Here is a 72,089-nt window from a genome sequence, read left to right on the forward strand (position 1 = left end):
TGCCTCCTCTCAGGATGAGCATCCATTCCCTTCTCCCTGAGCCCTGTCGTCAGTTCCTCATGAGACAAGCTTCACCTGGATGGGGGCCAAGCATCACATGGGCTTAAATAAGATAGAATATTCCAATGCCAGGATAATTCCTACATCGTGGAAGTAGAAAGTAAGTAACTGACAGAGAAAACTCAGGATCAAAGTACATGACAGTCCTGGGAGAACGCCTTCTGCACAGTGAGAGAGAAAAAGAATACATAAAAAATGGCAGAACGGGACATAAACATGAGTGACTTCTTCATGAACATATCTCCACGGGGAAGGAAAACAAAAGCAAAAATGAACAAGTGGGACTATATCAAGCTGAAAAGCTTCTGTACAGCAAAGGACACCATCAATAGAACAAAAAGGTACCCTACAATATGGGAGAATATATTCGTAAATGACATATCCGATAAAGGCTTGACATCCAAACTATATAAAGAGATCATGCACCTCAACAAACAAAAAGCAAATAATCCAATTAAAAAATGGGTAGAGGTGCTGAACAGACAGTTCTCCAAAGAAGAAATTCAGATGGCCAACAGACACATGAAAAGATGCTCCACATCACTAGTTAACAGAGAAATGCAAATTAAAACCACAATGAGATATCACCTCACACCAGTAAAGATGGCTACCATCCAAAAGATAAAAAAACAAATGTTGGCGAGGGTGTGGAGAAAGGGGAACCCTCCTACACTGCTGATGGGAATGTAAATTAGTTCAACCATTGTGGAAAGCAGTGTGGAGGTTCCTCAAAATGCTCAAAATAAACTTACCATTTGACCCAGGAATTCCACTCCTAGGAATTTACCTTAAAGATGCAGCACTCCAGTTTGAAAAAGACAGATGCACCCCTATGTTTATCGCAGCACTATTTACAATAGCCAAGAAATGGAAGCAACCTAAGTGTCCATCAGTAGATGAACAGATAAAGAAGATGTGGTACATATACACAATGGAATATTATTCAGCCCTAAGAAGAAAACAAATCCTACCATTTGCAACAACATGGATGGAGCTAGAGGGTATTATGCTCAGTGAAATAAGCAAAGCTGAGAAAGACAAATACCAAATGATTTCACTGATATGTGGAGTATAAGAACAAAGAAAAACTGAAGGAACAAAACAGCAACAGACTCACAGAACCCAAGAATGGACTAACAGTTACCAAAGGGAAAGGGACTGGGGAGAAGGGGAGGGTAGGGAGGAGTAAGGGTGGGGAAGAAGAAAGGGGGTATTATGATTAGCATGTGTAATGTGGAGAGTGGGGGAAAGAGGAGGGCTTTGCAACAGAGAAGACAAGTAGTGGTTCTACAACATCTTACTATGCTGATGGACAGTGACTGTAATGGGGTTTGTGGGGGGGACTTGGGGTAGAGGAGAGCCTAGCAAACATAATGTTCTTCATGTAATTGTAGATTAATGATAACAAAATAAAATAAAATTAAATGAAATTTAAAAAAATGGCAGAACGTGTGGAGATACAGTATTGGTGGGATCGCCACCCCCAGGATGGCCATGGGGTGGGGAACAATGTTGCTGAGGTATCAGAGTACAGACTCTCATGCCCTGAGACACAGAAAAAAATGCCACCAGTTGGAGGATTTCACCCAAAATGCCAAAAGGCAGAGTTAAGTGTTGGAATGCTTTGAGCCTGGAGGTGCTGGTAAACTCAGCTGTTAGAGTTGCCCACACACAATGCTAGCATTGAAACAGCAGGGTCAGTTTTACTGTCTGCATTTCCCTTGCACACCACTAGCACAAACAGGATCAGGGTGGGTATGTTGTTTATAAGCCGCCTGTCCTGCATAGTTTACTGCACATTGGTAAATAAAGAGGGAGATCTATCATTTGAGTTACACTTGCACATTGCTAGTGCAGATAGAAAAAATGTGGGCACCATTATTAAGTTCCCTATACACATTGATGATGCAGATAGGGCAGGTGCAGTGTGAACACAGAGCTCCAGACATAAGGGAGGCAGCATCTTAGCACCCTGCCAGCCGCAAATATGTCTCTTATATAAACATCAATTCTACCAAGGAAGTACTAGTGTGACACATGCAGATTCACCCAGCTCATTTCTTACCTTCTGGACTATCCCATTTACATAGCCTCAGCACGGTGTCATGTGAAACATACTGGACTGCACCCGTCAACACACAGCCACCCCATTACTGTGACTTTATCTGGGAACCAAGCTGGGACACTTGAGGACAGTGCCCTTCTGAAGCCAATTCCCCACAAGAGTGAACCCAATGACATGCCCATCATGGTGCTCCCCAGACTCTAACCCTTTGACACCAGCTATCCCACAAGCATGGCCATGGGTGCATATACAAAGGAGAGCCTCACCCCATGTCTTCAGAGTCCTGGTATTGAGACATGCCTGTCTCATGGTTACCTGGCCTCCAAGCAACCAAAGTCACTAGGCATGTATAGTCTACCTTTACTTTCTTACACCAGGCCAATCCTTCAATACAGGGAGTGGGAATCCTTTTGAATTATTCATAGAATCAAGCACTGAATATAATGGAAATGAGGTGACAGAGGACTGTGCTCAAATGATAGAACTAAATAATCCTCGGAAAAAATCCCAAATGAATCAGTTAATGTAATCTACCTGATGAAGAGCCAATCTCGATAAAGGTGACCAACAGACAGACATGAGACAGGAATGGGTGAACTCAGGGAGATCTTCAACAAAGAGATTGAAATCCATAAAAGAAACAATCAAAGATGAAGAATACAATAAATGTAATAAAATATACACTAGAGAAGATCAATGGTAGACTAGAGGATGCAGAAGAACAGATCAGCGACTGGGATGACAGAGTAATGGAAAGCACTCAAGCAGAGCAGTAGACAGACAAAAGAATAAGAAGAAAGGAGAATAGGTTAAGGAAGCTCTGGATGACATCAAATGTCCTAATATTCGCATTATAGGTATCCTAAATGACAAGAGATAGACAGTGGTGGAAAACATTTCTCAGGAAATAATAGCTGAAATACTCTATAAGCCAGGCAAAGAAAAGTCACAAGGGTCCGGAAGGTTACAGAGAGCCTCCTGTAAGATGCCCCGAGGGGGCCACACCACGGCACATCATAATTAACATGTCAAAGATCACAGACAGAAAATTAAACGCAGCAAGAGAAAAACAATGAGTTACTACAAGGGAAACATCATAAACTTACTGGCTGATTTTTCAGCGGAAACCCTACTGGCAGTGTGGAGTGGCATTATATATGCAAAGCGCTGTAAGAGAAAGACCTATAAATAATGAATACTCCACCTGGCAAAGTTATCATTCAGATGGAGGAGAGTTAAAGACTATCTCAAAGAAACACAGGTTAAAGATTCATGATGATGAATCCAGCCTTACAAGAAATGTGAAAGAAACATCTTTAAGAGGAAAATATAAGGCCATAATGAGAAGCAGAAAAAAATTATGAAAATAAGAAATTTCACTGGTCAGAGGAAGCAGAGAGAAAAGGTAGACCAATTGCTTAAAAGCTAGGATGAAGGTTAAAAGACAAAAGCAGTAAAATCAACTACTTGTAAAAAGTAGTTCAGGGAAACATTATATAAAAGGTATAAAAGAAAAAAATGATGCACATAAAATGTGGAGGTGGTGGATTTAAAAATATAGTGCTGGCAGGAGGTGTTCAATCTTAAGTTACCATCAACTTGATGTACAACTGCCATATGTGTAAAACCTTGTACTGAAACCCCATGGTAACCCAAAACCAAAAACCTATAAGAGATACACAAAAAGTAAAGAGACAGGATTCCAGATATGAACTAATAAAGTCTGCACACTCAAAGGAATAGGGAAATAGAAGACAGGACCAGAGATAAATAACAAAACCAACCAGAACATGTTTAACAAAATTCCAGGATGAAAAGAGATATGCCATGTGAATAGAAACAAAAAAGGGTTGGTGAAGTAGTAGTTATATCATATAAAAAAGATGTTAAAACAAAGACTGTAAGAAGAGACAAAGACCTTAGAGAATGATTAGGGGAAAACAAAAGCAATGAGAAGATATGACAGTTGTAAATATCTACACAGCCAGCAGAGGAGCACCGAAATACACAGAACAAATGTTCACAGACATGGAGGGAGAAACTCACAGTAATGCAACAATAATAAAGGGAGTTTCATGCTACACTTACACCAATGGATAGATCATCCAGACAGATAATTAATGAGGAAACAAACGGTGGCATTGAATGATACATTGCACTGAATGGATACAATAGATATATACAGAAGTTTACATCCAGAAAAGCACAATATTCATTCATTTCCAGTACACAGGAAAAGTCCTTCAAGATAGATCACACATTAGGCTATGAAACAAGTTTTAATTAGTTTAGGAATATTCAAGTCTTACCAACCATCTTGAAGTGAAATGATATGAAACCAGAAATTAATTACAAGAACAGAAATGGAAAATACATGAACACTTAGAGGCTAAACAGCATGCTCTGAGACAAAAAATGAGTCCCTACAAAAATTACAGAGGAAAATAAAAAATTATTGGAGTATCATGAATAGAGAAACAATGACACTTGAAATCTTTGGGAGCACCAAAAGCAGTTGTGAAGGGAAGTTTGTAGATTTATTTACAAGCCTATGACAAGAAACAGAAAAACCTCAAGTCAAAAGCATAATTTTACACATAAGAGAATTTGAGAAAGAAGGACAAAGAAAACCATCCTTATTACATTTGCATTAAAAAATAAAGTAGCTAGGAATAAATACAACCAAGGAGGCAAAAGTCCTGCCCTTTGAGAACTGTGAAAGTTTAATGGAAGAAACTGAAGACAGCATCAATAAATGGAAAGCTATTCCATGCTTATGTATAGGAAGAATTTTTATGGTTAAAATAGCCACATTAACTAAAGTAATACAGTTTCAAAGCTAGCCGTTCCTATAAAAACGACAGTCGCATTTTTCAAAGAACTAGAGCAAATAACCTTAAACTTTGCATGCAACCACGCACACACAAACACACACACACAAAACCTGATGTGTCTTAGTAACCTTTAAGAAGACAAAGCTGTGTCATCACTCTCCTTGATTTCAAACTGTACTACAAAGCTACAGTAATCCAAACATTAATGTAATGGCACAGCAAGATAAACAGACCAATAGAGCAAAATAGAGAGCAAACAGACCTATGCCTGTAAGTTCAATTAATCTATGACAAAGGAGGCAAAAATATACAGTCAGGAAAAGACAGCCTCCTCAATAAGTGGAGTTTGGAAAATTAGACAGCTACATGAAAAAAAATGGTGCTGCATCATTGTCTTATACCATACACAAGAATAAACTCAAAATAGGTTCAAGAGACCTGAAACCTTGAAGAAAACTTAGGCAATAAACTCTTGAACATCAGCATTAGTAATGCTATCCTGGATAGAACTCCACAGACAAGGGTAACAAAAGCAAAAAAGAAATAAGGGAACCTACAGCAAACTGTAAAGCTTTTCCACAGCAAAGGAAGGCATCGACAAAAGAAAAAGGCAACCTACCATGTGGGAGAGTACCTCTGCAAAGGATATATCTGATAAGGGCCTAAGATACAAAACATATAAATAACTCATGCAAACCAACACAGAAAAGATAACAAATTGATTAAAAAATGGGCAGAGGTCCTGAACAGAAATTTTTCTGAAGAAGACCAGCAGACAGACAACAGACACATGAAAAGAAGCACAGTTTCACCAATTATCAAGGAAATGCAAATCAAAACCTCAGTGAAAAACACAGAGATATGCACCATGTGCAAGTATGATTTATCCCTAGGATGGAAGGATGGTTCAACATATGCAAATTATTAAACATAATATTTCACATCAAAGGAATGGACGATAATTTTCACATGATCATCTTAATGGATGTAGAGAAATCAGTTGTTAAAACACAACATCAAATCATTTCATGATGAAAACCCTTAACAGATTGGGTATAGAAGAAACATATCTCAACTTAATAAAGGCTAAATGCGACAAACTCTCAGTTAACATCAAATCGAGAGGAAAAGGTTGACTTTTTTCTGGAACATCCAGAGCAAAACAAGAATGCCCACTGCCCCACTCCTATTTAGTATAGGGTCAGATGACTATAGAGCAGTTAGGGGTGTCAAAATAATAAGAGACATACAAGTCAGAAAAGAAGAATTAGAATCGTTATTTGCAAATGATATGATTTTATATACAGTGAATCGCAGGGAGCCTAGCAAAAATCGTGGGACCTAATCAACAATCTCAGTACGGTTAGAGGATACAGAATCAATATGGAGAAACTAGTTGCATTTACTTACACTACTTGATGAACCATCAAAAGAAGAAATAAAGAAAACTCTTTTCTCAACAATAACATAAAAAGCTTTAAAATAATTATGAATAAATTTGGCTAAAAAAGTGAGTGATTTCTACAGTGAAAATGATAAGATTTTGCTGAAAGTAACCAAGGTCACAAACAAATCAAAAGATAGCCCACGATCCTGAATCTAGAAAATTTAATAATGCTAAAATATTCACATTACCCAAAGGCACCTCCAGTTTCAACATAATTCCCATCAAAATACCAAAGACATTCTCTATAGAAATAGAAAACACAATCCTAAAATTTCTGTTTCAAAATTTTGTGATAGGTCCAAGTAAGGATCTATTCATGTGTAACCTACTTGCTTGCAGAGCTCCACGGATATGTAAATGGATCTTCATCAAATCTGGGAAATTTTTGGCCATCGGGTTTCCAAATTCTTTTCCACCTTGTTCTCTCGTCGGTAAGTTTAATGTTTCCCTGGATCTCCGAGGCTCTGCTCATTTTCCTTCATTGGTTTGTCCTTATGCTGCCACTTGAGATAATCTCTTTCGGACAGAGACTCACGTTCCCTGAGTTTTCTTCTCCCAGATCAAAATGGCTGCAGAGGTGTTTTAGTGACTCATCAAATAGAACATATTTTCCATAACTACTTTGTTTGCTAAGTCCAGCACTGGGTCCTCTAAATTAGTTTTTGTTAATTGATCTTTTGCCTTATTCTGTGCCATAAATTCTACTTTCTTGGCCTTTTTCACATTTTTTTGAAAACTGGACATGTTTAAGTAATGTTATAGCAGTTTAGGAATCTGATCTCTTCTGCAGGTGGTTATTTTTTATATTAAAAAGTTTTATTTTCATAGCTTGTTTTAGTAGTATGAAATTTTCTTCCTGAGGAACATGCAGACTTGTTCAAGACTCCCCTAAAAGTTTCATTTAAAAATGGTGTTTTCTATATTGACATCTGGATAAGAATACATTAGCCCTCAGTTAATAATAAGTCAGAGGTTTTAATCAAAACCTGCAGTGACTAAGACTTCCATCTTTGCACTCTTACACATTTGGCAAATATTTAAAAATTTCAATAACCGTAAGTCTAGTTTATTTTCCACAAGTTATTCATTTACTAAGTAAGTCACAATTTTTTTCCAAGCCATTAACAACCTTTATTTTTTAAATGGAATTATCTTTTGACTCTTAAATTACCAAGAGAAATATGGAGTATGAATAATTAAAAGGGTGAATTTGTGTCACATGAAAGACTTATTTTCTTAGCAGTTAAAATTTCTCCAATAAAAGGGATTGAAACCTTCCTTTGTATTGATTGTTTATTTAATGAGATGTAGTGATGGGAAAAATGTATCCATGAATTCCAAAGGGACTAACAGTTGTTTCAAGTAGGAAGTGCAAGCTGGCTTTGCCTGGTGCTGTACATCCTGAATAGAAGGAAGGGAAGTGTGCCAAGAATGACTTGAGTTGTTTCTAAATCAGATAGTGTGTCAAGTGTAAAGTCAACAGGTGCAGAAGAGTCATGAATTATCTTATTATATTGGAAGAAGTACCTGGCATTGAAGAGGCACAAACAATCGAAGAGAAGCTACAGATAAAGACAATAACCTTGGTGGATGAATATAGAGGGAATTTGAGTAGGCCTTAGAATATTTACCCTTCTGGACATCCATTTTGAAGACAAACTGACTGGGTAGAGTGTGTAATCCATGAATACAAACAGTATCAAAAGAATCAGCCCAGGACCTCTCTTTGTGTGTGATGAAGAGATATGAACATCTTAGTAATACCTGCCCAGTGAGTGGGATGATGACAGATAAAAGGTGACTGTTAGTTATGTGAGTATTATACTTTTTTGAAAATCACAGAAATTGAGTAAGGGCCTAATCTTTCAAATTATATCAATTAAAAACCCCCTTGTATGGCTTTTTTCTCTTAATGTTTCAGTTTGTCACATTATACCAATTCTCAACTGGTCATGGAAATAATACCAGTATTTAACTGTCCCAATAGGTGTGACGTTGAAGGAGAAGTACCTTGATCCATTATGTTGGTAACTGACAGATGATGCAAGAGGGTTATAAATGGGACAGCAGGTAAAAACATCCTTCCTTTCTGGAGTTATTCCTAAACAGTGATTTTGAACTCTGCCCAGCAGCCCAGAGTAGTGTTGATTTGGTTGAATCATTTACCGCCCACTATTTGTGGTAAATGGAACATGTCTTGGAAAATGGAAAAGTCAGCATGTGCTTAATCCCACTCTTGAGTGAATTATTGATTCCAGGAACATTTTTAATTGGTTGGTCATTCAATCTCTGTGACATATTTAGTCTTTGTCTTTTATCTTTCCATCTGTGGCCACAGAATTGTTCTTCTTACATGCATTTATATCAGACGGTAACTCATTATTTAAGCTATGTCCTCAGGTGAGTTGTTTCATTTTTGTATAGGGGCAGAAAACGTTTCCTTTCTTTCCTTTTATAGTTTTTGACCACTTCTGTAATTAAGTTTATAGAAGTAAGATAAACAAGAGAAAAAGCAATCTTAAATACCTGTAAAGAGGAGCATCTCAAAGGCACAAATCTTTAAAGACCTTCAGGCAATATACAGAGGCTGATATAACACCTGAGCTAAGTAAGGGGCTTAGGGCTCTGGAGCTTCAATAGGAAGGGTGATCATTTACGTGATGAAAAGAGGAAATGTTTGGAGAACATGTTTCTCCTGTCATGCACATTAGTCTTTTGGATATGAAAAGTACCTTTGGCAATAGCTCTTTGCCTGGTACAGGTCTTCTATCAAACTTCATTTATGCAATAAGCAAGAGGAAAAAGCTTCTCCTGAGTCTGGTGGGTCTTAAATTGCCTTCAGCTCCAAATAATTTACATCCTGGGGTGATGTCCTGTGTTCCTGCTCAGTCCCACCTAGGCAACTTCCCCAAGAAGTTTCTTGGTTCCAAACTTGGGTTGTTACATTGCTCCATCTCATGGAGCTAGTCTCAGCCCTCACAATAGATCAGTTCAGTTGAACTCATTAAAGGAGGAGGTGATGCAGTTCAGCTCCCAGAATTAGGCTTGTACTGTGTAGGCCATTGGGTATTTAATCAGAGCCATTTCTATGAACACTAAAGAAAAGCAATGAATAATCAGAGGAGCAGTGTTTAATCACAGTTTCTCAGGTGAAGGCAGGAGGTTGAGAAGATTTTTTACAGATCTGGCTTGAAACATATTCAGAAGTGATGATGGCAGCCAGTGGTAATATGATAAATATTTCTGGTTCAAAGATTGAATGTCTTTGCAGATGTTTCTGAGAGGCTACATAGCAACAGGCATGGTCCACAGATGAGCTACTGTGGTAAATTATCTGATATTCAAACCATGAAGTCGAATTTAACATGCATGTCTTCTGAAAAAGGGAGGTTTTAGTTCCCAGTGACTCCACATCAGTATGTTTGGAGAAAATTGGAAACGTTAGTTTGGGGAGTTATAGCCAATATTGGAGGAAAGTAGAAGAATTTCAAGTGCAGTTCAATTTACAGGTCAAAAAGAAAACCTCAAAGACAATGGACAGGTCTTAAATCTGGTATCTACAAGGCTGTGGTGTACATTTTAGCTGAATATAGGTTTTTTCTTTACAGTTACCCCATTTCTAATGGAGATAATCATAGTAAGACCAATTTGTTTGTAACATACATGTAGTCTCCACCTTGGCGTGATCATTAACATAAGTGCAGTGGGAATAGATTGACTATAGACTCCTTGACAGTTGGCTTTTTGAGAACTATGCCAAAAGGAGTCTGAGTTTAACTCTAAAAAACATCTTGAGGATAGGCAAAAAGCCCAATGCTTGCCATCAGACTTAGCATGCAGTACTTCACAATTTGACTTAATTCCGCTCTTCTTGAGGTCCCCACATATCCTGAAGTTCCTGGGCCTGCCAGGATGTGACCTTTCTTACTCACCAGAAATGGCTGCTGTGAGTCCTATAAACAAGGTAGTAGGACAATTTTTCCATGGGGTTGTAGTTGGGTCTATAATGTCCTCCTTAGTTCCATAGAGATGTCTGCTCATGAGTGAGTCTATGTGTATCTCTCTCAAATATGCCATTCAAGCCAAAGCCTTGGTTATATCACCTGTGTTCCCAATTGTGTCCTGTTAGGAAGGGAACAGAATCTTACTGAACTTTTACAAGTAAATACATTACTAAAAAAGCTCAGTGGTCATTGAAAGTTTATAAATCCTAGGGGGGACAGGTAGGGTGATGGAGCAAATGTTTCATCCTATTCCATATGGTACCCATTACCAAAATGCTGCTTTCTTAACAGAAAAGTGAATAGGTTTCCTTAAATATAGAAAAACAACCATTGAAGAGCAAGCAGTGTTTCAAATCAAAAGTCATAGAAATTATAATAATCTTCATTCTATGCAGTCCCATGTAATTATTTCTCATTGATCTTCATCTTTTGTTCACAGTTTTATGAAGCCATCATTTTCTCTTTTAGAGTGCTTTAAATTCTTATCCAATTCAGTGGCATGATTGGAAAGGTATCAGAAACCCATGGTTGTTGGAATCCTTTGCATTAATCTCATTGAAGACAAGTCCTTTTTGAAAGCATCTGAGCAAAAGAGTAATGCTTTTCTTCGTGGTGTTGGTCCATTCTTGGGAATCTCATTGCTGTTGGCCGTTGAGCCTTCCTACTCTGTTCTATAAGATTATCCATACACTGATCTCTTTTTCAAAAAGAAAGAAAAGCAAAAGACTTTAAAATGGGCCTATTTAAAGACCTAATGAGAATTTAGTATAATGCACATGAAGAAGTTTGACATTTTTGTGCTAATACAATAACATAGTTTTAGTTTTACTTATTTAAAAACACTTCCCAAGTAATTTAATATATCAAATAAGCCTACATATTTTCTCATCTCTCTTTTTATAAGGAGAGAAAAAAATCTTTTGAGATGTTCCAGGGATGCTCTGCAAAATTGTGAAATTACTAGAAGGTTAACAAGACTTCATTTATAATTTAGTTTCTTGGGAATTTAGTAAGAAGTATCAAAGGGTTTTAAAACACTTAGTAAACTAGGATCATAGGTCACTGTGATACAATACTTTGGTCACTATTTATAAAAATAATATATTTAAAAAGCCAATAAATAGGATTCATACCTGTGAGTAAAATTCATTTTTAAAATTTTAAGCCTCAGTTTTCTAAGTTAATCAAAGCATGGTAATGACAACATGAAGCTCAGGAAATTATTTTGCTAAGACCTAAAATCTTTTCTTTGTAGATAGATAGGTTAAAAGATAAGGAAAAATGGCTCACAATCTATGAAGAGCAGTCTAATTGTCTAGGAAAACTTTGTCCTTTTAGGTGATGAAAGAAAATTAAGTTTTAGTTTCACATAGGCACAGCATGATATTAAAGCTTATCTTTCAAACCCTTATAATAACAATTCTATTTTAGCAACTTTGACAGTACAATGTAAAGGTTTTCTCTATTCACAATTTTCTTTATTCATTTAGCTGTCCTTTGTTTTTCTCTGTCCCATTTGGAAATAATCGGCTGTACCTTAGGAAAAGATTAATTTCATTTCTCTTAACAAAAACACAGTTGCATACGTGATATATTTTCTTAGCCAAAAACATATCTTCTTTGTATCTTCTTCCATGTGGATGTTTCCCTTACTAATTCTAGTGGTCAGAATTCCACACACTAGTTTGTAACCCCTAGAAATGGTTATTTCAGTTGAAAACCATGAAGAAAGTAATGGTGAGCCCTCCATTCCACCAGAAATGTGTAGACTGACAAATTTATGAATATATTTTATAACATCTAGAGGCATATCCTTTCTCAAAGTACAATTTTGGTTTATGTGGTACAAGACATGTTTTACTGGCATATCCAAATATGTTTCTTTTTGAATAAGAAGCTAAAAGTGAATAAACATATTTCCAATAATTAGTTTATTTTTTCTACTTAGAAATTATTTAGAGACTCAATGAATTTTAATCATTTAATTTAGCAAAACTCTGAGAATGTAAGTTACCAAAGAGAATTGGGAAACAAATACACATATCATAAAATGTAATAATTGTTGAACAGTGTACATAGAAATCTTCAGCACATTCACTTTTGTTTACTTAATTCTCTTGTAATTAATCAGGATGTTTAGATTACTAATGAAAATTTCATGAGCCATTGAAGCAATTAGCCATGTTCTTTTGTTATTTTTCATGCTGACAAAGAGTACAACAGAGATAACACGATATTGGATATTCCTGTTCTCTTCCTTCCCCTTTCCCCCACTAAAGAGACTGAACTTGGGGGTGGGGACCTTGAGACTGGAGAGGCCTCAACCCTGTGAGGAAGTGTAGGGGGAACCCTCTCCTACCCCCATCCCCTCCTGAGAGTGGTCAATGTTTACAAGCCCCTGAGCCCCCCAGCCCAGGGACTCCACACTGTCACTGTCCTTTGCAGCACCATCCAGCTTCCTGGGCCATCTGCTCTCGTGCCCTTCCCAGGGCTGTGCTGAGTGCCATGGTCATCCTGTGTCCTCTTGTCTGCCTTGTACCTGCAGTCTCCCCCTACCCTGTGACTTCCCTTTTCTACCCATCCCTGTAAATACTCCCCTAAATCCCAATAAAACTTAGTGTGTGTTCTCCAAAAAAAAAGTTAGGTACAATGAAAGTGTGCACATACTGTGTAAATCTAAGGCACATCTGTTTTAATTAAACCAACAAATTTCAACTTCAGTTTAATTACTGAAAATTTTCCTAGATCCCATGAATCTGAAAAATATTTGGGTGAGTTCCTCTTATAATACTTAGTGTTAGAAATTTATGAGTATTTAAAGAGCACTTATTTTTCTTTAGATACTTAAATAGAGCTTTTAAATAATGAATTTGGTAATGTCACCCAGAAGTGGAGAAAATATTATACATGTAGTAAGGAATCATGATTCACCATTACAGTATTATTATATTGCTTTACTATAAGTAGAATATAAGACATAGGAATTCAGATTTCATATTATGTAGATTAAAGAGTGAGATATAAGGTATAGCTGTTTTCTCTCTATTCTGCACCACCTCTGATTGCCTTAAAATTTTCTATATCTTTGTAAAATATTTTATCTCCACAGGAAAAAGACCCATTCAAGAGGTATCTTTTTTGTCTTAGTTTCTTTCTTTAGTCCCTATTAGTACAGGAACACAGGAAAAGCCAAATGACTCCCATCATTACATTGTGCACACATTGCTTCACAAGCCCCCAGCAGCCCCAACAATTTCTTCATCACATCTGGCTCCTAACTGGACTCAAGTGTTGTGCCAAGGAGCAATATCTTTCTCTGCCACAAATTTGTTCAATCTGTTTCTTTGTCCCATGTTTTAAAGTATATTGTCATTCTGTTTGAAATTTCCCCAAGTATTTGTCATTGCTATACCTCCTTCATTTAGATATAAATGTTCTTGCTCCATGCCTACCTGTGCTACAGTTAAATCCATTTATTTTCATTCATTACATGATACTGTCAAAAGCAATTATTAGATACTGACAGATATTTTAAACATTGCTTGAAACATTTGAAGGCTCTGATTTATCATGATTCCAATTATAGGAGGACATCTGCTGTAAAATAGACATCAACATTGGATACTGTGCAGTTTTACATATGTCACCTGCCCAGTGTTCCTTCAAATCCCATGTACAATCAGGTAGAAACTCAATAGGGCATATGCATTCTTCCAAAGCCTGTATATGCATTTCCCTCCACCAAAGAGAGTATAAGCCATTTGATCTATGCAATTCAAGTGACATCCAGAGAATGATCAGCTTTCTCCCAGGAGCATCTTATGCAACATTTTAACACAGGTACCCAAAATACAAGGCACATTAATGCATTTATAAAAAATTAAGGTATCATTGTAATACAATTTATGAAGGTTTCACATGAGCAACATTGTGGTTTCAAAATTTACTGTATTATCAAGTCTCCCCTCCTCATTGCAGGCCATGTATGTCAGCATAATAAGATGCTGTAGAGTCATTACTTGTCATCTTGGTGGTGTACGGCCTTCCCTGTAACCTAACTATATTGTGATTGCCATTTATAATGCCCCTTAATCTCCATCTCCCTCTCTCCTCACACACTTAATCAAACTCCTACATTTTGGTAAAAACTAGTCCCTCTTTGGAGTCTGTGAATCTGCTGCTATTTTATTTTGTTCCTTCAGTTTTACGTTTTTGTTATACTCCACAAACGAGTGAAATCATTTAGTACTTGTCTTTCTTTGCCTGAATTATTTTACTGAACATAATGCCCTCTAGCTCCACCCAAGTTATTGCAAATGGTAAGATTTGTTTTCTTCTTGTGGCTGAATAATATGGTATTGGGTATATGTACTACAACTTCTTTATCCATGTATCATGATGGACACTTAGACTGCTTCCATATCTTGACCATTATAAATGGTGCTGTGGTAAACATTGGGGCGCTATAACTTTTTGAATTTTGAATCCGGAATCTTGTTCTCTTCAGATAAATTCCTAGAAATGGAATCCCTGGGTCAAATGTTCTCTCTATTTTTATTTTTAAATAAACTCCGTATCAGTTTCCACAATGGTAGAACTAATTTACATTCCCACCAACAGTGCAGGAGGGTTTCCCTTTCTCTGCATCCTCCATAGCATTTGTTGTTTCTTGTCTTTTGGTTGTTGAACATCCTACCCAGTTTGAGGCGATACCTCATTGTGGTTTTAATTTGCATTTCCCTGATAATTATCAATATTGAGCATGTTTTCATGTGTCTGTTGGCTACCCATATTTCTTCTTTGGAGAAGTGTCTGTTCAGATCCTCTGCCCATTTTTTAATTGAATTATTTGTTTCTTGGGTATTGAGTCATGTGATCTCTTTATATATTTTGGATGTTAACCCCTTTTTGGATAAGTCATTTATGAATATATTCTCCCATACTGTAGGATTCCTTTTTGTTCTGCTCATGGTGTCCTTTGCTGTACAGAAGCTTTTTAGTTTGATGTAGTCCAATTTGTTCATTTTTACTTTTGTTTCTCTCTGAGGAGATGTGTTCAGGAAAAGTTGCTCATGACTATATTCAAGAAATTTTTCCTGTTTTCTTGTAAGAGTTTTGTAGTTTCACGACTTACATTAAGTTTTTGATCCACTTCAAGTTTACTTTTGTGTAAGAAGTTAGGCAATAATCCAATTACATTTTCTTACATGAAGCTGTCCAGTTGTGCCAAAACCATTTGTTGAAGAGGCTGTGTCAGTTTCCCCATTGTGTATCCCTGGCTCCTTTATTGTATATTAATTGGCCATATATGTGTGGGTTTATATCTGGTTTTTCTATTCTGTTCCATTGATCTTTTGGTCCGTTCTTATGCCAATTCCAAATTGTATTGATGACTGTGGCTTTGCAGTAAAGCATGAAGCTGGGGAACATAATACCCCCAGCATTGTTCTCCTTCTCAGGATTGCTTTGGCTATTCAGTGTTTTTGTGGTTCAATATGAGTTTTAGAAATATTTCTTGTAGTTCGATGAAGAATGATTGTTGGAATTTTTGCAGAGATTGCATTTAATCTGTAGACTGCTTTAAGCAAGATGGCCATTTTGACAGTATTCTTCCTATCCTTGACGTCAGGATGTATTTCTATTTATTGCTGTCTTCTTTAATTTGTCTCATGAGTTTCTTGAAGTTTTCATAGTATAGGTCTTTCACCTCCTTGGTTAGCCTTATTCCTATGTATTTTATTCATTTTGACGCAATCATAAATGGAGTTGCTTTCCTGATTTCTCTTTCTGCCAGTTCATCATTAGTAGTTAGTAGTTATTTCTGGGTACTGAGTTTGTATCCTCCAAATTTGTTGAATTCAGTTATCAGTTCTAGTATATTTGGGAAGATTCTTTAGAGTTTTTTATGTACAATATCATATGACCTTCAAACAGTAACAGTTTCACTTCCTGCTTACAAATCTGGACGCGTTTTATTTCTTGTGCTGCTGATTGCCATGGCTAGGACCTCAAGTGCTATGTTGAATAAAAGTGGTAAGAGGTAGCATTCTTGTCTTATTGTTGAACTTAGGGGAAAAGTTCTCAGATTTTCACTGTGAGATATGATGTTGGTCGTGGGTTTGTCATATATGGCCTTTGTTGTATTGAGGTACATACCCTGTATACCAATTTTGTGGAGAGTTATTATGATGAATGGATGCTGAATTTTGTCAAATGCTTGGTCAGCATCTATTTAAATGATCATTTGACTTTTATCCTTTTGGTTGATTTTGTATATGATGTTGATTGGTTTTTAAATATCGTACCATTCTTGCATCCCTGGAATAAATCACACTTGATCATGATCTCTGATCTTTTTTATGTATTTTTGAATTCAGTTTGCTAGTAATTTATTGAGTGCTTTTGCATCTGTGTTCATCAGGGATATTGGTCTATAATTATCTTTTTTGTGGTGTCTTTGTCTGTATTTGGTATTAGAGTGATGCTGGCCTCACAGAATGAGTTTGGAAGTATTCCACCTTCTACTTTTTGGAAAACTTTAAGGAAGATGGGTATTACGTCATCTCTCCATCACTGGTAAAATTCAGTGCTGAAGCTACCTGGTCCAGTGGTTTTTTTCCATAGGTAGTGTTTTGATTACTGGTTCAATTTCAATGCTGGTAAGTGGGGTGTTCAGAATTTCTGTTTCTTCCCCGGTCACTCGTGGATGGTTGTATTTTTCTAGAAAGTTATCCAGTTCTTCTAAGTTATCCAATTTGTTAGCATATAATTTTTTATAATATTCTCTAATAATTCGTTGTATTTCTGTGGTGTCAACAATGATTTTTCCTTTCTCATCTCTGATTCTGTTTATGTGTGCACACTTTCTTGTTTTCTTGATAAGTCTGGGGAAAGGTTTATCTATTTTATTTATTTTATCAAAGACCCAGCTCCTGATTTCATTGATTCTTTCTTTCTATTGTTTTATCTGTATGAATTTTATTGTTTCTTCTCTGATCTTTGTTATGACCTACTTTCTATTCACATTGAGTCTCATTTTTTCTTCTTTTTCTACTTTCATTAATTGTGAGTTTGGACTGTTTATTTGGGATTGTTCTTTTTTCTTGAGGTAAACCTGTATTGCTCCATTCTTTCCCATCAGAAATGCCTTTGTTACATCCCACAGGTTTTGTGGTGTTGAGTAGTTTTCATTTGTCTCCATATGTTTCTTGATCTCTGTTTCTATTTGGTCATCAACCGGTTCATTATTAAGGAGAATGTTATTAAGACTGCATGTGTTTGTGGGCTTTCTTTTTCTCTGCATAATTTATTTCTAGTTTCTTACCTTTATGGTCTCAGAAGCTGGTTGGCATTTTCATCTTTTTGAATTTACTGAGGCTTTCTTTGTGGCCTAGTATGTGATCTATTTTGGAAAACATTCCATGAGGAATGTGTTTCCTGCTGTATTTGGGTGGAGTGTTGTGTAGATGTCTTTTAGTTCTATCTGTTGTAATACATTGTTCATTTCCTCTGTCTCTTTAATTATTTTCTTCCGGTTTGTCTACCTTTTGGAGTGATTGTTGTTTTGAAGTCTCCTAAAATGAAAAATTGCATTCTCTTTCCCCTTTAATTCTGTTAGTTTCATTTTATATATTTAGGTACTTCTTTTTAGGGTGTATAGGTATTTACAATGGTTATATCCTTTTGTTAGATTACCCCTATCATTACATAATGTCATTCTTTGTCTCATGTTACTTTCTTCTTTTGAAATCTATTTTGTCTGATACAAGTAATGCTACTCCTGCTTTTTCCTCCCCATTATTTGCATGAAATATCGTTTTCCATCACTTCACTTTTACTCTGTGTATGTTTTGGGGTTTTAAGTGATTCTCTCATAGCATATAGATGTGTTTGTTTTTTTATCTATTTTGTAACTATGCTTTTTGATTAGTGCATTCAGTCCATTTACATTTAGGGTGATTATCGATAGATATGCACTATTGCCATTGCAGGCTTGAGATTTGTGGTTACCAAAAGTTCAAGGGCAGCTTCCTTGCTGTCTAACATTCTGTCTTTAGTCACTTATTAGGCTATTTCAAACACAATCTAAAGCTTTTTGTTCCCCTTCTTCTTCCTCCTCTCTTTATACAATAGATTACTCTTCGTCTATCCTTTGACTAACTTTGTGAGTAATTGATTTTAATCTGAATTTACTTAGTAATTTATGAGTCTACTTCCTTTACAGTGGTTTAATTATCTCTGAGACAACTATTTAGTCTTAGGAGTACTTTCATCTTTAGCAATCCTTTTAAAATACATAGTAGAGATGGTTTGTGGGAAGTAGATATCCTCATCTTGGCTTCATATTCTGGAAGATGTTTATTCATTGCTTCATATTTAAATGATAATATTGTCATGTAAAGGATTCTTGGTTGGAGGCTCTTCTTGCTTCATTACATTAAATATATCATGCCTCTCCCTTCTGACCTCTAAGGTTTGTGCTGAGAAGTCTAGTGATAACCTGATGGGCTTTATTTAAAAGTGATCTTTTTTCTCTCTCGGCTTTTAATTCCCATTCCTTGTCCTTGATCTTTGCAATTTTATTTAATATATGTCTTGGTGTTGTCTTCCTAGGGTGCTGTGTATTGGGAGATGTCTTCACTTCCATGACCTGAGAGACTATTTCCTTTCCCAGTTTGGGGAAGTTTTCAGTGAATAATTCCTCAGAGAGCCTTTCTAACCATTTCTCTCTCTCTTTTACTTCTGGTGCCCCTATCAAGTGAATATTGTTCCACGTGGAAAGGTCACACAGTTCTCTTATTTACTTTCATTCCCAGCTATCATTCTTTCTCTCTGTGCCTGAGCTTCCTTGTTTTCCTGTTCTCTAATTTCTATTTCACTTATTGTCTCCTCTACCTCATCTAATCCACATTTAAATACCACCATTGTATGTTTTATTTCAGATACTGTATCTTTCAAAGTTACCATCCCTTTCTTCAAGTCCTTCCTGAGATCTTGAAAATTTTTCTGTAGCTTGGTGAGTCTTTTTATGATTTTTACTTTGAAAGTTTTATCAAGAACATTGGTGATTTCCATTTCACCTTGTCCTCTTATGTTGTCTTTCCCTGTATTTTTGTTTTGAATTTTTTTTTTGGCATTTCATTTTTCTAGTCATTACTATGGAATAATGACTTTGTGTAGGAGGCACCCTCTAGTGCCCAGTAGCTCTTTGCTCTGGAGATGACAAGCACGTGGAACAATGATTGAGGTAGCAGGCAAGTGGAACCAGCAACAGCTGGGAGGATAGGGCTCTTTCCTGCATTCCCGGTTGTAGTGCCTGTCTCCCTGCCAAGTCCAGTGGGGAAGCACACAGGGGGAGTTTCCATATTACACTGCTCTAGATGATGTCGATAAGGGCACACTCTGGCTGGCCTGGCACAATGGTGGGGGAGCAGGTGTCTAGTACAGGTGACAGCCAGGAGGAGTGTGAGTCAGGCTGTGTACCACAGTGAGGGACTTTGGGGCTGCTTTGTCTGGATGGAGCATCTTATGCTCCTGAGAGTACCCATCCTGCTGGGCTGAGTGGGCCAGGATGATTTTCTCCACCTGTCCTTTGTCCTGAGCAGCCAGCTCTCTGTGCCCCTTAAATACCCTTCTCTTTATTGGGTAGTATTTAAATTTTCCAGTGTTTCTTTTTTCACAGTGGAGCCAGGTGTGCATACCTGTTCTCCACATGTGGTTGTAATTGAAGTTCTCTGAGTATTTCACCTTTCTTTACTTTCCAACCCTACTAACTTCCAGAGCACCATGTAATGTGGGTTTGTGCTCCCAGAGCACATCTTCAGGTCTAGGTGTTTAGCAGTCCTGGGCTTCTATTCCGTTCCCACTACATTTCTCTTCCTCCCTCTTTGGGCTGGGGGTGAGGGAGGACTTGGGTCCTTCCAAATTGCTGCTTTGCTCTTTTACCCTTTCCTCTGATGTCTTCTGTTTTCCCCAGATGTAAACAGTCTGTTAAGCAGGCTTTGTGTATTTCTTTGAAGATCAGTTGTATTTGCTGTATTTTCATTTTACATGTGGTTTTGGGAATAGGGTTTCTGCCTCACTTCTCATGCCAACATCTTTTAACTATTTATCACTTTTGAAATGATAACAAGGTACAAATATTCACTCTACACATTCCTGTACCTTTACATATGTATCACTGTAGCTCTGGGCCAGAAGGGTGTCCCAACTCTGGGCATATTCACTTTGGATGAAGTGAGACTGAAAAATGTTAGCAGAACATTGGGTGTAGAAAGGGGATTTTACCAAGCTTTATTATCACAGTGGTAGATCGAGTGTTAGAAACATGTCTGCATCTGGCTGTCTGTCTCTGCTCTGGGATCTGCCTGCTATAAGCTGTTCCCTCACCTCTAGATTTGCTTTGCTATGCTCTGATCTTAGCACTTGGTGTACCTCCTCTCATAGCAACATGGGTAATAATGGCTTATCTCCAATGGATATGCAAGCTTGCAACTGTGCAGTAAGCTAAGTATTACATCAGTACATGTTCACATTGGGAGAGCAGCATGGGATCAGATTAGAATCCTGGGCAGAGAACTTCCATCTTTCCTACACTCTACTCCTCCGAGGATCTCATAAAACAATTTATGTGACCTCCATCTTCTGCGATGGTCCTGCTCTGGCTTCAATTGTTGCCACATCTCCAATAAGAAGTTATTTGACTTTCCAACCAATTTTTCTGTGTCACCCCTGCTTTTATTGAATCATCCCACATCTGGTTCCTTGTGACCTCCACAGGAGCTTTAAACACTTCCCAGCAGACTGGTCTTCCTTTTTCATGCCTGCATCGCCTTAGCCTTCCCCAAATCTGCCACAGCATGGGTAACCTCATTTATGAGTTGCCCTATGTGAGGGGCAATAATGGCTACTAGGGGCCCAATGAGACAAAGGGGAACCATTTGCAACACTGTATCACTCACTCCGTGGTAAAGAGCCCTTCACCTGGGCCATGATTTTCTGTCTTATATAGGGCATTTTTCATAACCAACTCCTATTAAGGCCCTTTGGACCTGAGCATAAGTCTGTCATTGCACAGAGGAAGATCGTATGTCACCTTGATTGGGCCATATAGTGCAAAGTATGGCCATGAGCCAATCAAGGGAGTTGTTGCTTGGGATCTGGTATGCATTTTGTTATTGTATCCTCAAGGCAGCAAGAGATGTCAGGGAAATGAGTACTCCCATTTCTAACCTGGACAGAATAATACTATCCATGCCTGCATCTCAGAGGTGCAGGAACCAGGCTGATATGGACTCCAAGGGTTTCTTCCTAATAGTCCAAATCCACCAGCTCTCCCTGCATCTAGGGGTAGAACATGGAGTGCTCCACGACCTGGCAAGGGACCTTCACCAGTATTTGAGGAACCTGTCATTGCTGTGTCTTTATTTTCTTTACTACAACTGGGCATTATTTCAATAGAGGAGGGGTTGGTGCCTCTGGCACCATCTCTACTTCCCCATTCACCCTCAGTGTATCACCCACCACTTCCAGAGCTGACACAAACCTCTTGCCACCCCACAGTGCACCTCCATCTCAGTCACAACTATATCCTGTACCTTCTCCACAGTGCTCTGCAGCAATGCTATCTCAGTTATAAACAAATCTTTTACCTCCACCACATCATGAGTTCTCATGCTGCCTCTTTGCTTGCTTCTTGCAGGAATGCATCCTTCTCCTGTAAGGCCTTTCTTATACTGTGTGAAACAGCCAAATTCAGTTCCTGCCAACACATGGGCATCCTGTTTATTTAAGGATTGCCCAATATCATAGGGGGCCTCCAACACTCCCTTAGGCATTGCCTCTACCTCCCCTCAGACCTGGGGAGGGGCTCACTCCTTAGGAGGAGAACCACCTCAGGCCATATGCCCACTGGGGCATAGCTGCTGTCTCTCCATCCATAGGGGCAGTGTGCTCAAGTATCACTCCCATGCGATCTGGATTTTACATTTTGTAGTTTAAAGCAAATCTTAAGGACTGTGCCAAAATGTAGTTGGTAGCCAGAGAGGGTGCCCCACCCCTGGCAAGTTCACTGTGGATTCAGTGAGTCTGAAAAATGACAATAGAATTTGGGAGTATTAGGGGGATTACACCAATTTTTATTCTCATGGAGGTAGGTTTAAGGGTAGAATCACATCTGCATTGGGCTGTCTGCCTCCACTCCAGGCTCAGTCTTCCCTCCAGACTCTTCCCTTTCTTCCAGCCTCTGCTCTGCTCTTAGCACCAAGCAGTCTTTTTATAGTCATGCAGCAGTAATTGCTTATCACCAATGGGTATGTAAGCCTGTCCCTGTGCATTAAGCTAAATATAACATCATTGCACCAACACAGAGGGTGAGTATTTATAATTATGTGAGAGTTCTGGCCATGGAACTTACATTTTCTTTACTCTCACATAACTTTTAATCTGGCTGCTAGAAGTTAGTGTGTATTTTCTGTATTCTTAGAAATAGTTCACTTTACCCCTTCATCTAAACTGAGGAACTATGCATATTTATTTTTAAATGCATTCTAAACAGGTCCTCCCTACTGTTACTAACAGTGGAAAATTGATTACATGTTTACTGATCAGATTTATATGTGGAAGTCACATAATTTCTGTTAGGGATTTTAGAAATTTGGTGCACAACACATCAATTGCTTACATTCCTTTTAAAAGCATCATGATGATTCATGCTCCTTATGTGATGTTTCTTTTTCTAATTGACTGTAATCATTCTGTGCCTGCTGATGCTCCAAATGTCCCTTGAGTCACCACGGTCCTCATTTTGAAGTTTGACATGTTACTGCTATCCCCATGGGCCTGAAATTTTAATTAATAATAGGTGAAGATGTTACACGTTCATCTTTATTATTTTCATCCCAAGACACAGAATCAGCTACTCCTCAAGGAGCACTGCTTCTTTATAATGGAAGTTAGTATTTGGAACCAAATAAGGGCCCCAAGGTACCAATTAGGCTGTCTGTCTTGAACCCTGGAGAACAGCCCCAGGTAGACTTCTTAGAGAAGTCTATTGATGTAATAAATCTCTGTCTTTCCTCCTCCACTGTCCCATTCATGGCCTTCACTCCAGTTCTGGCTTTGAATTTGTGTTATTCATCCAGCCAGTTTATACCTTTCTTAAATTTCAGTTTTGAACAGAGGCTAACAAATATCGATTTACTAGTTACAGAGTGGCTGTTAAATATTTTATAAATTCCTTTACCCTTTTTCTTAGAGGGATGCATGGTCCAAAGTTCCTGGAATTGCTGTCAAAATATAGAGTTCTGGTGCTCTTCTTTGTCAGCTATTCCTGGGATATATTTAGGAAAAATTTTTAAAAAAAGGGAAACTGTACACTCTTTTGGAAGAATCCCAAAATCAACTAACCTCAGAATTCTTAGTATGTAAGAGAGTTTTTAAATAAGACTAGTGACAGGTGATAACAAAGGCAAATGTAGACATGTACGATGACTCACAAAGCGTGGTGCACATTCTACATGAGACCAGTGTTTGAACATTTTCTTTTACACTTTTATTTTGTGTCATATTTAAATTGTCATTATGGACATTTTATATGCTCATTTGTAATTTCTCATGTTTCCTTGTGAACTCTCATGCCAGTTACCTCATAATACCCAATTGATCTAAACAAGCTGAAGGTTAAGTAATAGTATCAAATTTAAATATATGGTTACAAAATATATCATAAGAAAAAGAATCCTAACCAAAAGTTGTGAATGACATCATTCTAAAACTTGGTCAACCCTAAGGCATTTTGGTTCTGCCAAAGGGATAAAAAGGCCCAGTTCATGGTCTGTCAGGCTGGAGAAACAAACAATTGCTTCTGAAGTCTGTTTAAGTCATATTTGTGTATTCATTTGTTCTGTGTTAGGATACATCAGAATTCTGATTTAACATTACTTTCGCAACTATCACAATAATAACTTTTAACTGTTTCCCTTAGAGCTTCATGAAAGGATGACAAATATGTAAAGTCATGTCCCAGCCCATGACCACCAGGCTCCTGAGCATTTGGGCAAAGCCCACACATACAGAATTTAATACAGTACCTTTCAGAGCCAGCAGGTTATCAGAGTCTGTGGTAAAAGTAAGAAATCTATTTACATTTTTAATTATGGATGAGAAGTGAACATATGGAAGAGAAGAAGATCTCAAATTGTACTAGATTTCTCTCAAATAATATATCTGTCTTTTGTAGGCAATTGAATTATGGAGGACACAGAAAAATTTTTATTCACATTTAAAGGATTTAATTTTACATGTTATGGAACTGATGCTGACTTTTTAGAAAATTTGGATGATTTTGAAATCCGAGATGATGATGTCTTCATAATCACATACCCAAAATCTGGTAAGTTCTCCATTCTGTTAGCTACTCTAATAATTGAATGGCTTTTCTTTAATATGCAAGCTTAGTTTCTCAGTAGTATTAGGTATGATCATATGCTATAAATCTGTTGGGTATTAAAAGATATTACAATTTAATGTCTCATGAAATCAGGTGTTTACAATACAGCTTAATTTATTTCTGACTTTGGTTGGTGAAAGGAGCACAATGAGGAAGAAATTGCATTGAAGAAATGACAAAAATGTAGCGATGGAATGTCTAGTAAGAGAGGCAGGAATATTTATCCTCAGGCAGGGAAATGGGACAGAAGATGCAAGCTATATTTAATAACCTCTGAGAAAGGAAATTTAACTTATATTAATTATAAAAAATGTAGAATATATCCCACAAAAACTCAACAGTTCAATATTTGCGGGACACCCAAAAACAATCCTAAGAGATAAGTTCAAAGCTATACAGATCTATCTTTAGAAACAAGAACAATCCAGAATAAGAAACCTAAACTCACAATTCAGGAAACTAGAAAATAAAATAAATGAAACCTTAAGTTAGTAGAAGAGGGGACATAATAAAAATCAGAGCAGAAATAAATTATATAGGAAAGAATAAAACAGTAGGAAGATGTATGATACCGAGAGCTGGTTTTTTGTGAAAATAGACAAAATAGATAAATCCCTAGCAAGAATTATTTAAAAAAAGAGATAATACACACTTAAAAGTCATTAATGAGCAGGGAATAGTCACAACAGATATCACAGAAATGCAAAGAATTATCAGAGAATACTATAAAACATTATATGTCAAGAAGTTGGACATCCTAGTAGAAATGAACAATTTTATAGAAAGTACAACCTTCCAAAACTGATACAGAAAAACACATAATCTGAACAAATTACCAACAATGAAACTTAATTAATAATAAAAACTCCCAATAAACAAAAGTGCATCAGATAGTTTCACAGTTGAATTCTACCAAACATTTAAACAAGAGCTATTACCCATCTTTCTTAAGGTATTCCAAAAAGTAGAAGAGGAAGGAACACTCCCAAGCTCATTGTATGAGGCCATCATCACTGTATATGACAACCATATGAAGACACTGAAAGAAAAGAGGAAAAATTTAGACTAACATGCCTGATGAACATGATGTGGATATCTTCAACAAAATATTAACAAACAAATTAAAAAATACACCAAATGGGTCATCCATCAGGACAAAGCTTTGTTTATTCCAGGGATGTATGGATGGTATAATATTCATAAATCAATCAATGTCACGTAACACTTTAACAAAAAGAAGGCTAAAAACCACATGATCATCTCAACAGATGCTGAAAAAGCATTTGACATAACTCAATATCCATTCAGGATAGAATCTCTCAACAAAGTGGGAATAGAGGTTTCATCCTCAATATAATAAAAGCCATATAAGATGAATACTCAGCTAAAATCATACGACATGGCATGAAGCTGAAAGCTTTTCCTCTAAGTTTGGGAACATGACAAGGATGTCCACTCTCCTCACACTTATTCAACATAGTACTGGAGCTCCTAGTCATGGCATTCAGACAACACAGAGATAAATACATCCAAATTGGTAAGTAAGAAGTTAGATTTTCCCAATTTGCAGATGACCGGATATTATACATGGAATATCTATTCAAAAAACTATTATAACTAATTACTGGATTCAGCATTATTGCAGTATACAAAATTAAAATACAGAAATCTGTTGCATTTCTATATGCTAACAATGATCTAGCAGAAAGAGAAATCAGGAAAACAACTCCATTTACAACTGCATAAAAAAGAATGAAATAATTAGGAATAAACATAACCATTTTGGTGAAGGACATACACTCTGATAACTAGAAGGCACTTGTGAGAGAAATTAGAAAGAAACAAATAAATGGATATCTATCCTGTGCTCATGGTTAGGAAGATTTAGTAGTGTCAAAATGGCCCTCCTGCCCAAAGCAATTTACAGATTCATTGCGATCCCTATTAAAATACTAACAGTATTTTTCAAGGAACTGAAACAAATAGTTCTCAAATACATATGCTATCACAAAAGACCTTGAAAAGCCAACACAATCCTGAGAAAGAGAACAAATCTGAGGGGATTACACTCCCTGACTTCAAGCTATAATAAAAAAGCTGCAGTAGAAAGAATAGTATGTTATGGCACAAGAAGAGACCCATCAGTGGCACACAAAAGAGAGCCCAAATATACAATCCCACTAATATATGGCCACTTAGTATATGATAAAGAAGCCATGAACATACAATGGGGAGAAGACAGCTTCTTCAGTAATGTGTTGTAAGAACTGGACAGCTACCTGGAAGAGAATGAAACTGGATTACTAACTCCATGCACAAAATTAAACTTGAAATGAATCAAAGAGTAGAATGTTAAGACATGAAACCATAACACTCTTAGAAGAAAACCTAGCACAAATCTCTGAACATAAGTATGAGCAATATTTTCCTGGATGCATCTCCTTGAGCAACGGAAACAAAATAAAAATGAACACATGGGTCTACATCAAACTAAAAAGTTTCCATACGTCAAAGTTCACCATCCACAGAACAAAAAGGCAACCTACATTATGGGAGAATACATTTGTAAATGATTTATCCATTAAGGAAATTACATACAAAATATATAAAGAGCTCATATGCCTCAACACCAATGAAAAAATAGCCTGATTTGAAATGGGCAGAGGACTTGAACAGGCACCAAACAAGAAATACAGATGGCCAACAGGCTCATGAAAAGATGCTCCAGAACATTTATCGTTAGGGAAATGTAAACCAAACCACAATTAGACATCACCTCAGACCAGTTAGAGTAGCCACTACCCAAAAGATAAAAATTGACAAAGGTTCATATGGATGTGGAGGTATGGGAACCCTCCACACTGCAGCTGGGAATGTAAATTGATGCAACTGCTTTAGAAAGCACTGTGGAGGTACCTCAGAAATCTGAAAATAGATATATCATTTGACCCAGTAATTCCACTTATAGGAATTTACAGGAAGGAAAGAAAATCCCTGATTTAATTAGATATATGCACCCCTGTGTTTATTGCCACATTATTTACAATAGCCAAGATATGGAATCAAACTAAGCATCCATCAATAGACGAACGGCTAAAGAAGATGTGGCACATATACAGAATAGAATATTTTTCAGGCAGGAAAAGACAAGAAATTCTGCTATTTGCAACAACATGGATGGGTCTAGAGGTCATTATGCTCTGGGAAATAAGCTAGGTGGAGAAAGACAAATACCATATGATTTCACTGAATTTTGGAATATAAAAATAAAGCAAAACAAAATGAACAAAACAGCAGTAGAGTCATAGACTCTGAGAAGTGACTGGTGGTTACCACAGAGGAGCAGTTGGGGTAGGTGGGTGGGGAGGCTGAGAGAAATAAAGAGGTATATATGAAAATTCTCAATCATAATGTGTAAGTTTGTCATGGGGATAGTAGTACAGCATGGACAATATGGTCAGTGACTGTAGCATCTTTCTATGTTGATAGAATGTAACTGTAGTAAAAGTGCTGAGGATTTAAAAATATGGGTAACTGTTGAACTACTGTGTTGTGTATTTGAAAATAATATAAGATTGTATATCAGTGATAAATCAGTGGAAAAATTTTAAAAAAGTGAAAAGACAACCCAACAGAATGGGAGAAAATATTTGCAAATCATATATCTGATGAGGAACTGTAGAGAGATACCACTTCACACTCACTAGGAGTGTGATAACCAAAAATACAGTAGGAAGTGTTGGCAAGGACATAGAGAAATTAGAATTCTCATATATTTCTGATGGGATTGTAAAATGGTACAGCTGCACTGGAAATTGGTTTAGCAGATCCTCAAATATTAGTACATAGAAATACCGTATTACCCATAAATTCTACTCTTCGATACCCCAAAGAAAGAACACATTATGCCTCCACCAAAAATCACACATGGATATTCATATCAGCATTACTCATAAGAGCAAAAAGTGAACACAAGACAATGTCCATTAACTGAAGAAATGAGATGCAAAGTGGTATAGTTGTAAAATAGAATATTTTTTGGTCATGAAAAGGAGGGAAGTACTGAGAAATGTTACAATATGTATGAACCTTGAACTTAGTGTGTAATGTGAAATGAGCCAGACACAATAGGTCGTGTATTTTATGATTCCATTTATAGGAAAAGTATAGATAGGTGAATTTATAGAGATAGATTGTAAATAACGGTGGCTTGGGGCTGACGGTTAGATGAAGAATGTTAATTTGCTGCCAATGGCTATGGAAATATTTGCAAATCAATTGTTGGGTTGCAAAATATTCTAAAATTAGATCATGCTGATGATTGTACAACCTTGTGAATACATTTTTTAAAAACCCTGAGTTGTACAGATTAATAATGGTAAATTGTAACCAATGTGAATGAAATTGTTTTAAAAAAGAAAGAATATACCTGAAAGATTTTAAATGTTTCTTCGGGTCATTTAAATAGCTTGTACCATTAAAGTAAAGTCCTAAATTGTGATTTGGATTGGGAAGAATTTAAGGGGCTTTTTTTTCCCACTTTACTCCCATGGTTGTGCCTCAGAGCACAGCTCATTTATTCACTATCGTCCCTTGGCCAGATTTTTCCCTTTGGTGACCCAATATGACTGATTTCTTTTTTTTCCACTTCTTATACTGAGTTTTCCTCTCAGGTAACCCAGATTTATATTTTGGACTGTTTTCAGAGGTCAGATTCTAACTGCTCCTTCTATTCTTGTTCATTCAGTCAATTGCATGGCTCACAACACTAAGCCCATTTCCAGTGCAAGGTTTTCTCATGGCATCAAATGGGCCCTTTTGCTGTCCAAATATGTTGTGTATAAATGATAGAAAACAATCGGCATTTGGAAGATCAGAAACATTTTAAGTAATGTTTGAACACAAGTTAAAACATAAAGTCTTAATAAGAAAGTTGCCTGCTCTTTGAAAGTCTGTTATAGCTTTCAAAAAATGAAGGTCATAGTAATAAATGAGAGGGGTTCACAAAAGGAGAAAGAAGGATCTGAGTATTTTAAGCGTATTTTTACTACTTCAGATGACTGCGATGAACCATTCAGTGTGCAGTGAATATCAGAGGGAGCCCTAATGGTTCTATGTGCTCCAGTTAGACGTCCTCCTAAATTAAAGCCAAGTCAGCACTTTATGGGTCAGTAGCAGGGACTCATTTTAATGATCACCTTTCAATTCCATTTGAATGCACATGTTCCTCCAATCAACTAAATGTTGTGAGAGTCCTTTTGTGACTGGCCATCAACATTATAAAGGGTAGATGTGTAGATTCAGGTTAGTGTCTTAAGGATCTCTGACGGGTGTGGAAGGAAGAGTTGAACTGTGGTGGCCCAGAAGTTCCCCCTGAAACCTCAGGTTACCTTAATGGCTCTTAGGGCATTTAAACAGAGACATTGGGAAGGAGTTCCAGTTACCATATCATTTGTTTCTTAGTAGAAAGTGATGATGAGTTATATGTACATATATTTATTTCTTTTGCCTATAGTCTGAATTATTAAGGGATAGGATTACAATACATAAATTACTTATAGTCTATCTAGTGTGTGCATTGTGGTTGCACTGTAGAGCTGTTATTGTTCTGTGATCAGACAAAAACATATCTTTCTGTGTATATATATATATATCTATTCATATAAATAAACAAATAGGTATTCACCTATAATTTCAAATGCATATGCACACTGAAGTCAGTACAGATTCCCTACTCATTTTTTATCTGCATGGGTGTATTTTGTTGCTATGGAGTTCTTTGTTTATTTTGGATATGAACCCTTATCAGATAGATGATTTGCAAGTAATTTTTCCCAATCAGCAATTTTCCTTTACATTTTGTTGATGGGCTCCTTTGCTGAACAGAAGCTTTTAAGTTTTATGTATATAGATTCATATTTTTGCTTTTGTTGCATTTATTTTATTTTATAATTTTTAAATTTTTTTTATTTTGTTATAATTAATCTATAGTTACATGAAGAACATTATGTTTACTTGGCTCCCCCCTTCAACAAGTGCCCCCGCACAAACCCCATTATGGTCACTGTCCATCAGCATAGTAAGATGCAGTAGAATCACTACTTGTCTTCACTGTGTTGCACAGCCCTCCCCATGCCCCCCCACATGCTAATTATACATGCTAATCATAATACCCCTTTTTTCCCCCACACTTATCCCTCCCTTCCCACCCATCCTCCCTAGTCCCTTTCCCTTTGGTAACTGTTAGTCCATTCTTGAGTTCTGTGATTCTGCTGTTGTTTTGTTTCTTCAGTTTTTCTTTATTCTTATACTCCACATACGAGTGAAATCATTTGATACTTGTCATACTCCACCTGGCTTATTTCACTGAGCATAATATCTTCTGGCTCCATCCATGTTGTTGCAAAAGGTAGGATTTGTTTTCTTCTTATGGCTGAATAATATTCCATTGTGTATATGTACCACATCTTCTTTATCCATTCATCTGCTGATGGACACTTAGTTTGCTTCCATGTCTTGTTCATTGTAAGTAGTAGCTGCAACCAACATAGGGGTGCATATGTCTTTTTGAATCTGTGATCTTGTTTTCTTTGGGTTAATTCCTAATGGTATATCTGGATCAAATGGTATATCTATTTTTAATTTTCTGAGGAACCTCCACATTGCTTTCAAGAATTATTGAACTAATTTACATTCCCACCAACAGTGTAGAGGCCTTCCCTTTCTCAACATCATCACCAGGATTTGTTGATCCTTTTCTTTTTGGATGACGGTCATCCTAACTGGGGTGAGGTGATATCTCATTGTGATTTTAATTTGCAATAAAAGTTGCCTATTGTCAAATGGCCATTCTGCTTAAAGCAATCTACAGGTTCAATGCAATCCCTATCAATATTTTGATTTTCCAATTATCAAAATTTCCCTGATCAGTGACATGGAGCATCATTTCACATGCTTGTTGGCCATCTGAATTTCTTCTTTGGAGAAGTGCCTGTTCTAGTCCTCTGCCCTTCTTTTAATAGGATTATTTGCTTTTTGGCTTTTGAGGCATGTGGGTTCTTTATATATTTCGGATGTTAAACCCTTATCAGATATATCTTTTATGTATATATTCTCCCAGATTGTAGGATGACATTTTGTTCAACTGATGATGTCCTTGGTTGTACAGAAGCTTTTTAGTTTAATGAAGTCCCATTTTTTCATTTTTGCTTTTGTTGCCTTTGCCCAAGGAGATGTGTTCTGGTAACAGTGGTTCATGTTTATATTCAAGAGCTTTTTTCCCATGTTATCTCCTAAGAATTTTATATTTTTATGACTCACATTCAGGTCTTTGATCCGTTTTGAGTTTACTTTGGTGTATGGTGTTAGACAGTAATACAGTTTCAGTATCTTACATATTGCTGTACAGGTTTGCCAACAGCCATTGTTGAAAAGGTTATTTCCCCATTTTATATCCATAGCCCCTTTATTTTATATTAATTGGCCATGTATATGTTTGTGCTTGTATCAGGGCTCTCTATTCTGTTCCATTGAACTGCAGGTCTGTTCTTGTCCTATTTCCAAATTGTTTTTTATTACTATAGCTTTGTATTAGAGCTTGAACACAGGGAGCATAATCCTCCAGCATTAATCTTCCTTTGCAGGATTGCTTTGGCTGTTTGGAGTCTTTTGTGGTTCCACAAAAATTTTAGAACTATTTGTTCTAGTTCACTGAAGATGCTTTTGGTATTTTGACAGGGATTGCATTGAATCTGAAGATTGCTTTAGGCAGAATGGCCCTTTTGACAATATTAATTCTTCCTATCCATGAGCATGTGATGTTTTTTCATTTATTGGTGCCTTCTTTAATTTTCTTGATGAGTGTCACATTGTTTACAGAGTATAGGTCTTTCATGTCCTTTGTTAGGTTTATTCCTAAGTATTTTATTCTTTTTGATGCAATTGTAATTCAAATTGTTTTCCTGATTTTTCATTCTGATGGTTTATTGTTAATATATAGGAATATAACAGATTACTGTGTATTATTTTTATATCCTGAAACTTCACTCAATTCAGCTATTAGTTCTAATAATTTTTGAGTTTATTCTTTAGGGTTTTTTTATGTACAGTATAATCTCATCTATAAACAGTGACAATTTAAGTTCTTCCTTACCAGTCTGGATGCCTTTTATTTCTTTGTGTTGTCTGATTGCTCTGGCTTGGACCTCCTGGACTATATTGAATAAAAGTGGTAAGAGAGGGCATTCTTGTCTTGTTCCCTATCTTAAATGAAAACCTTTCAGCTTTTTGCTCTTACTTATGATGCTGGCTGCATGTTTGTCACATATGGCATTTATGATCATCTTATTTTTTTTCTTCTTTTTTGATGTGGTGTATGATGTTGATTAGTTTTTAAATTTTCTATCATCTTTGCATCCCTGGAATAAATTCTGTGTGATTATGATGTATGATCTTTTCTTGTATTTTTTAATTCAGTTTGCTAATATTTTGTTGAGCATTATTGCATCTATATTCATCAAGGATATTGGTCTGTAATTTTCTTTTTTTGAGTTGTTTTTGTCTGCTTTTGGTATTAGAGTGATGCTGGACTCATAGACTGAGTTTGTAAGTATTCCCTCCTCTTCTCCTTTTTGGAAAACTTTAAGGAGGATGGGTATTAGGTCTTCACTAAGTGTTTGATAAAATTCAGCAGTGAAGCCATCCAGTCCATGCATTTTGTTCTTAGGTAGTTTTTTGATTACCAATTCAATTTTTTTGTTCTTCTTTCTTTAGATAGACCTGTTTTGCTATATATTTTCCACTTTAGAACTGCCTTCACTGCATCTCACAGTAGTTGGGGCATTGAGCTGTTGTATTGCTTTGTCTCCATATATTGCTTCATCTCTGTTTTTATTAAGTCATTGATCCATTGATTATTTAGAAGCATGTTGTTAAGCCTCCATGTTTGTAGGCTTTTTAGTTTTCTTTGCACAATTTACCTCTAGTTTCATAACTTTGTGGTCTGAGAAATTGGTAGAACAATTTCAATGCTTTTGAATTTACTGAGGCTCTTTTTGTGGCCTAGCATGTGATCTATTCTGGAAAATATTCCATGTGCACTTGAGAAGAATGTTTATCCTGTTGCTTTTGGGTGGAGTGTTCTGTAGATGTGTATTAGGTCTATCTCTTCTAATGTGTTGTTCAATGCCTCCATCTTCTTATTTAGTTTCTGACTGGTTGATTTTTCCTTTATAGTGAGTGGTGTGTGGAAGTATGAAATGAATGTATTGCATTTATTTCCCCCTTTAGTTCCGATAGTACTTGTTTCACATATGTAGATATTAATAATGATTACACCCTCCTGTTGGACTTACCTTTTATCATTATATACTGTTTTTGGTCTCTTATTAGCTTCTTTGTTTTGATGTCTATTTTATCTGATAGAAGTACTACAACTCCCTCTTTTTTCTCCCTATTCTTTGCATAAAGTATCTTTTCCCATCCCTTCTCTTTTAGTATGTGTTTGTGTTTGTCTTTGGGTTTGAAGTAAGTCTTCTGTAGTCAGAATATAGATGGGAATTGCTTTTATATCCTTCTGTAGCTCTCTGTCTTTTGACTGGTGCTCTCAGTCCATTTACATTTAGGGTAATTATCAACATATATGTACTTATTGCCATTGTATGCCTTATATTTGTGGTGACTAAAGGCTCAAGGACAGCTTCTTTACTAACAGTCTAACTTAACTCACTTATTACAATATTATAAACACAATTTATTGTTCTTTTTTTTTCTCCTTTTTTTTCTTCCTCGTCCACTCTTTACATGTTAGGTGTGATATACTGTACTCTTTGTGTATCCCTTGAATGACTTTGTGGATAGTTGATTTAATTTTGTATTTGCTTAGTAATTAATGAGTTTACTTCTTTTACTGTGGTTTTATTTTCTCTGGTGACAGCTACTTAGCTTTCAGAGCACTTCTTCTAAAACAGTTCCTTTAAAATACACTGTAGAGATAATTTGTGGGAGGTATATTCCCTCAACTTTTGAAGATCTGGAAATTGTTTAATCCCTGCTTCAAATTTAAATGACAGTATTGCGGGGTAGGCTATTTATTGGTTCAACGCCCTTCTGTTCATTGCATTGAATATGTGATGCCATCCACTTCTTTAAAATTTCTGCTTAGAAGTCAGATGATAGCCTGATGGATTTTCCTTGCTATGTGATATTTTTTTCTCTCTGTCTGCTTTTAGTACTCTCTTCTTGTCCTAGATATTTGCCATTTTAATTAATATAATTTTAATTATTATATTATATTGTCTTCCTTGGGTCCCTTGTGTTGAGAGATCTGTGCACTTCCATGGCTTGAGAGACTATTTCCTTCCCCAGATTGGGGAAGTTTTCAGCAGTTCCTTCTTCAAAGATGCTTTCTATCCCTTTTTTTCTCTTCTTCTTCTTCTGGTACCCCTAAAATGTGAATATTGTTCCATTTGCATTGGTCACAGAATTGCCTTATAATTCTTTCATTCTTAGATACTCTTTTTTCTCTCTCTGCCTTAGCTTCTTTTTATTTCTGTTCCCTAATTTCTATTCCATTTACCATCTTCTCTACCTCTTCTAGTCTGCTTTTTCAACCACTCCTTGTATGTTTCATTTCAGATATTGTATTTTTCAAAGTTTCTCTTCTTTGAATTCATCCCCTAGACCTTGAATTTTTTTCTGTAGCTCCATTAGCATGTTTAAAATTTTTACTTTGAAATCTTTATCAGGAAGATTGATGATTTCAGTTTCACTGAGCCCTCTTTATGGTGTTTGAAGGATCTTTGACAGAACAAGGTTCTTCTGCATTTTCATAAACCTATTGAATAGTGTGTAATAATAGCTTTGTATAGGTGTCACCCTCTAGTGACCAGACGCTCTACTCTCCATAGATGCCCAGCATCTGGAGTGATTGCAGTTTTCATAGGTGAGCAGTGCCAGTATCTGCCAGGAGGAAAGAGATTTTTCCTGCTCCCAACTGCAATGCCTGCCTCCACTGCCAGGGTCAGTGAGCTAAGCATGCAGCAAAGAGCCCTTGTGATATGCTCCTTTAAAGCTGCCATAGGTGGTGCTGCAGTCCAGCTGGCCTGGAATGATGGCAGTGGTAGCAGGTTTGCAAGCCAGTTCCAGCTGGGAGGAAAGACTGCCAGGCTGCATATCACAGTGGGGAGGCTTGGGTCTGCATTGCCAGCCCGGTGATGGACCACCTGAATCTGCCAAGTTTCCAACCTGCTGAGCTGTGTGCCCCAGGATGATTTTATCCGCCTGTCCTTTCTCCTGTGCACCGACCTCTGTGTAATCCTTGCCCCTTTAACAGCTCTCTCACTGTTTAGAAGTCTTTCAAAGCACCCACCTTTCTTTTGTCCCAGAGTGTCCAGTTGTGGGTACCAGTTCTCCACAAGTGGTTGGAATCTCAACATCTCCAAGTATTCCACCTGTTTTTGCTTTCCAAACCCTCTCATATACAGAGCAGCATGCAATGTGAGTTCATGCTCACAATGTAGGCTCAGTGTAGTAGTTAGCAGTCCTGGGCTTCTGGGTCTATTCCTTTCACTGGTGAGCTGGGTTGGGGAAAGGGCTTGGACCCCATTGGATCACAGATTTCTTACTTTACAGTTTTCCACAAGATATCCTCTTGTCTCCAGATGTAGGCCATCTGTTGCAGTCTTCATTCTTCTCACTTTTTTAGGATTAGTTGTATTTGCTATATGTTCATATTGCATGTGGTTTGGGGAGGAGATTTCTGCCTCATTTCTCATGCCACCATCTTTCTCCCCAAAATATGGTTTAAAACTTCATATTGTTAATGTGGTGCTTCACATTGATTGGTTTGATGTTGATACATTCTTGCATCACTCAAACAAATGCCAATAGATTATGATCCATAATGCTTTCAGTATATTATTGAATTCAGTTTGCTAATTTCCTATTGCATGCATTTCATTAATGTTCATCAAGAATAATGGTGTGTAGATTTCTTTTCATATAGTGTCCTTGTTTGTAATTTTATTATCATGTAATCGTAGCTTTCAAAAATGAGTATGACAAAGTTCTTTCATCTAACATTTGGAAGAGTTTTAGAATATTTGTATTAATAACTAAGAATTTGTTAAAACCATTTCAAAAATTTTGTAGAAAACCACTTGTTTTCTTGCTCTTACTCAACATAACATGCACATTCCTACCTGAGGCTCTCTGCACTGAATGGTTCTTCTGTATTGCACTTCCCCAGATATTTGCAAAGATTACACATTTTCCCACCTTTGGGTCCTTGTTTAAATATTGCATTCTCAGTGAAGCCACTCTTGATGGTCATAAATAAATAGCCTCACTCAAAACACTTAGAGTCCTCAGGCTAATTTATTTTCTCTCCATAATATATTTTTCACCTTTTAATATATCACCTATTAGGACATTTATGTTTTTTTATTCTTTACAAGGTCACACTTAGGAAACCAGTATAGTGTTTACAAAAGAACAAATAGGTCACAGGGACAGAAAAGACTGGAAACACAAGTCCCCATGTATGACAGACTCCATGTAAATTTAAGCATGGGTCAACTATTAATGGAAAAAGGAGGGGTTCTTAGTGTTGGGGGAGCTGCCTCACTATATGGAGGAACTACAACCTGATATCAATCACCCCAGCCAAGTGTGAATTCTAGTTGAATGTAGACATTAATATTAAGGATAAGTTTGAAAGCTCTTTTGCTTAGGGAAGTGTAATTATTTCCGTTATAAAAATAATTGTACCCTAGGGGTGGGGAAGAGTTTCTCAGCCAAATGTACATTGCAGAAATTACCAGTAGGACATTTGAATAAGGCAGAGTCTGAGATGAAGTGCGATGACAATATGGCATTAACTGCAGAAAATGTAATAAAATTTAATACAACAGGACTCAAAAGGGCAAAAAAGAATAAATATATATAGGAGCCAACATGGTGGCATGAGTAGGACAGTGGGAATCTCCTCCAAAAAACATATATTTTTGAAAATACAACAAATACAACTAATCCTAAAAGAGAGACCAGAAGACACAAGACAACAACCAGACTACATCCACAAGTGCGAGAGCCCAGTGCCTGGTGAAAGGGGTAAGATACAAGCCTGCCCAGAGGGACCCGAGCGCCCCTCACCCCAGTTCCCAGCAGGAGGAGAGGAGTCAGAGTGGGGAGGGAGAGGGAGCCCAGGAATGCTAAACACCCAGCCCCAGCCATCTGCACAAGAGTGCAGACACAGTGCATGTGTGGAGGGCTGAAACATAGGGAAACAGGGCAGCAAGACCTCTGAGTGGGTTCCGAAGCTGATGTCCATGTGACAAAGAAAAGCGAGTGCTTTTTGAAAGTCTTAAAGAGACAGGGATGCAACAGCTGGATGGAAACAACACAGGTCACAGGGAAAACTGGGCACACTATCCCCATGGGCAACAGATCTGAGACATCTCATGGAGGTAAACAGCCAAACAGCCCCCCGTCCATTACCCTTCCAGGGCCCTGCCATAGCAGAGAGGCAGCCTAGGGCTGACCATGCACCCAGAAAGGGAGCTTCCTCCATACCAGCCGGACAAGACACAAAGACACAGTCTACATGCAATTACCCAACAAAAGCCACTAGGGATCGCAGTTGTCCCAGTAAAGAAAGGGTAGTAGCAAGTAGAAAGCTTGGCCTCCCAGCTGACAGTCAATAGCACCTATCAACATGAAAAGGCAAAAAAATATGATCCAGACAAGACTAACCCAGACAGCTTCAGCATCTGATACATTTTCCCCTGAGAAAGAACCTGGGGAGATAGATTTAACCAGTCTTCCTGAAAAAGAATTCAAAACAAAAGTCACAACCATCCTGATGGACTTGCAGAGACATATGCAAGAACTAAGGTAGGAGAATACAGAAATAAAACAAGCTCTGGAAGGACTTCAAAACAGAATGGTGAGATGCAAGAGACCATTAATGGACTAGAAAACAGAGAACAGGAATGCAGAGAAGCTGTTGCAGAGAGAGATAAAAGGATCTCCAGGAATGAAAGAATTCTAAGAGAGCTGAGTGACCAATCGAAATGGAACAACATCCACATTATAGGGGTACCAGAAAAAGAAGAGAGAGAAAAAGGGATAGAAAGTGTCTTTGAAGAAATAATTGCTGAAAACTTCCCCAAACTAGGGGAGGAAATGGCCTCTCAGACCACAGAGGTACACAGAACTCCCATGACAAGGGATCCAAGGAGGGCAACACCAAGACACATAATAATTAAAATGGCAAAGATCAAAGACAAGGACAAAGTATTAAAGGCAGCCAGAGAGAAAAAAAAGGTCACTTACAAATGAAAACCCATCAGGCTATCATCAGACTTCTCAACAGAAACCCTACAGGCCAGAAGAGAATGGCATGATATACTTAATGCAATGAAACAGAAGGGCCTCAAACCAAGACTACTTATTCAGCATGATTAACATTTAAATATGAAGGAGGGATTAACCAATTCCCAGACAAGCAAAAGTTAAGGGAATTTGCCTCCCACAAACCACCTCTACAGGGCATCTTACAGGGACTGCGCTAGATGGGAAGACTCCTAAAAAGAGCACAGAACAAAACACCCGATATATGAAGAAGGGAGGAGGAGGAATAAGAAGGGAGAGAAATAAAGTTCATCAGACCGTGTTTATAATAGCTCAACATGCGAGTTAAGTTAGACAGTAAGACAGTAAAGAAGCTAACCCTGGACCTTTGGTAACCACAAACTTAAAGCCTGCAATGGCAATAAGTACATACCTTTCAATAATCACCTTAAATGTAAATGGACTGAATGCACCAATCAAAGACACAGAGTAATAGAATGGATAAAAAAGCAAGACCCATCCATATGCTGCTTACAAGAGACTCACTTCAAACCCAAAGACATATACAGATTTAAAGTCAAGGGATGGAAAAAGATAATTCATGCAAACAACAGAGAGAAAAAAGCAGGTGTTACAATACTAGTATCAGACAAAACAGACTTCAAAATAAAGAAAGTAACAAAAGACAAAGAAGGACATTACATAATGATAAAGGGCTCAGTCAAACAAGAGGATATAACCATTATAAATATATATGCAAGTAATACAGGAGCACCAACATATCTGAAACAAATACTAACAGAACTAAAGGAGGAAATATAATGCAATGCATTCATTCTGGGAGACTTCAACACAACACTCACTCCAAAGGACAGATCCACCAGACAGAAAATAAGTAAGGACACAGAGGCACTGAACAACACACTAGAACAGATGGACCTAATAGACATCTACAGAACTCTACATCCAAAAGCAACAGGATATACATTCTTCTCAAGTGTGCATGGAACATTGTCCAGAATAGACCACATACTAGCTCACAAAAAGAGCCTCAGTAAATTCCAAAAGATTGAAATCCTACCAACCAACTTTTCAGACAATAAAGGCATAACAGTAGAAATAAACTGTACAAAGAAAGCAAAAAGGCTCACAAACACATGGAGGCTTAAAAACACGCTCCTAAATAATCAATGGATCAATGACAAAATCAAATTGGAGATCCAGCAATATATGGAAACAAACGACTACAACAACACAAAGCCCCAACTACTGTGGGATACAGCGAAAGCAGTCTTAAGAGAAAAGTATACAGCAATCCAGGCATATTGAAAGAAGGAAGTACAATCCCAAATGAATGGTCTGATGTCACTGTTATCAAAATTGGAAAAAGAAGAACAAATGAGGCTTAAGGTCAGCAAAAGGCGGGACATAATAAAGATCAGGGAAGAAATAAATAAAATTGAGAAGAATAAAATATTAGCAAAAATCAATGAAACCAAGAGCTGGTTCTTCGAGAAAATAAACAAAATAGATAAGCCTCCAGCCAGACATATCAAGAGGAAAAGAGTGTCAACACAAATCAACAGTATCAGAAACAAGAAAGGAAAAATCATGACGGACCCCACAGAAATACAAAGAATTATTAGAGAGTACTATGAAAACCTATATGCTAACAATCTGGGAAATCTAGGAGAAATGGACAACTTCCTAAAAAAATACAACCTTCCAAGACTGACCCAGAAAGAAACAGAAAATCTAAACAGACCAATTACCAGCAACAAAATTGAAGTGGTAATGAAAAAACTACCCAAGAAGAAAACCCCCGGGCCAGATGGATTTACCTCGGAATTTTATCCGACATACTGAGAAGACATCACACCCATTCTCCTTAAAGTTTTACAAAAAATAGAAGAGGAGAGAATACTTCCAAACTCATTCTATGAAGCAAACATCACCCTAATACCAAAACCAGGCAAAGACCCCACCAAAAAAGAAAACTACAGACCAATATCCCTGATGAATGTAGATGCAAAAATACTCAACAAAATATTAGCACACCGAATTCAAAAATACATCAAGAGGATCATACACCATGAACAAGTGGGATTCATCCAAGGGATGCAAGAATGGTACAACATTCAAAAATACATCAACATCATCCACCACATTAACAAAAAGAAGGACAAAAACAACATGATCATCTCCATAGATGCTGAAAAGCATTTGACAAAATTCAACATCCATACATGATAAAAACTCTCAACAAAATGTGCATAAAGGACAAGTACCTCAACATAATAAAGGCCATATATGATAAACCCACAGCCAACATGATACTGAACAGCGAGAAGCTGAAAGCTTTTCCTCTGAGATCGGGAACAAGACAGGATGCCCACTATCCCCACTGTTATTCAACATAGTACTGGAGGTCCTAGCCATGGCAATCAGACAAAAGAAAGAAATACAAGGAATCCAGATTGGTAAAGAAGAGGTCAAACTGTCACTATTTGCAGATGACATGATATTGTACATAAAAAAACCCTAAAGACTCCACTATGAAACTAGTAGAACTAATATCGGAATTCAGCAAAGTTGCAGGATACAAAACTAACACACAGAAATCTGTGGCTTTCCTATACACTAACAATAAACCAATAGAAAGAGAAATCAGGAGGACAATTCCATTCACAATAGCATCAAAAAGAATAAAATACCTAGGAATAAACATAACCAAAGAAGTGAAAGACTTATACTCTGAAAACTACAAGTCACTCTTAAGAGAAATTAAAGGGGACACTTTCAAATGGAAATTCATCCCATGCTCGTGGCTAGGAGGAATTAATATTGTCAAAATTGCCATCCTGCCCAAGGCAATATACAGACTTGATGCAATCCCTATCAAACTACTAGCAACATTCTTCAATGAACTGGAACAAAGAATTCAAGAATTCATATGGAAACACCAAAGACCCCGAATAGCCAAAGCAATCCTGAAAAAGAAGAATAAAGTAGGGGGGATCTCACTCCCCAACTTCAAGCTCTACTATAAAGCCACAGTAAGCAAGATAATTTGGTACTGGCACAAGAACAGAGCCATAGACCAGTGTAACAGACTAGAGACTCCAGACATTAACCCAGACATGTATGGTCAATTAATATTTGATAAAGGAGCCATGGACACACAATGGCGAAATGACAGTCTCTTCAACAGATGGTGCTGGCAAAACTGGACAGCTAGATGTAGGAGAATGAAACTGGACCACTGTCTAACCCCATATACAAAAGTAAACTCAAAATGGATCAAATACCTGAATGTAGGTCATGAAACCATTAAACTCTTGGAAGAAAACATAGGCAAAAACCTATTAGACATAAACATGAGTGACCTTTTCTTGAACATATCTCCCCAGGCAAGGAAAACAACAGCAAAAATGAACAAGTGGGACTATATTAAGCTGAAAAGCTTCTGTACAGCAAAAGACACCATCAATAGAACAAAAGGAATCCTACAGCATGGGAGAATATATTTGTAAATGACAGATCCATTAAAGGCTTGACATCCAAAATATATAAAGAGCTCACATACCTCAACAAACAAAAAACAAATAACCCAATTAAAAAATGGGCAGAGGAAATGAACAGACAGTTCTCCAAAAAAGAAATACAGATGGCCATCAGATATGTGAAAAGATGCTCCACATCGCTAATTATAAGGGAAATGCAAATTAATACAATGAGGTATCACCTCACACCAGTAAGGATGGCTGCCATCCAAAAGACAAACAACAACAAATGCTGGCAAGGCTGTGGAGAAAGGGGAACCCTCCTACACTGCTGGTGGGAATGTAAATTAGTTCAACCATTGTGGAAAGCAGTATGGAGGTTCATCAAAATGCTCAAAACAGACTTACCATTTGACCCAGGAATTCCACTCCTAAGAATTTACCCTAAGAATGCAGCAATCAAGTTTGAGAAAGACAGATGCACTATTTACAATAGCCAAGAATTGGAAGCAATGTAAATGTCCATCGATAGATGAATGGATAAAGAAGATGTGGTACATATACACAATGGAATACTACTCAGCCATAAGAAAAGGCAAATCCTACCATTTGCAGCAACATGGATGGAGCTGGAGAGTATTATGCTCATTGAAATAAGCCAACAGAGAAAGAGAAATACCAAATTATTTCACTCATCTGTGGAGTATAAGAACAAAGGAAAAACTGAAGGAACAAAACAGCAGCGGAATCACAGATCCCAAGAATGGAGTAACAGGTACTAAAGGAATAGGGACTGGGTAGGATGGGTGGGTAGGGAGGGATAAGGAGGGGAAGAAGAAGGGGGATATTAAGATTAGCATGCATTATGGGGGAGTGGGAGAAAGGGGAGGGGCATACAACACAGAGAAGACAAGTAGTGATTCTACAACATTTTGCTATGCTGATGGACAGTGACTGTAAAGGGGTTTATAGGGAGGTCCTGGTATAGGGGAGAGCCTAGTAAACATAATATTCTTCATGTAAGTGTAGATTAATGATAAAAAAAAAAAAGAAAAAAGGAAGAAAGAAAAGGGGATTACTCCTTGATAGGATAAAACTAACTGTAAATCAAAGATTAATGCATGCTTTAAATATCCTTAATTTTGATCACTTAAAGGGTGTCAGATGATTGGCTATGGAGGTACACTTTTCTGATAATATTCCTTTCTCTTAAAAAAAAAAAAGCAGTTCCTGTGTGGTGACCTCCAATGAGTTCTACACAATGGTATAAAGTGCATATCAAAGTGTAGGCAAAGGGTCTGTTTGTATTTATACAGAGAATCAAAGCCTAATTTGGCTACCCAGAAAATGAACTAGGATATGATGTGGAGAAGAACTTTCAACATCAGCACTCTCTGGAAGACTCATACCAGAAGATGATCATCAAAAAACCTCCACAAAGATTCAGGCGCTGCTACAGCTGTAGCTGCATTCATCCCACTGGTTCCTGGACTTGCCATGGGAATGAAGAAGGAGATATCTAAGCGGGCCTGTGTATACAGTAAAACAACAAATTTGACTGGATCTATACTGTTGGAACTCAACCAAGAATTAGGAGAAATGCAAATTGTAGTGCTCCAAAATCTTACAACTACAGACTATCTACTCTTAAAAGAACATATGGGATGTGAACAGTTCCCAGGAATGGGTTGTTTTAATTTGTCTAATTTATCTCAGACTGTTCAGGTACAGTTGGACAATATCCATTATATCATAGACAAATTTTCACAAATGCCTAGGATGCCTAACTGGTTTTCTTGGTTTCACTGGAGATGGCTGGTAATTATAGATCTGCTTTGGTTATGTAACTCTATTCCTATTTTGTTAATGTGTGTGTGCAATTTAATTAGTAGTTTAAAACCTATACATGCTTATGTTACTCTACAAGAAGATATGTCAAAGAAATAACCAACCTTCCCATGTTTTCTTCCGTCTGCTACCTCTATAGCTTTTCTTCTTCCTTCCTAATTACAACCCTTAAATAGAATTCGTGCCTCATATCAAATTCACCGAGTATCATAAATCCTCCAAGTGGTAAAGATACCTCAAGACAAATTCTGGGCATAGAAGCCACAGGGCATAAATCTGCAAAGAAGTAAAAAGCTCACCTTTTCAAACAATATGGCTTCTCTCTCACTTACCAACTTTAAATTTCCCTGTATGGTCCTGGAAGATGACTGGTTAGCCAGAGACGTGTAAGATTCCTCAAGGGAGGAACAACCTAAGACAGGCACAGTCGCAGGGGGGCCATCAGGTGGGAAATCGCGGATCAACAGAGGTGAGGCTTAGAACCTCACCCCCCCTGTTTTGAGAGAAACCTTCTGCATCTGTGGATGTTTTATTGCCCTTGTCTAGCTTGGATTAACACAGTCTACAGGCACACACCTGATCATCTACAATTGCTCTCATACAACACTAAACTATGTTTTCTAACTTTATCTTGCATCTACCTACCACTTCAGCATTTTATTAAAAATAATAATAATAATAATAATAATAATATAAGGGAGAAATGTGGGATTCACATATAAATCAAGTATAAAAATCAAATATATTCATATTTGACCTGATTGTTTACAGTCCATAATGCGTGATCAAAACCGAAAGTTTCTGTGATGACTGCCCTTGTACTGTTCACCATGTAAGAACTTATTCACTATGTAAGAATTCGTTCACCATGTAAGAACTTGTTCGTTATGCTTCAGAAGATTGGATACTGAAGAGAACTAGGCTTGAGATGGATTAATGACTGTGCATTGAGCATTGACCCCCCTATACAGAATTTTATTGTTGTTAACAACCATTTGATCAATAAATATGAGAGATGCCCTCTCAAAAAAAAAGAATAAATATATAAAGAGATGGACATGCTGGTAAAGGTAGAGGGAGAGGAGTAGCTCAAGAGGGAGCAGAAGGACGAGGGGAGGGAGAAGTGCAGGCCATTTTGCCTGGGGGACACCTTGCTGCAGTCCTCATATTCCTGAATTTCTGGAGCCCTGTAGCCCATAGGTCATGACTGTTATCCTGTCTGTCATCCTGAGCCCATGAGACCACCTTAGGATCTGTTAACTGTGAAATGAATATTTCTTTGAGAAAACCTTTCAGAGTTCCCTAACATTGAGTTTTCATCAAGAATTAGCTCCTGCTGTGTGAATATTTAGGTACAAGTGGTCATAGTGTTCCCTGGGTGATTTTGGAACCCTTTGGGGAGGATGGTGAGCATGGGAACTGATGAGGTGCCAGTATGTTTACTCATTTCAGAAGGCACATTATATCCTAACAAGGACACAGGACATTTTGGTGGCGTAATTCTGTTTGAAAATACTGGCTTTGAAATACCAGAAGCAGATCTTCTTAGTGGGTGCGTTTTAAATCTCACTAGTCTCATATATGTAGGCTGTGAATAAATGTAAGGAAATTAACAGAGGCAATCACACCCACATATTTGGTCACAAATATTCACTTTCATTGTAGTTAACTAAAAGAGTCATCATTAGAATTTCACAGATCCCACTGAAATCCGGGGTCCAATTTCAGGCCACATCTTTCCTTTCTGTCTATGTGGGTGTCACAGGTTTTCCTTTAGGTATTTGTAGTAAACACCATTTCCTTAAGTAGAGATCATGGGCAAGTGAGACAACAGGGGGAAGGTGAGAAAGATTAAAAGTTACTTCTTTTTATCTGTGCTTAATTAGCTAATGATGAAGGAGTGAAAGTGAGGGTGAAATATAGAGGAAGTCATAGAGGTAATGTAAAGATACCATATGAAAAAGAGAAAGCACAGAGAATGATTCAAATAATGCATTTGTGTGACAAATGCCCTGTCATTTTGAATGAACCACAATCTTAGAAGTGAAACAAAAGCAATCTTTTTTGACTTTTACTTTTTCTGAATCTTACATATGAAAAAGAATTCATGCAGACAAGATTATCATGATCCCTACTTGAATAACAACATACATGACTTAAACACTGATGCTATAGATTTGAACATCTTGAGAATTTCCTCAAGTTGTAAATAAAATAATTTCTTTTACAGGAACCACGTGGGCTCAGCAATTACTAAGCCTGATTTATTTTGAAGAGCATCACAAAAGATTGGCATATGTGGAGACAATTGATCGAGTGCCCTTCCTTGAACACAATATTCCAGGAAGACACTTTGACAAAAAAAAAAATACCATCTCCTCGACTGTTCTGTAGTCACATTCCATACTACTTGGCTCCCAGAAGGCTGAAGAATAAAAAAGCCAAAGTAGGAAAGAGAGTATGCCTGCTGAATTATTGCTCTTTATGTTATTTCATTTCTCATTACACTGACTACATGTATCTCATTGTTAGATCATGTGGTATTTCACATACTGTAATTTTTAATAGCATTTGCATTCTTATTTTTAATATTTAATTTTTTTTCACTTTGTGATTTTTTTCATCATATAATAATACATATCATTTAAAAGTAAAGCATATACATACATTCATATATTTTATATTAATGAACATATTATAATAGCACATATAATACATATGTAATATATGTCTCTAAATTTAAATTAACTCTATCATACTAAGTATGCACATAAACTACTAGGAATTTCCTTCCCCTTTCCCTCTACAGCCTCCCTGCTTTCCTGGATACTCCCAGCTTATTTCCCATTCTTTATCAAAGCTCATCTTCCATGAAAACCAAAGCATCTTCAGAACCTGTCGGTGTTCTCTGCAGGATGATTCTCTGTCCCTCTCATTCATCCTCCCTGGATCAATCATTTCCATGTATTGAAAATTTCAGCTCTTCGTTAGTTATGTTACTCTCAATTTTAGCTCCCATCACTCATGGGATAATTTCAAAGTTCATGTGAATGGCCTTCCAGCAGGCCGAGACAAGGAGAGGCCAGCCAGGCACCAGGGCCCAAAGTCCAAGGAGGATCTCACTTTCAGAGTGGAGCAAATGCACAATGTTCCTCCTTCAGATTTGCCCACCTGGCCCTGCCCTGGCCTCCTTCTATTCCCAGTCCTGCCAACCTCAGTGTGAAATTCCCAACACCAGTGATCTCTCCTCCACCGACCTCAGCTCCCCTCTAACCCTCTTATAAACTACCAAATATTTATGACCCTCATTGCTTTCTTATTTCACATGTGTATATATTAATTTGTTATCTATTTATCTGACCTGAGTGTAAAACCATGAGAACTTAGAGGTTTGTTCAAGGCTGAGTTCACAGTACTGAAAACAGTGGCCCTCAAGTAGTGGATTTGAAGGAAGGACTCACCCATAACAGCACTAATTAAATCATAACTTTATGCACCTTGTTCAGAATGCTGCCTGTTCCTTTGTGGCATTCCCATTCCAGCCTGTGTCAGCATCATTCAGGATACATCCCCTCCAGTCTTCTGGCGAAGAGAGCCCTACTTCCTCACTGTATTTTAGCACTCTGCTCCCCTCTTTCTAAAGCCACTTGCTCCTTTTGTCTCTGTTATAATCAGCTGGGAAAACCTGTTACAACACAATTAGAATGCATTCCTACCTTGTTCAGAGCTCTATCTGAGTTACTAGGATAAAACATAAATACTTCAAATTTGTATCTGGCCTTCAAACTGATGGCCGAATTTCTCAAATTCTACTACTTTAAATATTTCGTATTCTTGGTTTACAAAGTAAATATGTGACACTTTCTTTCCTCTTTGGAAACCTCACCAATATTTTTTGCTTCCACTGGCCCTAGGTAATGACCTTCCATTCAGAAAGTTTACCCCCACTGTGTCCTCTTAGCACATTCTCTCCTTGAAAGAAAAAGTGCAGTGTGTAGACAGTGTCTCCTCCATTAGAGATCAGCCCCTCTGTTTATGGTCAGAGTCTGTTTTTGTCATTCCCAGTGTGCCCCTAATGAGAGTGATTTTGTATCCACTGGATATTTGAATTTGTCAGGTGCCTTTTTTGGTTGGGGTTGTAGTGGTACTGTGGATTTGGTGTGAGACGAGGCCATGGATGCTATTAAATATGTTACAATACACAGGGCATACTCACATCAGACAGTTAATTGTTCCAAATGCCAGTAGGGCCATTTTGGGAGCCTTGCTCCATCCTCAAAGATTTGGCAGGAGCAATAATTTCCTTTTTTCAATTCATCATCAATTTCTTCTTCTTTCCTGATAATTCACTTTGGCACATAAGGTGTCTTGTTATACTTTCTGAAAGGACAGAACACCTCTTTACCCATACCAATTTTTAGCTGCTGTTTTTCTGTTCTTTGACCTAATCTTAGTCCATTTGACTTCTGCCTCCAACTTTCATTTATGTCTCAAAGTCAATATCACATATTTATTATATTTTATAAGCCAAAAAATCAATTTTATGTCATCTTATTTGGCATATCCATGACATCAGACTTAGTTAATCTCTTTCTACTTCTATGTATATTTTCTTTTCCTATCTTAATATGTCAGGGTAGAACTATGGTAAATCTTTAACCATTTGAAAACATTGATATAATGAGTCACTGCAGGTCACACTTTCCTGGGCAGTGTAGGTCACTTAGTGATGAGAGGAGCACAGAAATACTAAGAATCTATCAGCTCATCTTCTCTCATGAGTGGTTGTCACCGGGCACTGCACTGGGAGGGCGCAGGTGGATGAAACTTTCTCTTTACCTGAACTGGATGTTTGCCAAGATGAGAAAGAACAGATATACAAGTGAATCCTCAATAGAGATACAAGGCCTGGGGTTACCTGAGTGAGCCTGAATGTTCTATACACACACAGAATAAGGATCTTAAACATGGGCTGGGAAGATGTTAATGATATTTTGTATTCCTGTAAGATTAGCTTGCTTATTGTTAAGGAATTATTTCTTCTAGTTGTTTATCATAAAGAATATTTTACATGTACCCTCTATTCCTTCCATTTAAAAAAAATACTTGACAAGTAACCTGTGTGAGCCAAGCAGTTGTTTTCCTCTATCAGTAAGGAAGATGTTAAGTGTACACTGAAGAATAAGAAAAACAGAACTTTAGATTTATTTGTGTATTGAAATGTGTTAGTGAGGTGGTCCAGATCTCATAGAATTTTATAGTTTTTGTAACATTGTCACCTGCATTAGCTGCTTATTGCAGGGGAAATGAATGATGTTGCTCTCTCCACCTGGAAAGTTAAGAAGACTTACATCCTGAGATGGGTCTTGAACAGTGACTGACTGTCAAGGCCAAGCTGGGAGGGAGAAGCATTGAGGGAATGAGAAACAGGAATACAAAGGTGACAGCTGAGCATGTACAACATGGTTGGGAGGTTGTCGATACTAACATTAGTGGGTCCCATCCAACTGAAGGGCCTTCAGGGGAAATGATGATGGAATGAAAGCAACACAAACAATGATACCCTCTTTTCCTGCAGATTATTTATGTGTACAGGAACTCTAAAGACGTTATGTGCTCATTCTTTCATTTTTCAAACATGATCAGAATATTGAAACCATCCACCAATATGGAGGAATTTATGAAACTCTTTTTGGAAGGAAAAGGTAACTGAGCTTATAAAACTAACAGTAAGTTCAGACCTATGGGAAGTTTTTAAAGTTAGTGAATTTTGCAGAGGTAAAGAAACTCGTGAAATTGAGTAGAATGGGATCAATGGAAAATTTATCAAGCTGTTTGTGGTGTTATCTTTGATAAAATTTCTACTCACTGTCACACAAACTCAGTATATTGTCAAGATCAAAAAGCCATACCACAAGTAAATATTAACGTTTGATCATGATAGGAGTGTGAACAGATTAGGAACTCAGAGGTTTCTGTTCTAGCTCAGCTGAGAATAAGGTTCCGTTTAGAGTACAGTATCATAGGGGTTTTGGCCGAACTTGCGCATGTGGTAACTGCCAAAGGCTTCTTTGGAACAAAGTTCTGTTCCGCAATGTGTTCTGAGGAGTCACTATGGCTGGTTGAGCAGGAGAGAGGCCTGCTGTGATAGAGATGATGGTCTGGCACAGGAGAAGCAAGCTTAGGCTGTGCACCACTGTGCAGAGCTGAAGGGAGTCCTTAGGGTGCCTACATATTATACTGAGGGGAGCAGCTCTATGTGCCTTTGGGGTCAGTGGGAGGAGTGGCTCAGAAAGGATTTGTTCCTATGAATGTTGTTGTATTTTTCCTTCCAAATCCAATTTTAGAATGCTTTTCTTTCTATATAAAGTGTCTTTAAAAATTCTCCTTTAATGCATGTTACAGTTTTCTGGTGACAGCTGGATGATTCTCCTGTTAATCATGTGGCTGGGGACAAACTGAACTCTATCAACAGAGTTCCTTTTCCTCCTGTTGTTACTAAACTTTCCTGCACCTTATAGGAAGGTGATAGCTTATTTGTTTTCCAATTCAATAAATTTATCTGTTCATTCTCTGTCTTCCCACAGTACCTGGAAGCCTTTGGTTTGACCATATCAAAGGTTGGTATGAGCACAAACATCACTTCAATATTCAGTTTATAATGTATGAGGACATGATAAAGGTGAGAAGAGATTATAGTTCAATTTTAACCTAAATTGTAACTGAGCCTGGCCTAATGAACTGATGATTTCATATCTAGAATTCTCAAGGCCAATATTGAACTAGAGATCCAAGATGTAGTGTTACATACACTTTTTTCTATGTCTTCTCCATATTCTATTTAACAAGTTTTCATTTCAATTTATGGACTTAAATTTGTTTTTAAAAAAACAATGTGTGTGTTAGTGATTTGTGGGTATATGCATGCCTTCATATGCTTGATTATTTTGAACCTGTATGTTTCTTTCTCAGTCATGCTCTATACATTCTATTTCGTGAATTATTCATCCTTTTGACACTCTGGTATTATTTTATCACACTGGGATGCATTTGTTGTGAAATCTAGTCTCATGTGCCCTATACTGAGTAATCCTGATAGGAGAATTTTAAATACAATGTCTGTGTCATTAAGAGGAATGCAGGTCCTAACAACAGTCAACCAGAAGCAGTTTGAAGAATAAGGATATCTGTTGTTTGTTGACTGAAATTGAGAGGCAGACTATCCTGAGGCTGGGAATGGCCCCTGAAAGGTGTTGTGACAATTCCAAGAATTTCTATTATCTTTTCTTATCATATTTCCTTTGGTATCAATCTTCCTCTCATAGTTGCAAGATGGTTGTCATGGCTCAGATCTCATGTCCTGTGAGTACAGCATGGACAGCACCCACAGTGGAAATAGACAGAACAGGAACATATAGGACTTTTTCCCTTGCTCTGTTGCCGGCTTTATCCCAGGAGGAAATTCAATCTCAGAAGCCTCTGTGTGACTTAGTCTTTCTGTTTCAATGCCAAAAGTACATCAGTCACCAGTCTAGATTAATCTTTGTAAAGAAGAGCAGTAGTGCCATGAAGATCTGCTCAAACCGGACCATACCTGTAACTGCTGCCAGGACAGCATCAGGGGTCTTTTAGCAAGAAAGGAGAGGATAAGCAGAAACGAAGGCAAAGACTACTGGCTGCCACCTCCTGAATGTTCATGCCCAACTTTGGTCAAAATCTCCCCCTAGGTCATGATGGAAACCTAGACTCTCTGGCCGAGTCTATATCAGCTACCAAGAGAGATTCAAGTACATGGCTGTCTTTGCCACCCTCCTCACAATAGGACTTCCTCCAGTGCCTCCAGCCACTTGTAACCTTCCTTCCAAGGCGTGTTCCCAGCTACTTGCAGGGAAACTGAATGTCTAACTTTCTGTGAACTGACATCTCACACATTCCATGCAACCATACTATTGTATATACTGACCCCTTAGTCTATATATTTCCAACTTTGCCTCCCTAGGAAAACCTGTTTCCATTTAAGACCTAGAACACATTTCTCTTGCTCCTTGAAACTTTCACTGATATTGGTTGCACACTCACTCTCTCCCCGTGTGTTGGTATACTCAGTGCCAGCTCTGATTCCATTGCTATCCCTGTATTTACCTGCACCATCACCTAGGGTCATGTCTGATATACAGTAGCGACTCTCATGAGGTTTACCTGTTGAACAAAGATCAAATGAAATGTGAGTTATCTAGAAATAAACCATAATTAGGGCAAAGCACTTGACAAAGGAAAGCTTAATTTACCAAGAGAGAATAATGAAGTCCCTTCTCACTGTGTAATTTCTCATTTATAACCAGCCTTACCAACTACATTTTTCATTCTGTGATGTTATTTAATTTTCTCACTTGTGTAATGCTTTTTTTGTTATGATTGGCTTAATGTATCAGTCTCTATTTTACCTCAGGATCTGAGAAGTTCTATTTTAAAAGTCTGTAAATTTCTGGGGAAAGAATTGAATAAAGAAGACATGGATGCTGTTATGAGTCAGGTCATGTTTGAAAACATGAAGTCTGACCCATGTGCAAATTATGAAAATGTGCTCAACAGGCGACCTGAAATTAGAAGAACAGATGGCCATTTCCTTTGCAAAGGTGAAGTTCAGCATCAAACTTTTATGTTTTGTCATGCAAATCATCCAAAGTGCAGCTTCTGGACTTCTTGCCAGAGTTTCACAAAATGGAGCACTCCTTGTCCCCTTCTTTCCTCCACACAGTTGATTTTTCTGGTTTTTGCACCACCCTCTCAATGATCCTATATTTTTTGGTCCCTGAAGGTATCTTAGGTGTAACCTACAATCACAAGGTCTTTACATGTCCCCTAAAAGTCTACCAGTGCCTAGCACAGTGCTGGCAACAAAATGGATGTTCATTCATTTTTAGACTCTTTCCCTTCATTAACATGGCCACAGTTATGATGATAAGTGAATGATGGGTCTGTTGGCCCTCACTGGCTGCTTTTATATCTCCACAAGTTTTTCTAAACATCCTTCAGGTGCGAATTAACAGCACACACTTGCTATTCTTTGTTATGAAGAGTGACCATTGTGTATCCGATATCAAATCAGGATCTCATATTACAACAACGTAGAGGTTTATCTCTTTTATCTGGCCTTATGGTAAGTGATATTTTAGATTGAATTAAATCATTTACAACTGATAAGAGTTGAACATATTGAATTATTTTCATTCCATACAATCTTTCCACATTATACCTCATGATATATTACCTGAGGATGAGTTTATTGTGTAATATAGAATTACAGGTACAGATTTTCCCTTTATTATAGAGTTATATGTCTCTATGTCAACTAGCATTAAATACTGTCTTTTTCTTTAAAAGATTTTTTTGTAACCCTTCATGTCTTAGGTATCTTCCCCATTCTCTTAAACAAACTGAAGCAGTGGTAACAGGGAGCCGACCTGAAGAGTAGGTGCTCTCTTTCCCTGTAGCCCAGCACAGACTCTTGTGTTCTGGATGCCAAGACCATTGTCATCTGTCATTACTGCTGTACTTGCATTTGGATTTTCTTTAAAAAGAAAACTTTCTGTGCACCTATATCTTTAACAGGCCTGAACAAGAGAGACTGAATTGGCAAATAAGGAAAATCTGAGTGAGCAAACTATCTTTGTAGAAGTGAAGCAGATTCCCATGTATTTACTATGAAGATAGATGCACACACACTTTGCTCATTGAAGTTAGCTACTTGAATGTCATTTTCTTTGGTATGACCACAGCTGCATTAAGATTTCTTAGAGTTTTTAGTTTATTTTGTGTTTTATTATTTTCATTCCATTCAGTGTATTTTAGAGGTCAGTGTGTCTTCTCTTGCCTCTCCTTCTCTCAGCTTCTATTTGTTATCTCACTTTGAATGTCTGTAAATTGAGTACAAGACTGTGTCATACCTAAGTTGAGTTAATATGAAGTAATTTAAGCCCTGCCTTTATAAACCCTAAGACTTTTGGCTATATTTTCACATCTCTCAGAACATCTATGTACTCATCAGGAAATATTAATTCAGTGATATTTGATGTAGGATTTTTATAAGACTTCTGTAAAATACAATAAGCAGTGCTAGAGTGGAATTAAAGAGTGATTAAGCTGCAGTGATTTCTTTTTTTTTCCAGGTGGCTGACAGCTTAGGAAGTGGAATAATTACATAAAGTTATAGTATAATTATAATGACAAGTTTGTTTAGCAGTTTTCCATAATGTGAGAGAGTGAAGACAGGGCCATGGGCAGGAGGAACTGGGAAGTTAGAGGGGAGAGAAAAATAAAAGTGTGAAAAATCATGTTTCCCCCAGTGCTAAGGTCCCACACCAGCACCCCCAGCCCAGACACTTCACTGATGCAATTGTTTTGTATCCCCCCCAGGTACCATTGGAGACTGGAAAAATCACATGACTGTTGCCCAGAATGAAAGATTTGACAAGATTTTCCAAAGGGAGATGAAGGACTTACCCTTGAAGTTCATCTGGGATATAAATAAAGAATAGAAGCTTAAGCTAACCCAAATATTTTAAGAACACACATTCAGAAAGAAACATTTAATGATGCACTTTAATCTTTGACTATTCTTTAATCTCAACTAAAAACCTTAATGATAAAAGTATACTAATGTAATTCTATATCCTTTAGCATATGTGGCCTGTTTTCCAATTCATGGGTTCATCAATTTCTGATGAAGAGAGGATTCTCCTTATTGTGTTAGTATAGAATTATACTAAATATAGTAAAATATACTGAAATATATTTATAATAAAAGAATTTATACTAAATTATACTAAAACAAAAGGAAAATTTTATTTTACTTTGGGTGATTCCTCACTTCTTGAGTAAAAGAAGAATTCATAACATGATTAATTTACTATCATAATGGAAGGTTTGACTATTGTAAAATACTCCTAATTGTCTTTTTTTCATGTTAAAGAGCTTAATATTCATATAACCATATAAGTGAAACCTTGATTTTAACTCTTTTAGGCTTTATGTTTAACATAGGAAGGTTGCCACCCCAAATATTTTCATGTAGTCATATAACATATACTCAATTGATCAAGATAATATACTTATGTTGTAAAAAGTAATTTTTTAGAAATAGATAAAAAGTGACTCAAATTGTCTATTGGGTCCAAAATGTCAGTAGGGTGCTTTAGGAACCTTGTTCTTTCCTCAAAGATTTGGCATGAGCAATAATTTCCTCTTTTTCAATTCCTCATCAGTTTCTTGTTTCCTGATCACTCTCTTTGGCACATAATCAAGTTGTCATGTAACACGTTTTAAAGGAGACCGAACTCTTCTTTCTCCGTATTGATATTAAGCTGCTGTTTTTCTTTTCTTTGAGCTAAATTTATGCAATTTGTCTCTGCCTCCAAGTTTCACTGATGCCTGAAAGTCAATATCACATATCTATTATATTTTATAAACAAAGGAATTAATTTTGTATCATCTTATTTGGCCTATTCCTGTCATCTAATATAGTTGACATCTTTCTCTTCTTTACATATTTTCTTTACCTACCACTGTCACTTTGACATAAACCAACAAATGTAAGACAGGAATTAATTCCCAAAACATAGTTAGAAACAGGAAGAATCATAGTAAGGGACTGAAAGTGACTTATTTCCTTTATGTATCACCTTTTGGAGGAGTACTATTTTTTTATAGAAATATCAACCATCATTAATATTTGTTAGACAATATCCACCATTTTGTTGACATCAGACAAGTGCCATGGCTTCAAGACTCTTTCCTGGGCAATATGGATCACTGAGGGATGGATGAAAGCAGCTCCAAAATACAAAGAATCCATCAACCCCTGTCTCAACATGTAAGGTTGTCTCCGGGCACTGCACAGGGAGGGGGCAGGGGGATGAAACCTTCTCTTCACCTAAACTGAATATTCCCCAAAATTAGAACAGATTTACATTCTCAATAGAGATACAAGGTCTCGTGTTTACCAAATTATCTTAAATGTTCTGTACACACACAGAATAAGTGAGTTAGAAATATGGGCTGGGGAAGATATTAATGGTAATTTGTGTTCCTGTAAGATTAGCTTGTTTACTTGGGAAGTTTTTCAGCTTAGTGAATTTGGCAGAGGGAAAGAGCCTCGTGAAATAGAGTATAATGGGTTCAGTGGACAATATATCATGTCCTCAGTGGGGTTATATTGCATGACCACGTCATGCTATTCATACAAATTCTACTCACTGTCATCCAAACTCTGGATATTGTCAGGATCACAAGTCATATTTCAAGGGGATATTTACATTTTACCATGAAAGGAGTGTGAACCAAATAGCACTTCAGGATCACACAGATTTTTTGTTCTAGCTCTACTGAGAAGAGAGCTCAGTTTAGATCACAGTAGGTTTGGAACTTTGGCAGTTCATAGTGCATATGGCCACTTCCAGAGGCTTCTATGGGATAAAGTACTGTTCCTCATTGTTCTGAAGAGTCAGTGTGGTTGGTTGAGCAGGAGCAAGGCCTACTGAGATAGAGATGATGGTCTGGCACAGGAGAGGTAAGCTTAGGTTCTGCACCCCTGTGCAGAGCTGAAGGGACTCATCAGGAGCCTCCATGGTCTACTGAGGGGAGCAGATCTATGTGTCTTTGGGGTCAGTAAGAGGATTTGTTCAGAGAGGATTTGATCCTATGACTGTTCTTTGTTTTCTGTCTTTCCTAATCCTACTTTAAAATGTTTTTCTGGGGGGTAAAAGATGGCAGCATGAAAATTGAGGCAGAAATTTCCTTCCCAAAACAGCAGATACAACAAATCGTAAAAGGGTGACCAGAAAGAAGATTGCAACAGCTGGCCTATGTCTGGGGAAAGAGGAGATCTCATGGGAAAGGATAAAGAAGTAAAGCTGTGATCCTGAGGGATCCAAGCCCCCCCTCAACCCAGCTTAATGGTGGGAAGAATAGAAACAGATCAGGGAGAGTGTAGAATTCCAGGACTGCTTAATACCCAGATCTGGAGATCTACACCAGGAGCATGACATGACATTGCATGCTGCTCTGGAGATTAGAGGGAACGGAAAGCAAAGATGGGTAGAATACTCAGAGAGAATGAGATTCTAGCCACTGTGGAGCACAGATACCCACAACTGGGCACTCTGGGACAAAAGAAACGTGGGCTCTTTGAAAGACTTCCCAACAGACTGGAGCCAAGATGGCGGCATGAATAGGACAGGTGAATCTCCTCCCAAAAACATATATATTTTGGAAAACACAACAAATACAACTATAACTAAAAGAGGGACCAGAAGACACAGGACAACAGCCAGACTACATCCACACCTGCGAGAACCCAGCACCTGTTGAAAGGGGTAAGACACAAGCCACAGCCCAGCGGGACCTGAGGCCCCTCACCCCAGTTCCCAGCGGGAGGAGAGGACTCAGAGCGGGGAGGGAGAGGGAGCCCAGGACTGCTAAACACCCAGCCCAAGCCATCTGCACCAGAGTGCACACAGAGGGTATGCATGGGGTCCTGGATCCTAGGGAAACTGGACAGTAAGACTTTTGAATGGGTCCTGAAGCCGGCACCCTTGTGACAAAGAAAAGCGAGTGCTTTTTGAAAGTCTTAAAGGGACACAGACCCCACCACTGGATGGAAGCATCCTGGGTCACAGACCAGCCCCTGGAAATTCCAGGGAACTCCAGGCACACTAAATCCCTGGGAAACAGCTCTGAGACCCCTCATGGAGGTAAACAGCCAAACAGCCCCCCGTCCATTACCCCTCTGGGGTCCCACCATAAAAGAGCAGCAGCCTGAGGCTGGCCATGCCCACAGCAAGGGAGCATCCTCCATACTGGCTGGGCAATATACAGAGACCCAGTCCACACACAATTGCCCAACACAAGCCACTAGGGTTCTCAGTTGTCCCAGCAAAGAAAGGACAGGACCAAGTGGAAAGTCTTGGCTCTCCCAGGTGACAGACGAGTCAGTAGATCACCATTGCAACTATCCACATGAAAAGGCAAAAAAGTTTGATCCAGACAAGACTAATCCAGACAGCTCCAACATCTTCCCCTGAGAAGGAACCTGGGGAGATAGATTTAACCAGTCTCCCTGAAAAAGAATTCAAAACAAAAGTCATAACCATGCTGATGGACTTGCAGAGACATATGCAAGAACTAAGGAAGGAGAATACAGAACTAAAACAAGCTCTGGAGGGACTTCAAAACAGAATGGACGAGATGCAAGAGACCATTAATGGACTAGAAAACAGAGAACAGGAATGCAGAGAAGCTGATGCAGAGAGAGATAAAAGGATCTCCAGGAATGAAAGAATTTTAAGAGAAATGTGTGACCAATTGAAATGGAACAATATCCGCATTATAGGGGTACCAGAAGAAGAAGAGAGAGAAAAAGGGATAGAAAGTGTCTTTGAAGAAATAATTGCTGAAAACTTCCCCAAACTAGGAGAGGAAATGGCCGCTCAGACCACAGAGATACACAGAACTCCCATGACAAGGGATCCAAGGAGGGCAACACCAAGACACATAATAATTAAAATGGCAAAGATCAAAGGCAAGGACAAAGTATTAAAGGAAGCCAGAGAGAAAAAAAAAAGGTCACCTACAAAGGAAAACTCATCAGGCTATCATCAGACTTCTCAACAGAAACCCTACAGGCCAGAAGAGAATGGCATGATATACTTAACGCAATGAAACAGAAGGGCCTTGAACCAAGAATACTGTAACCAGCATGATTATCATTTAAATATGAAGGAGGGATTAAACAATTCCCAGACAAGCAAAAGTTGAGGGAAGTTGCCTCCCACAAACCACCTCTACAGGGCATCTTACAGGGACTGCTCTAGATGGGAGCACACCTAAAAAGAGCACAGAACAAAACACCCAACATATGAAGAAGGGAGGAGGAGGAATAAGAAGGGTGAGAAATAAAGAATCATCAGACTGTGTTTATAATAGCTCAATAAGCAAGTTAAGTTAGACATTAAGATAGTAAAGAAGCTAACCTTGAACCTTTGGTAACAACAAACTTAAAGCTTGCAATGGCAATAAGTACATACCTTTCAATAATCACCCTAAATGTAAATGGAGAGAATGCATCAATCAAAACACACGGAGTAATAGAATGGATAAAAAAGCAAGACCCATCCATATGCTGCTTACAAGAGACTCACCTCAAACCCAAAGACATGCACAGACTTAAAGTCAAGGGATGGAAAAAGATATTTCATGCAAACAAAAGAGAGAAAAAACCAGGTGTTGCAATACTATTATCAGACAAAATAGACTTCAAAATAAAGAAAGTAACAAAAATTAAAGAAGGACATTACATAATGGTAAAGGGCTCAGTCAAACAAGAGGATATAACCATTATAAATATATATGCACCCAATAAAGGTGCACCAACATATGTTAAACAAATACTAACAGAATTAAAGGAGGAAATAGAATGCAATGCATTCATTTTGGGAGGCTTCAACACACAATTCACTCTAAAGGACAGATTCACCAGACAGAAAATAAGTAAGGACACAGAGGCACTGAACAACACACTGGAACAGATGGACCTAATAGACATCTACAGAACTTTACATCCAAAAGCAACAGGATACATATTCTTCTCAAGTGCACATGGAACATTCTCCAGAATAGACCACATATTAGGCCACAAAAAGAGCCTCAGTAAATCCAAAAGATTAAAATCCTACCAACCAACTTTTCAGACCATAAAGGCATAACACTAGAAATAAACTGTACAAAGAAAGCAAAAAGGCTCCCAAACACATGGAGGCTTAAAAACACGCTCCTAAATAATCAATGGATGAATGACCAAATCAAAATGGAGATCCAGCAATATATGAAAACAAATGACAACAACAACACAAAGCCCCAACTACTATGGGATACAGCAAAATCAGTCTTAAGAGGAAAGTGTATAGCAATCCAGGCATATTTAAAGAAGGAAGAACAATCCCAAATGAATGGTCTGATATCACAATTATTGAAATTGGAAAAAGAAGAACAAATGAGGCCTAAGGTCAGCAAAAGGTGGGACATAATAAAGATCAGGGAAGAAATAAATAAAATTGAGAAGAATAAAACAATAGCAAAAATCAATTAAACTAAGAGCTGGTTCTTCGAGAAAATAAACAAAATAGTTAAGCCTCTAGCCAGACTTATTAGAGGAAAAGAGAGTCAACACACATCAACAGAATCAGAAAGGAGAAAGGAAAAATCACGACGGACCCCACAGAAATACATAGAATTATTAGTGAGTACTATGAAAACCTATATGCTAACAAGCTTGGATACCTACAAGAAATGGACAACTTCCTAGAAAAATACAACCTTCCAAGACTGACACAGAAAGAAACAGAAAATCTAAACAGTCCAACGACCAGCAACACAATTGAAGTGGTAAACAAAAACTACCAAAGAGCAAAACTCCCGGGCCTATGGATTCACCTCGGAAATTTTTTCAGACATACAGAGAAGACATAATACCCATTCACCTTAAAGTTTTTCAAAAAATAGAAGAGGAGGGAATACTCCCAAACTCATTCTATGAAGCCAACATCACCCTAATACCAAAACCAGGCAAAGACCCCACCAAAAAAGAAAAAAACAGACCAATATCCCTGATGTACGTAGATGCAAAAATACTCAACAAAGTTTTAGCAAACTGAATTCAAAATACATCAAAAGGATCATACACCATGACCAAGTGGGATTCATTCCAGGGATGCAAGGATGGTACAACATTCAAAAATCCATCAACATCATCCACCACATCAACAAAAAGAAAGACAAAAACCATATGATCATCTCCATAGATGCTGAAAAAGCATTTGATAAAATTCAACATCCATTCATGATAAAAGCTCTCAACAAAATTGGCATAGAGGGCAAGTACCTCAACATAATAAAGGCCATACATGGTAAACCGACAGCCAACATCATACTGAACAGCGAGAAGCTGAAAGTTTTTCCTCTGAGATCGGGAACAAGACAGGGATGCCCACTATCCCCACTGTTACTCAACATAGTACTGGAGGTCCTAGCCACGGCAATTAGACAAAACAAAGAAATACAAGGAATCCAGAATTGTAAAAAAGAAGTTAAACTGTCACTATTTGCAGATGACATGATACTGTACATAAAAAAACCCTAAAGACTCCACTGCAAAACTACTAGAGCTAATATTGGAATTCTGCAAAGTTGCAGGATACAAAATTAACACACAGAAATCTGTGGTTTTCCTATACATTAACAATAAACTAATAGAAAGAGAAATCAGGAAGAGAATTCCATTCACAATAGCATCAAAAAGAATAAAATACCTAGGAATAAACTTAACCAAAGAAGTGAAGGACTTATACTCTGAAAACTACAAGTCACTCTTAAGAGAAATTAAAGGGGACACTAACAAATGGAAACTCATCCCATGATCCTGGCTAGGAAGAATTAATATTGTCAAAATGGCCATCCTGCCCAAAGCAATATACAGATTTGATGCAATCCCTATCAAACTACCAACAGCATTCTTCAATGAACTGGAACAAGTAGTTCAAAAATTCATATGGAAACACCAAAGACCCCGAATAGCTAAAGCAATCCTGACAAGGAAGAATAAAGTGGGGGAGATCTCACTCCCCAACTTCAAGCTCTACTACAAAGTCACAGTAATCAAGATAATTTGGTACTGGCACAAGAACAGAGCCACAGACCAATGGAACAGAATAGAGACTCCAAACATTAACCCAAACCTATATGGTCAACTAATATTCGATAAAGGGGCGGACATACAATGGGGAAATGACAGTCTCTTCAACAGATGGTGCTGGAAAAACTGGACAGCTACATGTAAGAGAATGAAATTGGATCACTTTCTAACCCCATACACAAAAGTAAATTCCAAATGGATCAAAGACCTTAATGTAAGTCATGAAACCATAAAACTCTTAGAAAAAACACAGGCAAAAATCTCTTAGACATAAACATGAGTGACCTCTTCTTGAACACATCTCCCTGGGTAAGGAAAACAGTAGCAAAAATGAACAAGTGGGACTATATTAAGCTGAAAAGCTTCTGGACAGCAAAAGACACCATCAATAGAACAAAAATGTACCCTACAGTATGGGACAATATATTTGTAAATGATAGATCCGATAAAGGCTTGATGTCCAAAATATTTAAAGAGCTCACCCACCTCAACAAACAAAAAACAAATAATCCAATTAAAAAATGGGCAGAGGAACTGAACAGACAGTTCTCCTAAAAGAAATACAGATGGCCAACAGACACATGAAAAGTTGCTCCACATTGCTAATTATCAGAGAAATGCAAATTAAAACAACAATGAGGTATCACCTCACACCAGTAAGGATGGCTGCCTTCCAAAAGACAAACAACAACAAATGTTGGCGAGGTTGTGGAGAAAGGGGAACCCTCCTACACTGCTTGTGGGAATGTAAATTAGTTCAACCATTGTGGAAAGCAGTATGGAGGTTTCTCAAAATGCTCAAAATAGAAATACCATTTGACCCAGGAATTCCACTTCTCAGAATTTACCCCAAGAATGCAGCACTCCAGTTTGAAAAAGACAGATGGACCCCTATGTTTATCACTGCACTATTTACAATAGCCAAAATATGGAAGCAACCTACATGTCCATCAGTAGATGAATGGATAAAGAAGATGTGGTACATATACACAATGGAATATTACTCACGTATGAGAAAAAAACAGATCCTACCATTTGCAACAACATAGATGGAGCTAGAAGGTACTATGCTCAGTGAAATAAGCCAGGCAGAGAAAGACAAGTACCAAATGATTTCACTCATATGTGGAGTATAAGAACAAAAGAAAACTGAATGAACAAAACAGCAGCAGAATCACAGATCCCAAGAATGGCTAATAGTTACCAAAGGGAAAGGGACTAGGGAGGACGGGTGGGAAGGGAGGGATAAGGGTGGGAAAAAAAGAAAGGGGGCATTGCGATTAGCATGTATTGTGTTGTGGGGGGCACGGGGAGGGCTGTGCAACACAGAGAAGACAAGTAGTGATTTTACAGCATCTTACTATGTTGATGGGCAGTGACTGTGAACGGGGATGTGGGGGGTCTTGGTGAAGGGGGAGCCTAGTAAACATAATGTCCTTCATGTAATTGTGGATTAATGATACCAAAATAAAATTTAAAAAAAAGAGAAAGATTTCCCAACAGTGAGAGGCTACTAAAGGGGCAAGAATTATGGAGAGCTTGCTGCTCATGAGAATGAACAAGTGGACAAAATTGTCCCAGCACACTCAGCCTGGTAGGTTTGGAACTTTCTGGAAATTCAGGTGCTTCATACCCCTGGTTAGCAAAACAACCCCTAGGCCTCCCACTGTGATATGCAGGCTCCCACTCCTTCCTCCACCTGGCACCTGCTCACTAACCTCCTGCCCCTGCCATCATGCAATGGAAAGCTGTTGGGGAGAACAGGCATGAAGGGAGGGAGAAGAGGATTATGGAAGTCCTATGATTAGCACACAAACTGTAGTGGGGTGGGGTACAGTAAAGGCAGTATAGCCCAGAGAAGACAAGTAGTGTCTCTATAGCATGCTGTTATGCTGATAGTCAGTGACTGTAATGGGATATGTGAGGGAAACTTAATAATAGAGGGGAATCTAATAACCACAATGTTGCTCATGTGAAACCTTCAAAAGATTACACATCAATTATAACTTAATAAAAAAAGAGGACCTAAGTGTTTAAAAAGATAAAAATAAAATAAGATAAAATGCTTTTCTGTTTACATAAAACATGTTTCCAAGAAAAAGAAATTCTCCTTTAAAGCATGTAGTAGTTTTCTTGTGCCAGCAGTATGATTCTCCTGTTAACTCACTTGGACTCAACTTGGATTCAACAGTCCAAGCAGGTTTATTGCTGAACCTGAGAGGGACACCTCTGTCCTGGCCAGCATGTGACAGGTAAAAAACTGGACTCTAACAACAAGTTCCTTTTCCTTCAAAACATTACTGCACCTAACAAGAAGTATATAGCTTATTTCTCAGCCTGTTCAATGTATTTACCTAAATCCTTCTCTATATTCCCACAGCAACTAGAAGCCTTTGGTTTGACCATATCAGAGGTTGGTATGAGCACAAAAGTCACTTGAACATTCAGTTCATAATGTATGAGGACATGATAAAGGTGAGAAGAAATTATATTTCTGATTTAACCCAAGTGATAACTCAGCCTGGCCTAATGAATTGATGATTCATGTCCAGAATTCTCAAATGACAGTATGGAATTAGAGATCCAACAGGCATTGTTACAGGACACTTTTTTCTATGTCATCTCCATATTTTATTTACCAGGTTTTAATTTACAGTTATGGGCATAGATTTCCTATCAAGAAATGATACGTGTGTGAGGGATTTCTGGATATATGCGGACCTTCACATGCTTGATTATTTTGAACCAGAATATTGCTCTTTCAGTCATGTTTTATTCATTCTATTTTCTGCATTATTCATTCTTTTAATGTTCTAAATTTAGTTTATCACACGTGGATACATTTGTTGTGATATTTAATCTTGTGTGCCTTATGTTGGGTAAGCCTGAAAGGAGAATTTAAAATAAAATGTCTGTTTTTCATTAGGAAAAATGCAGCTCCTAATAACACTCATTATAAGTCATTTATAAGTGTTTTGAAGCATATATCTTTTTTTATGCACAAAGATGTTTATTATAATAGCATTACTGATAATGGAATATAGCCATCAATAGGGAACAAGTTACATAGATTATGGAACATACAAGTCATGGAATACTAAGCAATCATTAAAATATAGTGCGGTATTTCTATATATGCTTATATTATTTTTTATTTTATTTTTTAACTTTTATTTTGGTATCGTTAATGTACAGTTACTTGAACAACATTATGGTTACTGGACTCCCCCTATTATCAAGTCCCCCTCACATACCCCATTAGTCACTGTCCATCAGCATAGTAAGATGCTATAGAATCATTAGTTGTCTTCATTGTATATATTGCTTTTCCCACGTGCTTTGATCTTCATTTTGTGACATACTGAGAATTCTTTGGAAGTGTTTATTTTCTTTTCTTGTTTAGGAAGCCATATGGAATATTTTCACTTATTTGCCTTGTGTGATTGTATTGTATTCTTTCTTTATAGCCTCAAGTATTTTCTTTGCTAAAACTGCCATGTTGTCAGAGTTCTTTCTATTTAGACTGTCATTTCCATAACTCATTCCAGAATAAGTGATCAATGTGAAACATATATCTTTTATTTGCGTACTGAAATTGTGAGGCAGGCTGTCCTGAGGCTGGGTATGGCAGCTAAAAGATGGCATAAAAGTTCCAAGAATTTTCTCTTTTCTTTTTTATCATATTTGCTGTAACATCGATCCTTCTCTCATAGTTGCAAGGTGGTTGTCATGACACCAGTCTCATGTCCTATGAAGACAGACAAGATAGACCACACCCAAAGTGGAAAAGTAGAAAGAACAGGAAAATAAAGGAAATTTTCCCTTGCTATGCTGCCAAATTTACACCAGGTGGGAAATAAATCTCAGAAGCTTGTATTTGACTTTGTTTTTCTGTTTCAATGCCAAAAGTGCATCAGTCTCCAGTCTAGACTAATTTTGTAAAGGAGAGCAGTAGCGCCATGAAGATCTCAGCTCAAACCGGACCATTCCTGAAACTGCTGCCAGAACATCATCAGGGGTCTTTTATCAAGAATGAAGAGGATGAACAGATACACAGGCAAAGTTAATGACTGCCACCAGCTGAATGTTCATGGCCAGCTTTGGTCAAAACCTGCCCCTAGGTCATGATAGAAGCCTAGCCTCTCTGGTTGAGACTTTATCAGCTACCAAAAGAGATTCAAGTATCTGTCTTTGCAATCTGCCTCACAATACAACTTCTTCCAGTGGGTGTAGCCACTTCTGACCTTCTCATCCCAGGACTGTTCTCAGCCACCTGCAGGGAAACTGAACATCTAACATGTCTGGGATCTGAAATCTCATGCGTTCCATGCAACCACAATATTACATATACTGTCCCTTTAGACCTTTAGCTTATACAGCTCCTGCTTTGTCTACCTAGAAAAACCTGTTTCCATTTAAGACCTAGAACACATTTCTCTTCTTCCTTGAAACACTCTCTGAAATTTGTTTCACACTTACTCTCTCTGCATATATGGTTATATTCAATTCCCAGCACTGATTCCATTGCAATCCCTCTATTCACTTTGAAAGGGAAAGAGGAGATAGGTAAAAGAAAAAAGAGGGGCTATGCAAATTCAACAGTTCAAGCAGGTTTATTGCTGAACCTGAGAGGGACACCTTTGTCCTGGCCCAGCAGAACAAAGAAAAGAGACCCTCTAACAGGTCAAGACGTTTTTTATGGCCAAGGTTTTGTGGGCTCTTTTTGAGGGTAGGGGTCAGGGAAAAAGCGGGCTTGTTGCTTGCTGATGTGTCCTCTGGAGAATGTTGTAGCTTAGTTAATATGAAATGTAGGTCTCTCTGAGATGGTGGTGGGCTTATTCAAAGTTGGTACTCAGGTCCAGATTCTATCATTACTGATTCTAAAAGGGCATAGGAAGATGGGTTGCCATTTTTTTCTTGGCTACTTCCTGCTGAGAGGGGTGATGAAGGGAGTTTCTGGTATTTTGAAGTAAGAAGGCCATTGGGAGGTGTTCTTGAGTAGTTGCCTGGGAGATGGCCACCATTTGATCCTGTAAAAATCTTTGGGATAGGTTACTTAAGCAGAGAAGGACAGGAAGGAGGAGGGTGGTAAAGGTGAATGGGGCCAGGAGAGGTAGAAGGTGAGGGTTCTAGAAGCTGAGAGTGTAAGACTTGGACTCAGGCCGGGGAGAGAAGGGTTAGAGCCCAGTGGCCAAGAAGGTCACAAAGGTTGTATGAGGAGTGTACTTATAGGGGCTGGGGGAGGGCAATTGTTTGGGTTTTGGGGATAAGGAGTGCAGCTAACACCAGGACCTGTAAGCAGAGAGGCCAGCCTTTTATCACAAGGTTGTGTTGTTTGGGCAAATAACCAAGAGGCTGGAGGGAGTTCCCAGCTGATTGTGTGAGTAGTCCTAATGCTTTCCCTTTTTGTTGGTTAAGAAAATAAAGTTTTGTTAGGGTTAGGTAGAGTCAAAGCAGGTGCCTGGGGGAATGCTAGCTTAAGGGCACAGAAGGAAGCAAGAATTAAGTGTGTCTTTGGCACCAACGTTGGGGATCCCTGTGGGATGCCTCATAAAAGGATTTTGCAATGACTGAGAAATTTTGGATCCAGATTCTAAAATAGCTAAGAAACCCTAGGAAGGAAAAATCTTGCTTTGTGGTGGGGAAAGGGAGATAATTAATAGCTAGTGTTAGGAGGGTGTGTATTCAGAGAGTGGTAGGGTTGAGGTCAAGACCAAGGTAAGTGACTTTTTGCTGTACCAGTTGAGCTTTGTGTTCTGAGACACAGTATCCCTTTTTCTCCAGGATATAGAATCATTTATTGAGGGGCTGCAAAGCAAGAGGTCATTGACATACTGGAGCAGGTCACTAGGGGCCAGGTTGAGAGATCAGTGATCCTTTTGTAGTGCTTGGCCAAAGTTGGGACTTATCAGTTAAGACTACCTGCCTTGCCTTAAGATAGGCTATTTGGTTATTGCCTGATTATCCAAAAATATGTTAAGAATCAACTTTCTGCCTTTTAAAATGGAATCTTAGTCTTAAGATGGAGCTGTCTTATTTTTACTATACTGTTTATATCTCAGGATTTTCATTGTAGGTGGGAAAAGTTAATCGTGATGCTTGTCCCATGTCACTGCCCCACCTCATTCACCCCTCAAGGAATGTGGACCCTTGAAATCTTTCAAGGAAATGTGGGTGTCGGTCACTCTTCTGTAACTGCTTCCTGCTGAGTAGGGGAGGTGTCCCTGCCTGTGAGTACAGCAGTTCCTTGCTATCTGTCAGGGAGAGGAAGGCTCATGGAGCCATAGTAGTGGAGGTGGACATGGAGAAGGGTGCATGAAAGGAGGATGCAACTAAGTTGCAGGGTTGCTGATGTGCATCTTCATCAGCGTTAGGGTGGACTGACATCCTCGTTTGAGCAACATCTGGAGTTGGATTCTTTTGTTTGGAGGAAACAAACTTGACAAGGAGATTAAGAATGAATGGTTGAATATAAGGACTAGAAATAGTGAAACTTTAATTGAAATAATGGGAAAAAACTGAAACGTTTGGAGTCATAGCTAGGTATTTTGTGGAAACTAAAATCCAGGATCTAGTCTATTTTACAATGAACAGTATAAGGATCTAATAGTGATAAGGCTGCACTGTTGAAACATAATTCTTCTTCTCTCTAAAATTACCCTCATTTTTATTAATATAAAATAAGTTTAGCTTTAAAGCAGGTGGCCTGATTATTTACACAAGTGCAGCAAGAACAGCCATTGATAGCACAAGCTCTTTAAAATGTGCTTTACTGGAAGTTACATAAAGATTTCAGATTGAGCTTTTAAAGGCCCCTCAAGACCAGAAAGCCAAGGCAGACTTGCCATCAGGTTTTGCCTGCAGTACCTGTAGATTTGGATAAAGTCCTCTGTTCTCAACGTCTCCAAGATATTTTGAGGTTTCTGCACCTGCCCGGAAGTGACCTTTCTTACTCACCTGATAAGGCTGCTGGGAACCCTGTAAGCAAGGTATACCTGGCCAGTTCTTACAAGGGGCTTTGTTGGCTCCATAAATTCAGTCTCAGTTCCTTAAAGCTGTTCATATCTGAGTCTATGCACATGCCTAAAATAAGACACTCCAGTCAAAGCCTTAGTAATATAACCAGTGTTTTCAATTGGTCAAGTCACAAGGAGAGCAGATGCTTATTGAACTTATGCAAATAAAAATACTGCCATATAATATGAAAAAGTCACTGAGAGTTTTTGAATTCTGGAGGGATCAAGTAGAGAGAGAAAGATAAATATTTCAGTCTGCTTTAAAGGTATAATCTGCTAAACAGTTGTAAACTGGCTTAAGAGAAAAAGGTTGAAACAGACACTTCTCTTTCTGTTTAAGAGATCAGCGACATTTGAAACAAAATTAAAATCATCTTCTTTAGTTTACTTAACTTTATGTAACTAAATTTTTCTCTGCTTGAATGTAGATCTTTACTAGTTTAGGAGTAAAACAGTAACTATAAATGAAAAAAGATTTAGAAATGACAGTGGTTAAAGATTGAGAGTTTAAGACAACTGATGTAAGGATGTTTGGATATTTCTGTAACATATCAAGTCAGCTATTAGCTCTTTTAATATTAAGATCTTATTCTCTTAAGTACACAGACATCTCATTGAGACCTTAAGCATGAGAAATTATTTTGATACAACAATTAGAAAAATCCTTCACAGTTTTTAACATTAAGAGCAGACTTATAGTACAAGAAAACTTTGTCCTTTTAACAAACAGAAAACAAAATTCTAATTCTGTTGTGTACTTCATATGGATACTCATTTGCTTTAATATCATATAGCATGAGCATATCAAATTCTTCCACAAACTTTCTACAACTTTCTTTTTACATTTAGAGTTCTCCCTCTTTAATAAACAGCTGTACTTTAGAACAGTTACCTTTTTTTACCATCAATAAAATGAATTTATATTCCTTATACCTTCTCTTATCAAAACATACATCTTTTCTATCATTGAGAGATGTTTTCTTTATTACTTCAAGTAGTTTTATTATAACTTAAGAGCATTAGGAACTCTGACTTTTAGTGAACACCGAGAAGTAAGCTATTGTAGACTGTTACCCTTGCATTCTTGAGAATGGCAAATCAATAATTAATATTTCATTATTTAATCTTACTTGGGAGTGACTTAATTCATTAATTTGACTTTTTACTGAACTTAGCCAAACTTTAAGGTTTCTGTTTACTACAAAGGTTTTTAAGCTGTTTTTAGGTATACATACTGTAACACACAATTATTATTAAGAAGTATACTTACTACACTTTTTTAGTTCACTCATTCCTAACAACCATGCTAGATTACTCACAAAACCTTCACCAAACATTAGATAAAGTTAAGTCTCTCTTTAAGTATTTTTAAAAAAGATTTAGTGGATAACATCAACTTAAATGACTTAAGGTAAACTTAGGCAGCTGATATCTGTAAGGCCAAGTCTGTTTTAATTTAATGTAAATTCATATGAATACTGAGGATTTTTTATCAGAATTTCCGGAAGTTTCGGAATGTCCAATTTTTTTTCAAGCACTTGTCTTTCAATCAATTAATTTTTAGCAGTACCATACAGAGCAGAAAAATATCTTCCACTTAACACATTTAGACATACAAACGTACAGATTGAGAGACATGATGACCACAGTTATTCTAGGCTGTAACCTAACTTCCAGTTGTAGCAGTTTGGTAGGACCCAGTTTGCAAATGGAGGTTTAACTCACATTTCTCTCCAGCTGTATTTGATGCAAATGGAGTGTAATCCACACTTCTTTGGTTATAGGGTCTCCAGCATGATGGTTATTAAGGCAAATTCACAAGACACAAAACAAGCTTAGATTTAAGGCACTTACACAATGCAGGCGACCTCGGGGAGGAAGGCGTGCTGAAAGGTTGGGGTTCTGCTTTTAAGGATTTTTCAGGAATGTGACAAAGGGCTAGTGATGTACACTTGTTAAAAGGTCTCTTTTATCTTTAATGAGACGTTAAGTATTTTATTAATCCTCTGGATAATCCTGCAAAATTTAAATAAATTTACTGCTCTGGTCCCCTCCCAGGAGAGCAGCTTCCCTCTGGGAGCATAACAATCAAGATTGCCTGCCCTGCCCCCATGTGGTGGAGGATATCTCTTCCCAGACGGGGGTGGGTCAGTGGAGGATTACTAGAAAGGAGGGAAAGTAATATGGTAAAGGAGGGGTTTGGGCTGGTGTTTCTATTAACCCTCTCATTACAACAGTGAAGATAGAGGGAGCAAAGGTCATGAATATTCAATAAGCACAGAGAGGCTGGCTCCCATGTCAACCAGGAAAGAAACCTGACTTCCTTGCCACCACCATTGTTACTCGTGGATCCGCTGGTGTCGTCATGGAGGCGGCCTTGGGATCTGGGCCGCTTCAATTGGTCGCTGAAGACAGGGCCTTGAGTGCTGCCAGGCCCTCTCTAGATGTGTCTGGTTGCCTGGAGGGGAGAGAACTCAAGGGAGGGGTTGACCCCTAGAGGGCAATTCACTCTCCAGTGACCCCTCTGTTCCTGTTCGGACACGGCTTTGTTGAAGGCCTGGGATTAGAGCAAGCTTTTGCCCAGGGGCCCTGAGTGCCACAGCGAAAACAGTTGCTATGCGGGTATTGGGTGGAATCTTTTGCAGGCTTGTCAGAGTGAAGTTGAACCAGGGAGGCCAGAATCTGATATTTGGCTTTAGCCTGTTTTTCTAACTTTTTTGTTCCTTATCCCAATTGTTGAAAATGTTAAAGGCAAGGTCTACAAG

General features: G+C 37.8%; 1 pseudogene; it reads left to right on the forward strand.

Annotated features, from left to right (window-relative positions):
* The first annotated feature begins 24,654 nt into the window (after window positions 1-24,654).
* LOC108405968 (amine sulfotransferase-like) lies at window positions 24,655-55,100 on the forward strand (annotated as a pseudogene).
* The last annotated feature ends 16,989 nt before the right edge of the window (window positions 55,101-72,089 follow it).

The sequence above is a fragment of the Manis javanica genome, chromosome 13, assembly GCF_040802235.1.
Source record: "Manis javanica isolate MJ-LG chromosome 13, MJ_LKY, whole genome shotgun sequence".
Lineage (NCBI taxonomy): Eukaryota > Metazoa > Chordata > Mammalia > Pholidota > Manidae > Manis > Manis javanica.